This window comes from Phaseolus vulgaris, chromosome 2 (genome assembly GCF_051622355.1).
Source record: "Phaseolus vulgaris cultivar YP4 chromosome 2, ASM5162235v1, whole genome shotgun sequence".
In the NCBI taxonomy this organism is placed as follows: Eukaryota; Viridiplantae; Streptophyta; class Magnoliopsida; order Fabales; family Fabaceae; genus Phaseolus; species Phaseolus vulgaris.
The window spans coordinates 25,560,535-25,631,368 of record NC_143499.1 but is presented as its reverse complement, the minus strand read 5'-3'; the positions used below and the strand labels follow the sequence as shown (position 1 = coordinate 25,631,368).

The window sequence follows — 70,834 nt, the reverse complement described above, 5'->3', positions numbered from 1 at the left end:
AACTCATGAAGGAACTAACGATGTAAAGAGGGCAAGGAAACATACTTTAATCCAAGAGTATGAGATGTTTAGAATGCTTAAAGGAGAATCGATTGCGGATGTGCAAAAGCGGTTCACTCATATTATCAATCACCTCATGAGTCTTGGAAAGGTATTTGACAAAGAAGAGTTGAATATCAAGATTCTCAAATGTCTTGATAGATCTTGGCAATCTAAAGTAACGACTATCTCAGAATCAAAGGACTTGACATCTTTGACTACAACCTCCTTGTTTGGAAAACTTAGGGAGCATGAGTTGGAGATGAATAAACTCAACATTCAAGAGAATGAAGATAAACATGTTAGAAACATTACTTTTAAAACTGCCAAGCACAAGAACAACCAAGTTTCAAGTGATTTGAATGAAGGAGAAACTCTTAGTTTGTTGTCCAAAAAGTTCAGCAAATTCTTGAAGAAAAACCACAACAAAGACTCCAATAAAGAAAGGTATGGCAACAAGAAAACTAGTGACTTTAATGCTAACAATTATACTTGTTATGGTTGTGGAGAGCAGGGCACATAAAGGTTGAATGCCCAAATAAAGAGAAGAAGTCAAACAATAAGGAAAAGAAAGCAAAATCAAAAAGAGCCTACATTGCTTGGGACGAAAATGATGTTTCTTCATCAAGCTCCTCATCAAGTGAAGATGAAGAAGCTAATATGTGTTTGATGGTCAAGGAAGAGGATGATGCAAGTAGTGTAAGTTCTTGTACTTCTTTAAATGTTGAAAATTATAGTCAACTTCTTCGAGCTTTTAAAGAAACACATGAGGAAGCTAACCGATTGGCACTCTTGAACAACTGGTTAAAAGGGTTGAATAACTGTCTTGAAAACAGAGTCAAGACACTAGAAGAAGAGTTGGAGAATTCAAAAACTGATTTTGAAAATCTAGAAATGCTTTACAAGAACTCTTCTTGCAAGTGTGACTCACTTGTTTGTGAAAATTGTGAATCTCTTGAAAAAAAAGGTTCACTACCTTTTGAAAACTGTGGATAGGCTTTCTGATGTGAGTTTATTTTATGTTGATTCATTAGGTGACACTTTTTAGAATTAGGATCGGTAATTCTTAAGCAATTAAGGTGAGAAGTCTAAGGAAAGTCCCCACTAGACATTAACTTAACAAGTGTTAAGTAGATGTGAAGGTTCATTTCCAAAAACCAAAGGAAAAACACAAGTATAGGTGATTATGAATGACAATTAGGGTGCAGAATCAAGAACAATTAAACTAATTGAAAACAGCAAACAACACAATTAAACCGATTAGAATGATCAAAGAAGACATATGAACCGATTGGAATGAAGAACAAAGCAACACAACATATTTAGGAATTGAAATGGAATGGAAATGGAATACTGGTGTGTAAGTGTAGAATCAGAGGGTGTTCTTATTTATGTGGTGTTTGTGTTCAAGGTCACTTCTTTGGTGGTGTGTTTGTAATCTGGATTTTGATTGCATAGTAGATACCCAATGGTTTCTGCGGACTGAATGCAGCTCTTGGTGTAAGAGTGAACCAGTATAAATTTGTTTGTCTGATTCTCTCTTTCCCTGATCTCACATATATCTATTTTAAGTTGTTTTTATTAACTGCTGATAAAAGCAACTAGTTGAATCGCAAAAACAACCAGTTGATTTTCTGGAATTCAACTAAAGCAGCTTTGTGCATTGTTTTCCATAGTTTCCTTCTCTGTGATTCTTGATTGGCTTTCATTGTACCTTCAAAGTTTGCAAAAATCTTTCATTGTACCTTCTCTAATCATCTTAGCAATCATAAACGAGCGGACCGCAAGCTCAACTGTTGAATTTGTCAAAGAAGAAACATTGGTTGTTCTAAACGTTTCACGAGAAGGACCATCCAGATTGTCATGCACAAATTCTGAAAAATGACACCGGAAATGGTTTTCGGGAGGGGTTGAGAGGAGCTTTCGGATGCATGACAATGGTGCCTGGGAGAAGAATGTGACCACCTACCACTTTTCTCTTTTTTCCTTTTCTTAACATGTTCATTAATAACGTTCCCGACATCTACGGCCTCAACCACAACTTCAACCCGAGAAATGGGTTGAATGGCTTCAACCTCTCTTTTAGGCTGAACTTCCATTTCATGTTGAACTTCTATTTCATGTTGAGGACTGGAACGGTCAGATTTGGCAAACAGCTTTGAAAAGTAAGCTCGACCTTTCAGATTAGTAGCAGACATTAAACCTGAAAGACAAGACACAATTTAGCAAAGTTAAAATTTTCTTGTTCAAAAAAGAAAAAATTGAAAAAGATACATACCGATAGAATCAGGAGAATAAATAGAATTTTTAGAAAGAAAACTTCAAAGGATTGAAGAATAGCGATACCGAGAAACATATTCTCAAATTTTAGGATTAACCCAATCATAGCCAAGACAAGACTCCAATTTTCTTCTGCCCTCTCGGCTCTTTCTTCAATTTCAAGATCTACAACTTCTTCACTTGAACTCATATCACTACTAGCTTTATTCTTCACAACATAAATGGTGGCAGATGAAGCAGTCGAACAAGTATCCTTATTTGTCTCAATCACTTTCCCGGTAGCCCGTTACTCGCGCACGAAAATTCTGAAAAATATCAGAAACGAAAACAGAGCTTGAAAAAATCATAATACCTTTCAAGAATATTCGCCTAAAATCTCTCGGCCAAACACTCGTCTAGATCTCTCAGATGCAAGAATACAAAAGTAATAAAAGCGGTAGGATATACCATTTCCAACCAAGTATTTATAGTGTTCTTAAAACTCTTATACATGAAACGTCATAATATTGTGATCGTCGAATTGAAAACGATCATTCACATCAAACGACACATTAAAAGCAACACACGCAAAACGATGCAATTTCTTCTTACGCAAGCACATTTAATATTTAGAATCTCATTAATGCGAAAATCAAATATATTCCCAAGAAATCTCTACTCTGATATGCATTTAAATCGTCTTCTCGCTCCTTCTAATAGGCATTTCGTATTTTCAAATTCCTCATGCTTAGGGGGGCTAGTGTACTATCTACGGCCGAGAGGTTGGCCAAGAGGTTGACCGATAGGAAAACCGAAAGGTGAAAATTAAATAAATAAATAAATATTTATTATGGAAAAGCCCATCTAAAAGGCCCAAAATATAAAGGATGTGTTTAAAAAAGATCAGGTGCACAGAGTAAAAGTCCAACTGGGTTTTAAGCCCGATAAGAAAGTGCTATAAATAGGTGACCGGCCCAAGAGGTAAGTAGAGTGAATTTATCTGATAAGTAATTAGTATCAATTCTGATTTTGGCATCGGAACACCTTTCAGGTACACACACCCATCCGTGAGAGGAGACCGAGACCAAGAACCGAGAGATCCAGTTGACCTAACCCAGATAAGTGAGAATCTACAAGTCCTATCCAAGTCCAAGCCAAAAACACAAACTAAGAGCTTGTAAAAAAAAAGACTAAAAGTCAACGGTCTTAAAAGAAATAAGATTGTTTCTAAACTCTTACGATAACAAAATCTATTTTAATAAGAATTTATTAAATATATATTTTTATTATAAAATCATTCATAAATAACTAATATCATGTAAATTCTTAATAGGTATTAATATTACCACCACAAATTAATTTTGCAACTATTACTCATCATTCTTTGGGATCATTAACTGCCACTACTAGTATACCGAGAAATAGATGAATGAATAGTTGTTTGATATGATTGATGAATTGGAAAAGGAAAAAACTATTTTGACACGAAGAACACGAGGGAGATGTACTACAATGGAACAATCCTTACATCCAATAGCTGACTCATACTTTCCTCTTTCAGTAGAAAATAATAACTTTCACACCCTTCAAATAATTACACTCTATTTTAAGTTAAAAACAAAATAGATATAGATATAATTAAAATATTATTATTTTTTAATTATTAAGTAGATATAATTTTGTTGGATGAGTATATATCATCACTCCTCTAAAATTTGTCTTTTTCGTAAAATTTTAAATAATTGTTTTTACTTTTTATATAATGTATTAATCTTGGTTTTAATTCTCGTAAAATGTTTTTATTTATTTTTCATTCTTGCTATTGTTAACATTATATCACAATATTAGGATATATTGCTCGCAGTGGTCTTTTAACTTTTTATTTAAACATATAAGCATTTAACAAGTCTTATATAATAATTAGGAATAAAAACAATATTGTTTAAGTTTAGAGAAATTAAAAAAAAAATATTACAGTCACAAAAGTTAAAACACGTTAATTTCAAGAGGCTATACTAAGAATATAATTAATCATAATATTTCTAAAAAAACTACAAAATCAAAATACGTTATGATTCAAAATTTCCAAAATACGGTTATTTTTATCTATGATAATATATAGAATTTTTTATATTTAATGTCATATTCTACTTTACTCTTAATTATATTTTAAATTATAAGAAGAAAATGTATAAACTGTTTATATTTTAAGCATAATTTATTAAAGCAACACAATTTTGTGTGCATATTTCATATTTTTATTTTATTTTTAATTATATTGTTAAATTAAAACAAGTATAAACTATTTATACGTTTATTAGTGACAACATACTACAAATTACACATACTGCGAATTATTTAAATATTTTAATAACATAAAGTAATGACTTTATATTTTTAAAAAATATAGAGAAATTTCATAATTTGTATTTTATTTATTTTCTTTGAAAATGTAATGTAGTGAGACAATGCATACTTATAATTTAAAATACAAACATAAATATAAAATTTTTGACAAATAAATATTTCATCTATCTGGTCATAATGTTCGGTATACTCTCTCGTGTCTGAGCAGCTACCAAAGAAACCAATAAAATAATCACTCATTTGTGTAAGTTGTAGATAATTTCTAGAATTTATCTACAAGCATTCATTACGATCAGTTTAAGAATATCAATGACCCCTTAAAGTCGTTCTACTTTATTATTGTCGATTCGACGATTCATATGTTAGGTATGATGTCCAAGAATAAATAATAAAATGATCGACTTAAATCGAATCTATTTTACACTTAACCTGTCAATTAACATGAAAAAAGAAAAATTAAATTCAGTTATCATTTTCAGCTCATAAGCTTCAGTTAAATTGTTTTTCCCGACAAATAGGAGATAAATGAGAGTTAAAACTTGATTATTTTTTTTAACTTAACTAAATGGTAAGTAAAAAGTAAGATAATCCAGTATTAAAAAATACTCTTACTGGTAGAAGGCGATTATTTCTTAATTTCATCTCAGAGACAGAACAAATATAAAGGTTTTGCCACCAGTAAATTACAATTCATTGGAATGGCATGCAAATATAATATTAAAAATTAGAAAGAAAATGGTAAAATTAATACTATTTTTTCTTATTTACAAGCACTGTAGTTTTTTGTGAAGAAAACGACAAAAGGTGTAAAATATATTAAAGTGAAAAGAGATGTTGAGGAAGCAATAGTATCATAAGTGTAGATATTTTGGATAGGTGATGATATGTTAACTACACAGTAAAGAAATATACACTTCACAAATTAATAAAATAATATTTTAATCATATTTAATTTATTTTTTAATTTTAAATATTATAATGTAATTTTAAATATATATTTTTATTGTATAATGTAAAAGAATAAAAATTAAATATAATTAAAATATTATTTTATTAGTTTGTGAGGTGTATATTTTTTGTTGTTTGTAATTTGTTTTTGATAATATATTTACTTCATGCATGTAGTAAATAAGTTAAATAGGTTATAGTAACTGATTTAATTATGAAGTAAAAAGGTAATGGGTTTAAATTGATGAACAGTTGATGAAAAATAATCATGAATTTAACTGATGTTGAATAAAAAGACAGCACACGATAAGGAAAAATATACATTCAGAATCTTATTTCAATATATAATTTTCTTTCTTTACCTAAAATTTACATTTTTATATAAATTGATAAAATTACTTTTTTTTTATACTTGAGTAGATTTTCAATGTCTCATTTGTATCAATGATAGATAAAGTCATCGGTGATCCGATGGGACTATGAAATATGGAGCGATGATGTCATCCCAAGTTTTTTATGGCATAGATCTTGTTGTGTCTCTACATTATTACTCTGTGTCTTCCATACACAACTCTTTTATTTATTTACTTCTTTACCCCTCTAATCTATATCTCTATGCTACCTTCTAATCACAGTGAAGCGGTGAATAATGCTGAGAAGGGATAATAATGGCGCTATCCCACACCTCAATCATCACAACAACACCGCCTTCCTAAGGTCACTTTCCTTCACAAAATACCCATGAAAACCGTACGGAACCCGCCGTGGAAGCCTCACCACCGCCACCACGTCCAGCTCCGGCGACTTCGTGTCCATCACCAAGAACTTCGACTCTCCCTTCCTCTCGTCGTGCACGTAGGTCACCAAGTACCCATCGTCCTCCTCGCCCCCTTCCTCCTTCGCCACGAAGAACGGTTCCCCGCCGTAGCATCCCTCGCCGTACATCCTGCATCCCACCGTGCACTCCCCCCGCTCCTCCACCTTCGACACGTCCAGCTTCACCACCCCCGAGATCTTCGGCATCGGGTCTCCCACCGCCGCGTAAATGAACCTATTCTTCTTCCCAACGAATGCTGGGTTTATAACCGCGAAATCAAGGTTCCGCGCCGACACCGGTTGCCGCGTCACAATTCCCGTCTCCAGATCGATCCTCAGCTTCTCCACCATCGCGTGAACCAGCTCCACTCTCTCTATTGCGTGCTCCAACGACAGAATATTCGGCGCCACCACCACCAATGTTCTTCCCTCATCCTCCTCCCACGCGTTTATCGCGTGAATGAAGTTAAACCCCGGCACCTCGAACCACTTCATCATGGATTCATCCTTAGCATAACTGTAATAACAATTAAATCGGTAATAATGAAAATTAACTAAATTTATATATAATTCAATAGTGTTTTGCTTTTAGTATTTTTTTAATACAGTTCCACATCAATCAAATCTTAATTTAATTTCTACATTTTGCGTGAAAACGTTGATTAGGTGAATTACTAACACGAACTGAGATTCTGATTAAAGAATCATCCACCAAATTCTGTGATGGAAAACAATTGTAAGTGTTGTGCATATATATGTATGTACATACGTACCGAGGAAGGACTCCAATCCTTGGGACTTTGGAAGCGATGGAGCCCATGGGGGAGCCACCGGCGATCATGCCGAGAGGGTTCATTCCGAGCTGAATATCGCAGAAGACTGCATAATTCTTGGTGATGGCGAAGTCGTGGAGAAACGAAGGTGAAGTCACGGAGAAGATAGGCACGTCGTCGTGCTTGTTCCCGTTAGGGTCAAAACGGAAGTAGGTTAGGAACGGGGGAACGGGGCCGTAACGGAAGGCGAAGCATTCCCCTGTGTCGGGGTCTACCTTCGGATGCGCCGTCATGCTGACCGAAAGTTTGCCGTTGAAGTCGTAACGGCCGATTGTTTCGACCTCGCCGTTAGGGGTAACATAGACGGCGTAGGGGAGGTCGGATTCGCCCAGCGCGAAGAGACGGTTAGCGAAGAAGGCTAAGCTGGTGTTGGCCAACCCAATGCCATTAGACGGATTGAACTGTCCCGTGGCGATCCTCGCCGCGGTTAGAGAGCCACGCGCCGCGGAGCCAGCAAGGGAGTTGAAGCCAGAGAAGACGTTGGGGATGAGAGGGAAACCAGCGTCGTTTTCCATTGTGTATTTGTAGGTTTTGACGTAGCGGCTACATAGGGTGGGTTTGCCTTGGAAGATGCGGAGCGCGTGGAGCATGCCGTCTCCGTCGAAGAGGTGGTAGGGTCCACGCGGGAGGAACTGAGGGTTGGGGCCATTTCGGATGTAGGCGCCGTCGAGGCAGGGCGGGAGGGAGCCCTCGATTACTTGGCACTCGGTGGGAGGGAGTTCATTGACGGGGGCGAAGTTTTGCGACAGGACGTGTCTGGGGTCTACGGAGGGTTTCAGTGGAGGGTCTATGAAGTTGTTGACGATGCTGTCCAACGCGTTCAGCATTAGCGCTGGAGCCCATGAATTCGTTTTTCTTTTTGGTTCCAGGCGTTGCTGCGGCGTTGTTTTGATGGTTGGAGCAGGGTTGGTTTTTGGAGTGGTGGTTGAGAGTGGGGGGAGTGTGGTGGTTTGGGGTTTTTCTTCTGTTTTAACGGTTGATACTGCGTTTTTCAAGAGAGGGTTGGGTGGAGAAGACACCGGTGGTGCTCCTACTGTCACTGTGATGGGTTTAGGAACCATTTTGTAGGGTAGGGTCAGAGCAACAGCAGAAGTGTCTCTGTGGCTAGTTATGAGAATCGAGTAAAGTACTCCCCTTCTTCTACCATTCTTATCTTCTCTTCCACTTCTCTTTTATATACTCCCACTGTGAGCTCATAGTTTGACACCTATATTTTATTTTCTAATTTAAAATATTATTTATGATAGATTATCAAATGAATGTGATTTGCATTTTTTCTTTCTAAAAAAGTGATATTTTTTATATTTAGTAGCGAAAATAGAAAAAAAGTGATATTTTTTATATTTAGTAGCGAAAATATCTGTATTTTTTATTTTTATTATTATATATATTATTACATATATTATATCTTTTAAATATTAAATATTATTAAAAAAATAAAATATAACATTTTTTTATCAGTTATGAGTTTTAACATACAATTTTAATAATTAAGTTATAGTAAAAAATATATATTTTATCAGTTATGAGTTTTAACATACAATTTTAATAATTAAGTTATAGTAAAAAATATATAATGAACATAAGTACAGTAAGATAATTATGTCATGTATTTCATTCTCAAAACCTGTAAATTACTAATTTTAATTTACTAATATAAAATTAAAAAAAATGAATATAATAATGAAAGAGAAAGAAGAAAAAGAAGATGAGAAACTCCGGTAACAAATATTAAGAAAATATAGATTTTCTAATCTTTTTTATCTTCTTTGCAAGAATGTCGTGTTTGAAACTCATTCATCCTCTCATCGATGCCCCTATCAACAATGATATCAAGATGACTTTGTACCTGTGCAAAATATCTAAATGTTTCATATTCAAGTAATATTTTGGGATATTCTACTTCTGTATCTTCTTCCTTTTCCACATCCACTTGTTGTACGAAAATGAAAAGCAGAGTAAAAGAAGTATAAAAATGAGGAACATTAACAATTAAACAATTAGAATTTATACAAATAAATGATAATGACATTGGTTCAATAAGAAATACCTTTAGATTAATAAAATGAAGATAAAAAATATAAATTTGTGGTCTACATTATTTTTTTATATTTCATTTTCTTCGTGTTCTTTTTTCTGTTTCAGTCTTTTTTTTCACACTTCTCTCAAAAGTTTCTTTTGTATTGTGTTTTTTTATCGAGTTAAAGTAGTTGCTCATCAAACTACGTTTCAATTTAAAATTTTATTTGACTAATTTTTTTTAAAATAATATAAATGTACTAAGTTTCATATTATTTATTTTGCAATTGTTTGTGCAACCAATGATTCATGCAATCAATTTTTTTGAATTTCAAATATTATCTTTCTAAAATTGAAAATCTGAAATTAAAGAAAATATTCTTAAAAGAAAAAAATATGAAATATATTTTTGTGTATCAGAAATGAAATTATAAAATAAAATTGAAAATATCAAAATCTCATTTCTACAAACAATTATAACATAAAAAAATAAAATTTGAAAACAAATTCTAAAAAAAAAATTGAAAATGTATTTGTTCTCGTCGGTTGACTCAGCCGCCATTGACTTCAGAGGCAGATGGTGGCTCCTCCTATTTCTGGTGGTTTTTGCTCTCTTCCTCAGGTGATAGAGAGTGGCTCCGTTGAAATAGAGGGAGCCCTACCTGTTGATTGCACTTCGACGATCAAGTCAGTACTGGGCTAAGAAACAATAAGTATGTAAAATAGTTTCAGTCTTAGAAACGACATACTTTTCTAGGATTCTTACCACCCTTTTTATAGGTTGTATCTAGGTCAACTTCCCTGTCCCACAAGGATCTTTCCTTAAGTGGAATTACGGTTACTAGCAAGGCGTCCCATTGCGTGTCGAACAAGCTTAGCGCAACTGTCGCACAGGACTTTCCTTTTATGGAGTTCAAAATCTTAACAGTATGGCCTCCAGGGTACCAACTCATGCACCAGCGCTGCTGGGCCATCTATTCTATAGATGCCCTAATTATTCACGTGTCATGCATGCAGTCTTTCCCTGAAAATCCTAACCCTTATGGGCCTTAGCGCCTCCAGGGAATACTTACTTGTGCTAGACCTGAACGTACTATACACACCACATGCATGGACCCTTCCGTGATTTAGGTCTTTCTTATATCTGGATGATAGCTCATTAATATTCCTGGGGCCCACTTACGTGGCCCATTAATGCGACCAGACCACCGATGTCGGCGTCTGATGCCGATCTCTGATGTCGATGTCTGAGGTCTGGCCAGTACACAAGCCCCCAGGCTCGAGCTGTAACTTGTTTCGGCGAAGAGGCTAAGTGATCGCCCACGGGAACCTGCATGGCGAACGAGTGACAGGACGTGCACAGTGCACTGAGGTGACATTTCACCATACTTTTTCACCAGCGTACACGTGGCAAGATCAACGGTCAAGACTCGTTGTCGCTTGCACTTCCCTTATACCTTAAACCCCTCAACCCTTACGCACTTTTCACTGTTTCATTACTTCTCTTAGGCATTTTTCAAACCCTTCCATTTCTCAGAACGCTCTGTCTTCCTCCCTTAACCACATCAACTCACTGAAGCACAATCACTCCAAGGTATGTCTTTTATTTCACCATTGTCGTTGCTTTATCATTCTGATGCCCTGGACATGCATTAACTATTCTGGGACTGTTTAGATTTTCTGCATTTTTACTATTGTTGTTCTTCGTTTTCTACTTCCCTGTTTTTCTTTCTGAGGTGCACCATTTCTTTCTCAGAACTTTGCCTTTTTCTTCTTTTTCCTTCTTTTTTTTAGCGTTCTCTCCTTAAGATGGCCCAAACGAATCCAACTCCTCCTCCCCTCGACTTTAAATCCTTATATCGTTGGGCATCTGACGATCTTTTAGATGAAACCTCTAGTTTTACCTCCTTTGCGAGCATAGCGACATATAGGAAGAACCAGGATTGCCATAAATCTCGTGTCTTTAGGAAGGAGCACGATAGGTTCGTAAAGCTTGTGCCATGTAGGATGGGTGAGCCCGTTTGTGTTGATGAGTCATCGAACCCAGAGGGCCCCTTTTGTTTCATCTACTCAACAATCTTCAAGAGACTTTCCCTTCGCCTACCCCTCATCGGCTTCAAGCATGCTCTCCTCATTAAGGTCAATGTCGCCCCTACCCAGCTACACCCCAACAACTGGGCATTTGTTAGGGCCTTCTCTATCCTCCGCGACCACTTTGGCCATACGCCTTCAGTGGATGTCTTTTTATATTTCTTCGAAGCCAAGAGTCCAGGGAAGAAGTTGTGGGTGAGCTTCAACGGGGTCGCTGGAAGAGTATTGTCGACCCTCTGACAGTAATCATACAAGGGCTTCAAAGGGAAGTTCTTCAAAATCCGTTGCAGCAAATCAGACCCCACCCTCTTAGATGGGTTTCCCCTCTATTGGGTGAAGGAATCTGGGCTCAAGAAACCCAGATGCCTTGAGGACTTACCCACGCAGGAACGAGAGGTGTGCAATTTCTTCTCCAACCTGGGAGCAGTGCTTAGCATTGTCGAGCTGCTCAAGCTCGAATGCAGCCCTAAGGCTCTTAAAGGCTATATTGGTACCTCCTCTCTCCTTATTCCTACTTGTGTTTCTCTTTGCTTGTGTGCATTGCTGGTTTAAATTCTTATGTTATTTCTTCTTCTTGTGCAGGCATGGTACTCAACGCCGAGAAAAGGAGGCAGTTGGCTGCTGTTGCAGATCAACTGAAGGCTGCTCCTGACCCTTTTGCCCCAGCCCCCGTAGACCAAAGGCTAAAAGGGGTGGTTGAGGTCACTGAGGCTGCTGCTTCTAAAGATGAGGACACTTGTTCAGGCCTCGTCTTTAAGAGGAAGCGTAAGGCCGATGTTGTCGTTCCTGCCCCCTCAGGCTCAGACGGTCGTGCTCCTTCCTACAGGGAGCACCCTCCCAGTGCCTCTTCCCCCCGTGACATCGTGGTGCACGAGGGTAGGGGGAGAGTGCTTCAGGGGGCGATTGTGGTGAGCCCCTTGCTGATCTGTCGGCCTTCCTTCAGCGGGTGTTGGAGTCCTTCCAGACCCATGAGAGACTGGGGAACTTGGAGGATGATTCTTTGCTGGATCATATCTCGAGGCATCTTGGGGAGACTCTGGTTGGATCCAGCCTTCTTTTGTCCAAGACGCAGAAACTGAAGGAAGCAGCTAGCCAAAACGCCCTTCAAATCAAAGAACTTACGCGTCATGAGACTGACAGGATCTTGGAGATGGTGGAGCTTCGCAAATCTGATCAAGAGACTAAGAAGCTCTTGTTCGAGAAGTCCCAAGAGACTCTGAGGATCTATGTCAGGAACACTGACTTGCAAGCTTAAGTGGATGGCTTGGCGGAGAAGCTTTGTAGCAGGGATGCCGAGATGGCCCAGCTGAAGGAGGAATAAGCTCAACTAAAGGGGAAGTCAGCCCAGCTAGAAGAGCAATTGGCCAAGCTGAAGGAAGAGTTGGTCCGAAAGGATGAACACTTCCTTTAGACCAAGGATGAACTCACCCGGGATGCCGCGGAGTCTTACGCAACAAGGTTTGAGGATTCCATAGCCCAGGTTGCCTGTGTGCATCCTGGGGTGGACCTTTCCCAAACTGGACTGACAAAGAGAATCGTTGAAGGGCAACTGGTAGACGCCGAGTAGCGGTGATTCTCCTTTGTATTATTTTTGTAGCCTGACAAACAGTTGATGAATCTCTCTCTCTCTCTCTCTCTCTCTCTCTCTCTCTCTCTCTCTCTCTCTCTCTCTCTCTCTCTCTCTCTCTCTCTCTCTCTCTCTCTCTCTCTCTATATATATATATATATATATATATATATATATATCTTTATTTATGAAGTCTTTTCCTTTCAATTTGTCTCTTGTATTCTCTGTCAACTATCTTGCTTATCTTCAATTAGCCTTGCTAACAACGCTTTAATGACTGTTCATACCTAAGTAGCATGCTCCTTTACCTTACCAACCTGCTTGATCTTACCCCTTTTTCGATCTTTAACGTATTGAGGTAAAGGTGATGTTTGCTCGAACTTTAACTGGCATTATCTTTGTCATACAAATATAAGGGAAAGGTTTACTCGTTGTTCTCGACCTTGGCGCATAAGGACAAGGGAGATGTCTTGCTTCGAATCATGCTACTCTCGACATGGGCGTGTAAAGGCAAGGGAGAGGTTCGCCTTTACCAGGAACCTTACTATTCTCGACCTTGTCCTACAAAGGCAAGGGAGAGGTTCATTTTCCTAGTCTCGGCCTTGCCGTATAGAGGCAAGGGAGATTTTTAACTGGGAACCATACTATTCTCGATCTTGCATTGCAAAGACAAGGGAGAGGTCCACTTTATTGGTCTCGCCGCATAGGGGCAAGGGAGATATTTAACTGGGGACCATACTGTTCTTGACCTTGTCTTACAAAGACAAGGGAGAGGTCCATTTTACTGGTCTCGACCTTGGTGTATAATGGCAAGGGAGATATTTAACTAGGAACCTTACTGTTCTCGACCTTGGCGTTCTCACACAAGAGGGAGGCTCACTAAGAACCTTACTATTCCCAATCTTGGCGTTTTTTCCCAAGAGAGAGGTTCACTTTACTGGTCTCGACCTTTCCGTATAAAGGAAAGGGATATATTTAATTGGGAACCATACTGGTCTCGACCTTGGCGTTCTCACACAAGAGGGAGACTCACTAAAAACCTTACTATTCCTGATCTTGGCACTTTTTTCCCAAGGGAGAGGTTCACTGGCTGCACTGTACAACACACTTGCAAATATATCTTTTCAACTGAATTTTTATTAGGTGACCTCATTAAAAACCCTTATAAGGGGAGAAAGAGTGTCCCCTTAACTGTGTACAATGATATAATTAACTGAAATAAAATTTTAGATTAGCTCTGATCCAAGTTCGAGAAATTGTCCCATCTTCTAAGGTCTCGAACTTGTACTCCCCGTTCCCAAGTGCCTCTGTCACACGGAATGGACTAGTGCACTTGGGAGATAACTTGTTCTCTAGTTGGTAGGGGTGGGCCTTTCGCATCACCAAGTCAGCGACCTGGAACTGTCGAGGTCTCAACTTGGAGTTGTACTTGTACTCCACCCTTCTCTTCAAGGCTTCAGCCTTGATGCGTGCTTCCTCCCTGACTTCATCTAGTAGATCTAGGTTCACTTTTCTTTCTTCGTTGGATTCTTCAGCCACAAAGTTCTGGAAATGTGGTGAACTCTCCTGTATTTCTATAGGAATCATCGTGTCTGAAACATACACCAAGCTAAAAGGTGTTTCCTTGGTAGTGGACTAGGGAGTGGTGTGGTAAGCCCACACAATTCTAGGAACCTCTTCTGCCCAAGTTCCCTTGGCTTTTTCCAGTTTTCTCTTAGACCCTTGAGCAGAACTCGGTTGGCAGACTCGACCTGCCCATTCATCTGGGGGTGCTCGACAGATGCAAACACCTGCTTTATTCCTAGCTTTGTACACAGCTTGCCCAACTGTTGTCTTGCAAACTGGGTGCCATTATCGGACACCAACCGTTTTGGGATTCCAAAATGACATACTATATTCTTCCATACAAAGTGTTGGATCTTGTGAGTTGTGATTTGCGCAACTGGCCGGCTTTTATCCACTTTGTAAAGTACTCAATGGCAACCACAAGATACTTTATTTGTCGCACTGCTAGAGGGAATGCTCCCAGAATATCAATCCCCCAGGTATGAAACGACCATGGGTTGTGGATCTATCGTAACTACTCTGTGGGCGCATTATGCCAGTCAGCATGATGTTGGCACTACTTGCATCGTTGTGCATACCTCGTGCAATCTTTCCTCATGGTTGGCCAGTAGTACCCCATGCGAATGGATTTTGACGAGAGAGTTTGGCCACCGATGTGACTCCCACATATCCCTTCGTGGAGCTCTATCATGATGCATGTGCATTTTTCACCACTTACGCAAATCAGGATAGAGTGTGTATACCCATGTCTGAATAAATTCCCATCCACAAGGGTACACTTGCTTGAATTCTTCTTGTGGCCTCTGTGGGCTCCAGCGGGAGTATTTCGTCAACCAAGTAGCGTTTGTAGGGTATCATCCCAAGTTTTGCCTTCTTCGATTAGGCAAACGTGCAACGACTCTTCCCTTGATAGGTTATATGCGCTTATTCTAGGTGTTTTCAATGTTTCCTGGGTCAGTGACCGGTGACTTCTCTTAACGCCTTTCGAGGCGCTTATTTACTGTACTTCTGATGTGCAACTTGTGGTGGTTCGAGGTGTCCTCAGGGTCTCCTATATCACTGTCCTTTGTATGCCCCCTTGTCTGAATTGGCGAGCTTTGCTAGCAAGTCAGCTCGGACATTCTGCTCTCTGGGGACGTGTACTAGTTCAACACCGCAAAAGTCTCTTTTAAGATCTTGACATACTCAAAATATGCAGCCATCTGAGGGTTCTTGGCCTGGTATTCTCCCGTAACTTGCCCTGTTACTAACAGGGAATCACTCTTTGCCAGTAAACTCTTAGCACCCATCTCTTTAGCTAGCAATATTCATGCGATCAAGGCCTCATACTCAGCTTGGTTGTTACTAGCCTTGAAGGCAAATCGTAAGGCCTGCTCGATCAGCAACCCATTTGGTCCTTCCATAATGACGTCAACCCCAGTACCCTGTTGGTTGGAGGACCCATCTACGGAGAGGACCCATCTACGGAGAGGACCCATCTGAAATCTGCTTCCTCTTGGTGTGTGGCTGCCGAGGAGAGCACTACTACGAAATCAACATAAACCTGACCTTTGATAGGTCCTCTTGGCTTGTGCTGCACATTGAACTCTAATAGCTCAACCTCCGAACACACCATTCGACCTGTCACATCAGGCTTCTATAAGACCTTACGAATAGGGAGGTTTGTCATCACTATTACAGTGAAATTCTGAAAGTAGTGGCGGAGCCTTCACGCTGAGAACACTACCGCTAGGGCCGCTTTTTCTATGGCCTGGTATCTCACCTTAAGCCCTTGCAAAACTTTGCTTACAAAATATATTAGCTTATGCACATGATCCTGCTTCTGGATGAGGACCGAGCTGATCGACCGATCAGTGATGGCGAAATACAAACGGAGAGGGATACCTAGCTGTGACTTGCACAGTACTGGGGGATTGGCTAGGTATTCCTTCAACTTGAGGAACGATTCTTCACTTTCCTTGGTCCATACGAACTTGTTGTTCCTCTTCAAACACTGAAAATAGGGATGCCCCTTATCCCCTTCTGCCGATACAAATCGGGACAAAGCTGTCATCCGCCCTGTCAACTGTCACACTTCTTTCACGTCATGGCTATAATCTCAACTCACTTCTCGGGGTTTGCCTCTATCCCACACTCAGTAAGTAGGAACCCTAAGAACTTTCCTGCCTCTACCCCAAACACACATTTTTCGGGGGTTTAACTTCAATTTGTACTTAGCTATTATGGTAAATAGCTCCTCCAAATCAGCAACGTGTTGCTCCTTCACCTGGGAGGTGACCACCATGTCATCCACATATGCTTAGACGTTTCATCCTATCATGGGAGCGAGTACTCTATCCATCAACCTTTGATAGGTTGCACCTGCATTCTTGAGTCCAAAAGGCATCACCTTATAACAGTAACAGGAGAGCTCCATCATGAATGTCATCTTGCACTCGTCCCTGGGATGCATTCGGATCTAGTTATATCCAAAGAAAACATCCAGGACGCTAAGCGCGCTATCCACTAAGGCGTCGATACTGGGCAGTGGATATGAGTCCTTCGGGCAAGCTTTGTTCAAATCTGTGAAGTTGATGCACATCCTCCACTTACCATTGGCCTTCTTGACCAATACTACATTGGCTAGCCATTTAGGATACTGGATCTCCCTTATGTGGCCAGCATCCAACAACTTCTTGGTCTCCTGCCTGATGACCAGTCGCCTTTCTTCGTTAAACTTTCTTCTCCTCTGGTGTACTGGTCGAACTTGGAGGTCCATGGTAAGGCGATGGCACAAGAAATTTGGGTCGATGCCAAGCATATCTGAGGTAGTCCATGCGAAGGCATGCAACTGTCGCACTATCACCTTGGTAATTTGGTCTTGTGCCTCCTAGCTTAGGGTCTGCCAAGCTTGAACTTCCTTCCCCTAATCTCCTTTTCCAGCACCTCCTTCGCTGGTTCAGGCCGGTCTTCTCGAGCGATCTCTACTCGGGTAATCCCTTCTTCCCCTGGAGGTTGGTTGGTTGTGGCGCACACCCCTCTCTTTGTCTTTAGGTTATTCTCATAGCACTTCTTTGCCGCTTTCTGGTCAGACTTGATTGTTATCACTATTCCCTCAAGGGAGGATAACTTCATCTTCATATGCCTCATCGAGGCTACTGCCCTTGTTCTATTTAGGGAAGGTATGTTTAAAAGGATGTTGTAAGCTGAAGGGGGGTTGACAACAAGGTACCTTATGTTAACGGTGCGGGATGCAGTGCCATCTGTTAAGGTTGTTTTTAACTCTATGTGCCCTCGCACCTCCACCTGGTCCCCAGCAAAACCATATAGACAATCGTCGGTCGACAGGTCACAAGGTCTCAACTAATCGGTCGACAGCTACAGCTTGTTTAAGGTCGACCAGAACATCACATCTGTCGAACTCCCCTAATCGATGAGGAATTGATGTACATTCCTTCCTATCGTCACTACTGAGATCACCACGGGGTCGTTGTCATGTGGAACCACATCTTGAAAATCGGCCTTCATGAAGAAAAGGTCGGGTTCCGGGGACTAGTCGGGTTGTCCTGCTTCTACTGTCATCACTTCCCTGAAATACTTCTTTCGTTGGGAGGCGGTACATCCTCCTCTTGAGAACCCTCAAAAAATTGTGTTGATTTCTCCATGGACTAGTATTTCATGTCCCTGATCTCCCGTGGGGACCGCTGTCGTCGGGGCCCCTTGGTTCTCTTGCAGGTACTCCTTCAAGAAGTCATTCCTCACCAATTCGTCTAACTGGAATCCTAACGCCAAACAGTTGTGCAGGTTATGGCCAAAGGCTTGGTGGAATTCGCAACAAGTGTCTTTGTTGGGCCCTAGCCTCCTATCGATCTTTTGTGGAGACTTCAGTCTGTCTGCCACGTTAGGGATGACAATCAGCTCTTTGAGGTCCACTCGAAAGTTGTGTCTGGTGGGAGCGCCTTCCTTTGTTTATGCCTTGGTCTGAGGCTTCCTTGTCTCATACGGCGGCTGCTTTCCCGGGGCTTTCTTCTTTGTCGTGGCCTCGTGTACCCTCATCGGCTGAGGACAACCAATTCCCTGAGGTCGGGCAGGGTCGATGCTTCCACGCTTCTCTGTTACCTCCTCTTCTGCGACGATGTGGGCCACGGCTCTCCGATGGATCTCGTTGAACGTCTTTGGGCGACACCTTATCAGAGAATCACTGAAGGGTCCTGGCAGCACCCCTCGTCTGAAGGCGTGTATCATCATATCTTTGTCTTTGGTGTGCAGCTTCACCACAAGTTCCCCGAACCTGTTGAGAAAATCTTTCAAAGGCTTTCCCTGGTATTGCTTAACGTCGAAGAGATCGAAAGAGACGGGAGTGGGAGCCTGATTGACAATGTACTGCTCTTTGAACAATGTTGAGAATTGATCAAATGAGGTAATGTGTTCATCAGGAAGACTAATGAACCAGTCCGATGTTGTGCTTGAGAATGTTCCCATAAATAGCTTACAGTGCATGGTGTCGATGCCTCCTGAGATCATCATTTGGATGTGGAAGGCTGTGATGTAGGCTTCTGGGTCTTCTACACCTGTGAAGGTGATCTTTGGACCCATGAAGCTGGATGGTATCACAGTGTCCATGATTGTCTGAGAAAAGGGCATGGGGCGAGCCCTAACTGGTATGGGCGGAGTTCGCTCATCAGCCGTACGCTCACCCATGCGTTGTAAATCTCTACGCAATTCTTCGTTGGTTTTGCGCAGTTCCTCATTGTTTGCACGCGACGCAGCCAAATCATCCTGGAATCGATTCTGGCTAGCTGTCTATTCGGCTTGAACCTCAGCCAAAATCATGTCCTGGTCAACTTTGGATGCCGCTACGACTTGCTGGAGAGCGCGAATGGTCTCCATGAGTTGTGCATGGAGATGTTGTCTCCTCCTTCTAGTGTAGATGCAACTTTCCTGGTGTTCCTCATGTTGTTGGATGGCTCTCAACACGCTTGTGAGTGGGACCTAGTTTTATCGGGCCCCACAGTGGGCGCCAAATGTTCTCGCCAGTTGATTCAGTTGTCGTTGACTTCAGAGGCAGATGGTGGCTCCTCCTATTTCTGGTGATTTCTGCTCTCTTCCTCCGGTGATAGAGAGTAGCTCCGTTGAAACAGAGGGGGTCCTACTTGTTGATTGCACTTCGACGATCAAGTCAGTACTGGGCTAAGAAACAATAAGTATCTAAAACAGTTTCAGTCTTAGAAACGGCGTACCTTTCTAGGGTTCTTACCACCATTTTTATAGGTTGTATCTAGGTCAACTTCCCTGTCCCACAAGGATCTTTCCTTAAGTGGAATTAGGGTTACTAGCAAGGCTTCCTATAGCGTGTCGCACAAGCTTAGCACAGCTGTCGCATAGGACTTTCCTCTTATGAAGTGCAAAATCTTAACAGTATGGTCGTCAGGGTACCAACTCATGCACCAGCGCTGCGGGGCCATCTATTCTATAGGTGCCCTAATTATTCACGTGTCATGCATGCAGTCTTTCCTTGGAAACCCTAACCCTTATGGGCCTTAGCGCCTCCAGGGAATACTTACTTGTGCTAGACCTGAACGTACTATACACACCACATGCATGGACTCTCCCGTGATTTAGGTCTTTCTTATATCTGGATGATAGCTCATTATTATTTCTGGAGCCCACTTACGTGGCTCATTAATGCGACCAGACATCGATGTCTGATGTCGATGTTTGATGCCGATGTCTGAGGTCTGGCCAGTACAGTATTCTAAAAAAAATTCAAAAAAAATTATGATAAAATATTTAAAAAATTGTGATGGAGATCCCACATCGACTAGAGATAAGGACATTTCATTGTATATATGTGGGTGCAATCCTCACCTCATTGAGCCGGTTTTATGGGGTTGAGTTAGGCTTAAAGTCCACTTCGTAACAAAAATAATTCCAAAATTAAAAAGTATAATAAAAATCCAAATCAATAAATATATTCAATATCAAATTGAGAATGTAATTCTAATTCGCAGATCCTCTTATTTAAAATCTATAAAAAAAAATATTTTTATTGTTCAAAAACATTGGATCCAAGAACTATCTACTCTCCATGTGCTATGTTAGGAATTATGTTTTTAGAAAACCAAATTTTCATATCCAATTTGGATTTCTGGTGAGTGAAACCCTACTCGAAAACTAAATTATAGAGGGTTCTGCTTTTATATATATATATATATATATATAAAAAGCGGGAAAAATTAAATTATAATAATTAGTTAAAAATAGGAAGAATAAATTTTAACTCATTTGACAGAGGGAAGAAAACTATAAATTATTTAAGGGTAAATATAATTTGGTTTAGTAATATTGATTTAGGAAGAAAAAATAGAAATAAATTTGTTGTTATTATAATAGTTTGCAAAAAATTTGGATGAAAGGTAGAAGAAAATTATATTTTTTTGAGGATGTTTATTATTATTATTTTGATAGTGATGTTTATTGCTAATGCTTATTATTAATTATATGGAGAATAAATTTTAATTCGTTTGAAACACGAAATAAATCAATAAATTATTTAAGGGTGAATAAAAAATGTTTTCAAATATTATTTAGAAATTTATTATTATTAATTTGTTGGTAAAAAATGAAAAATATATCTTCATTTTTTTATAACAAAATGTGATAAATTAATTATATTTGAAATAAGAAGGAGCATCCAAGCAAAACATGACCATTAACATCACTATTCCATCGTCACCTATTTCTTCTTTAAGGTAAGCAAGAGAGACATATATTTTGTAAGGTCATTATCTAGATAAGACAATGATACCAAACAATTTAATTTAACTTCCTTTTGATATAATTCTATCTTCTTGCTAAATGAAATTTGAATTTGTATGGGTGGAACTTACTCCAATTAAAATTTCTGGTCCTTAATATTATGTAAAGCCAATCATTGAATTGTGAAATTACCTGTAAAAGGTACTCTAATACATAAGTCAGTATTTAGATATCGGACAAAAGTTAATCTCAATGTTAGATTGTATTATAATTATGTTAATCATATCGTACAAATGAATGTTTGTTAGGTTTTTGAAAACTAGTTTAGGATCCTATATATTTGTTAAATCTTTGAGAACTAGTTTAAGTATTTAAATATGTTTGCCATGATCAATATTTAACCATCACATTATTTAAGAGATATTTAACCATTTTACAATTGATGGTACAAAGTTTATGTGAGATGTTTTAAATAATAAAATAATTTAGAGACCCACTAGCCATAATTACATTTAAGTGATTTTGTACATTTCAAAATTCCCAAAACTAAAACTAATGAAAACTAAAACTAATATTTCACATTTATAGATAAAATTCTTAGAATTTAAAAGATGAAAATAAAATAAAAAAGTTATAAGAACTAAAATCATTTTTTTTTCAAACGTGCAAGAATTAAGAAATATATTTTTCTTTTTAAAAATTACAATCTTGATGTAAAATAATAAAATGGAATAGGTGATGAACACCTTGAATCCAAATTGTGGTGATAAATGAGGCTCACTACTTTGTATCTAAAATCCATAATAAATGCACTAACTTCCTTCAGCCACGCGAAATAGAAACCATATCCATCAATCATTTTCCAAAACAGCACATTTTCTTAGATATTAACTTTAGCTTGGGCCAACACCACCAACTTTTTTTCTTCTTTTTATCCCTTACATCTTGTTTCATTTTAAAAAACAATATATGGAACATAAATCGGATTTGCTATTAAATTGGAACCAAAATAAATAAATAAAAAATAAATTTCAAACTAAAGTCTTCCGGTATAAGTTTGATTCTAGACGACCTAAATCAAAACTTGAAGGTATACAATTTTTGTTGACAGTGAAATATATACAGTAAAGCTATTTTATAATAATTATAATATTGAAACACGTAAGTAAATAAGAGGTTATAAAATTTACTTATATTCTTAATATTGGTATCCGCTGTAGCAGAGGTGTTAGATAAAGTGATTTTTTGTCTTCTTTACTTTTTTATCTTGCAAAGGAAGTTTTTAGTATAGGTCTCTCAAAGTTTGTGAATGATAAGAAGATACTACATATGGCTAGTCCGCAAGGTTTTTCACTCCCTCTCATATTTTATATGAGGATGAAATTTTTATTTTTTTTATGGCAGATAATAAGTCTCTTAGAAATTTGAGTATTTTTCTTAAAACATATGGTGATTTCTCGGGTCAATATGTTAATAATTATAAGAGTAGTTTTTTCACCATGGATAATTCTGCAATATTTGTCACCATAGTTCAGCGTATTCTTTCTTGTAGTCATGGTTGTTTTCCTTTCACTTATTTAGGAGTGTTTATCTTTGTTGGTGCTCCAATGAGTCTTTTTCTTCAACCTTTGGCTGATAAAGTCAATTGAAGCTTGCTTCTTCGAAAGGTAAATCTCTTAGCATGATGGGTCATGTTCAGTTGGTCAATACAATGATTACGGGTCTTCTAGCTTATAATTTGAATTTGTATAAATGGTTTGTCTCTCTTCTTAAGCAAGTTGAGCAGTGGTGTCGAAATTTTATCTGGACTGGTGATATTCTGAAAAAATGTATAGTTACTGTTAATTGGGTTACGATTTGTTCTCCCCTTGAGAATGGAGGTTTGAAGATTATTAACCTTCACCATGAAAATAATGCATATCTTATTAAGCTTGCTTGGAATTTTGCTTATAGCAACCGGTCTTGGTCTTTGCTCTTGAAAGCCAGGGTTCTTAAATCAAAATGTGAGTTTCGAATGGTTTATATATCCTCATCTCTTTGGCCTAATATTAAGTACTTTTATTCTACTATACTTGATTATACTTATTGGACTGTTGGTACAAGTTCTTTTATTAATTTCTGGAATGATAAATGGTGTGGTACTATTTTTTTAGCAAATATTGTAGGATTATCTAATGATGCTAGCATTCTGGATACAGTCTCTCAGTTTTGGACAAATGGTGATTGGAATATTCCATTGTCTTTACAGCAGATGTCTCATCTTTTTAGTCATATAATGGTTAGGACGGAACAGGATATTCCTAACGGGATTCTAGATGAGTCTAGTCATTTCACTCTTAATTCAACTAAGACTTTTTTCTTGGATCCAGTAGTTCCCTGTGGTTGGGGAAAATTTATTTGGTCTTCATATCTTCCGCCTTCCAAAACTCTTGTCCTTTGGAAAGTTTTTTATGGGCGACTTCTTACATATCAGCATATTCAAAATAAAGGTCTGCATATTTGTTTTATGTGTACGCTTTGTGAAAAGCGCGAGGAATCTATTCAGCATTTATTTTTTTAATGTTCTAATGCTTTGCATATTTGGAGTTGGGTTCGACAGATTTTTCCTACTTCTCATTTCTCTAATAAGGATGATCTTCTCTCTTTTATTAAGAGTGATGGTAGTCCTTTGGTTAAATTGATTAAGCTTGTTGTGATAATTTTTTCTATTTGGATGATATGACGTATGCAGAATTATGCTCATTTTCAAGATAAGATTGAGGTTTCTACGGCTATTTCAGTTATTAAAGATTTAACTTTTCTAGTGGGTAATTCGTTTAAAGCTTCAATGAAGAATGATATGTTGGATTTCAATGTGATCAAGTTTTTTGGTATTAATACTCGTACTGGTAAAGTTCTTCATCCTCTTTTTGTTAGATGGGAGTTTCCTTCACCAGACTAGGTTAAAATTAACATTGATGGGGCTGCTAGGGGATATCCTGATCTTGCTACTTGTGGTGGTATTTTTCGTGGGAGTATGGGGGAATTTATTGGAGCTTTTTCTGCGTTTCTTGAAGTTCAGATTGCTTTGATTGTTGAGTTTTATGAGGTTATACATGCTATGAAGGAAGCTCAAAAGATAGGGCTTACTAATGTCAGGCTGGAATGTGATTCTGCTTTGGTTTGTAATACGGTTACTGCTAGAAACAATGTTCCTTGGATGCTTCGTAATCGATGAAATACTTGTCTTAATTACTGTGGGAAAATCATGTTTAGGGTTACTTATATTTTTCGTGAAGGAAATGTGTGTGTTGATAAGTTGGCTAATTTAGGATTTATTCATAGAGAATCTTTTTATTGGTATAATAGGATATCATCTAGTATGTTCTTAGAATTCTTTATGAATAGGTATAGTTTACCTATGTATCGTTTTTGTTAACATATGGGTTTTGGTCTAATCCCCCCATATTTTTTTAATTTTCTTTATTTTTTTTCTTTTTTAATAATATTTTTTTCATGTGATGACAAATGATTGTTATTACTTGAGGTGTCAGTATAGCTGAGATGTCAAGTTGTATAGTGATATCTAACATGAAAGCTTTTATTTAATATTGGTATCCACTTCCTTTTATGATCATAAAATTTTCTGATCTTTTCATTACCTTGTAACTCTTACTTTAAAAAATAAGAATTATATTTTGGATATAAAATATTGAATATATATCATCATAATTTGTTATTAAGTTGTGAACTTTTAAGTATAATTCAATCTTGTAAAACTGGTTTATAAGATAAGATATGTATCCACTATATACTATGAAATATTCAATAAGATCTTCAACACATTTTTTCAAGTCGAGACCTGTTTTAACTTATGCGTGAGACTATACTATGGATGATTCAATAGCGGGTGGCCTGACTAACAAATTTTCATTAGGATAAACTTTAAATGACTCTAATACCGTATTAAAATGTGAACTTTTAAGTCTAACCCAATCTTATAGAAACGACTTATATATTAAAATGATGTTTGCACCCACTTATATATTATAAAATATTTTTATATCTAATTGATATGAAATCTTCGATATTTATCACTATTTCTGTAAAATTAAATTAATATATAATATTTTATAAAAAGATGTACAATCCTAGGATTTCAATGCATACACAAGATTAACTTATCATGTTCTCAGATCATCCAAAGAGGGTAAAAAAACATAACTGCTATATAGTATTTAGAGTCTTAAACCACATTTTTTAATCCATAAGTGATATTTTCTGTGGTTTAGTGCGTTGGAACTTGTAAATGGAAGTTTAGTGTTTTGCAAGGCTTCTTATATCTCATGAGTGTAGAGTGACAAAGAATAAAAATAGAGAAAAAGTTGAGTTTGGATCAAGAAAGTTGAAAAACAAAATAAATAAAAAATTGTGTATGATAAAATATATATATATATATCATATAATTAAATAAAAATATCACAGTATCAATTATGAAGCTATTTTTATTATTTATTTGTTAAAATATGTTATAAATATGTAAGTAAAACAATAATATAATAAAGTAAAATAATAATAATAATAATTGTGGGTTTATGACTCACCTTTCCGTTTTCTTGTCATAATTGGGAGATTAATTGTCGCAATCAATAGGAGATTAATTGCCACAATCAATTGCAATCAATGGGAGATTAATTGTCACAATCAATTGCAATCAATGGGAGGTTAATTACCATTAATTGTATTTATTATTGTTGTCTCCTAGAACCACTATATATAGTGGCTTCCTTCAAGCAATGTAACAACACTACAAACAAGCAACACACACTTGCTTCCTCACTCTTTTCATATACTCTCTATTTCTGTTGTTCTTGGGTGTAAGTGTTTAACCCATATAGAGAGAGGATTTGTTTTAGGGCTATTTATCTATTAGTCTGAGAGGAATTCATTGTACTCCCAGTATCATTATAGTGAAAGTTTTGGCTCTCTCGCCGGTGGTTTTTTACCTCTATTTAAAGGGGTTTTCCACCTAAAAATTCTGGTATCATTCTCACTTTACTTGTTACTTTAATTTCTCATAATCTTTGGTTGAAATTATCACGCTTCCGCACACGATATCCCTACAAATTGGCATCAGAGCTTTTCGATAATTCAACCAGGATCTATTGTTCAATAATGTCAAAATTGGATATTGAGAAATTTGATGGTAAAATCAGCTTTGCTATCTGGCGAGTCCAGATGCTAGCTGTTCTCACCCAGAATGGTTTAAAGAAAGTTCTGGCAGGTAAAATGATGAGACCAACCACTATGACGGAGGAGCAGTGGGATGAGATGGATGAAAAGGCATTGTCTGCAATCCAGTTATGCTTGTCCCGTGAGGTGTTGCGTGAGGTCATCAACGAGAAAAGTACAGCAGGCATATGGAGTAAATTGGAGTCTTTATACATGACCAAAAGTCTTGCAAACAAACTCCGGTTAAAGGAGCGACTCTTTACACTCCGAATGTCTGAAGGTACTCCCATCCAATCTCACCTTGATGAATTTAATTCCATCATAATTGATTTTGAAAATTTGGATGTTAAAATTGATGATGAGGATAAAGCCGTTCTACTTATTGTTTCTCTACCACCCTCGCATCGACAATTCAAAGAAATTATGTTATACGGTAATTATCTTACCTTAAGCTTTGATGATGTCAAGACTAATTTACTAGCCAAAGAAAAATTTGATACTCAAATTCATTCTGAAAGTTCTGGTGAAGGATTAGTAGTTAGAGGGAGAAACCAAGAGAAAGGTAGGAACACTAAACATAAATCTAGGTCAAAATCTAGAGGCAAGAACTCCAAATATTGTCGTTATTGCAAGAAAAAGGGACACGAGATCTCTGACTGTTATAAATTGAAAAATAAGCAAGATAGAGAAGATAAGGGAAATGGTAAACAACCAGAAAAATTTGCTGAAGCTAGTATTGTTGAAACTGAATCTGATGGGGATTGTTTTGTAGCTTCCAACACTGAACAAAGGTCTAAAAATGAATGGATTCTTGATTCTGGTTGTACTTTTCACATGTCTCACAATAGAGATTGGTTTACCACATATGAACCAGTTTATAATGGTCTTGTTTTGATGGGAAACGATGCTCAATGCAAAGTTGTTGGTGAAGGAACAATCAAAATCAAGACACATGATGGAATTGTTAGAACTTTAACAGGTGTCAGATATGTCCCTGAGTTGAAACGGAATCTCATTTCCTTAGGCACCCTTGAATCTCATGGGTGTAGATACTCAGCTGAAGGTGGAGTTTTAAAAGTGTCTAAAGGAGCTCTTGTGTTACTAAAGGCAATTCGATGTGATAGTTTGTATGTGCTGCAGGGTTCAACTGTTACAGGTTCTGCAGCTGTTGCCTCACCCAACAAAGATAACACCAAGTTGTGGCATATGAGATTAGGCCACATGAGTGAGAAGGGAATTCTAATCCTCAAGAAGAAGGGTCACCTTGGTAACCACTGTACTGGAAAGGTTGATTTCTGTGAACATTGCATTTTTGGTAAGCAGAAAAAGGTTAGTTTTTCTAAAGCCATACACAGAACCAAAGGTACCTTGGATTACATTCACTCGGATCTTTGGGGTCCGTCAAAAGTTCCCTCCAAAGGTAAATGTCGTTATATGATGACAATTATTGATGACTTCTCACGAAAACTGTGGGTGTATTTTCTTAAACATAAGAATGAAGCATTTTCCACTTTTAAAGAGTGGAAATTATTGATTGAGAATCAGACTGGCAAGAAGATAAAGAGGTTAAGGACAGACAATGGCCTTGAGTTCTGTTCGAATGAATTCAATGATTTCTGCAAGAAGGAAGGCATTTTCAGACACTTCACCATCCCAAGTACTCCACAACAGAACGGGGTTGCAGAAAGAATGAGTAGAACTATCCTGGAGAGAGTTCGTTGCATGTTCTCCCATTCTGGTTTGAGCAAATCTTTTTGGGCTGAAGCGGCTTCAACGGCATGTTATCTGATAAACCGCTCTCCTAACAGATCAATTGATTGCAACATTCCAGAAGAAGTTTGGTCAGGTAACCTTGTTGATTATTCTAATCTTAAAATATTTGGTTGCCCTGCTTATTCTCATGTAAACGAGGGAAAATTAGAACCTCGTGCTAAGAAGTGCATTTTCTTGGGTTATGGCTCAGGGGTTAAAGGCTATCGTTTATATGACCCAGAATCTCATAAAGTAATTCATAGTCGAAATGTGACCTTTAATGAAAATGCTATGCTCTCTTCTGCAAAAGATACTGTCATTTCCTCAATTGATACAGGTGACCAGGAAGATGCTCGAGAGAAGGTGGAGTTTGAGATTAAAACACCCGCTCATGAGGAAGACGTTCCCAATTCCTCCAGTACTCAAGATGATCAAGTCACTGCTATTGATGGTACAAATGAACATTTGAGTCCACGTGAGCAAGGTCCACCTAAACGACGAGGATTACCACAGCCGTGGTCTATGGCTCAAGAACTTCCACAACAGAGACCAAGAAAACTGACTCAAAGATTAATTGCAGAATCTGCCAACATTGCTTATGCTTTAACTATTGCACAAGAGATGGGTGAAAAAGGTGAACCCAAGAATTACTCTGAAGCTATCTCTGGTGACGACTCAACAATGTGGATTGCTGCTATGCAAGAAGAAGTTGAGAGTCTTCTCAAAAACGAAACATGGGAATTGGTGAAGTTACCAGAAGGAAAACGAGTCATTAGTTGCAAGTGGATCTTTAAGAGAAAAGAAGGGATCCCTGGTGTTGAGAGTACAAGGAATAAAGCAAGATTTGTTGTAAGAGGTTTTGATCAAGAGAAAGGTATTGACTTTAATGAAGTTTTTTCTCCTGTTGTTCGTCATACTTCAATACGTATATTACTTGCTTTAGTTGCCTTGTATGATTTGGAGTTGGAACAGTTAGATGTGAAAATTGCTTTTCTTCATGGTAATCTTGAGGAAGAGATTTACATCCAGCAGCCTGAGGGCTTCGTTGTACCTGGAAAGGAGGACCATGTATGTCGTTTGAAAAAATCTCTTTACGGCTTGAAGCAATCACCAAGACAATGGTATAAGAGGTTTGATTCTTTCATGGTTGGACATGGATACTCCAGAAGTTGCTATGATAATTGTGTCTATTTTCAAAAGACATATGATGGGTCATTTATATACTTGTTGTTATATGTTGATGACATGTTGATTGCTGCAAGAGATAAATCTTTAGTTAACAAGTTAAAGGCCCAACTTAGCAGTGAATTTGATATGAAGGACTTACGTCCTGCCAAGAAAATTTTGGGAATGGAGATCAACAGAGATCGTCAAGCTGGAAAACTTTTTTTATCACAAAAGAAGTATGTTCTTAAGATGCTTGACAAATTTGGAATGCGAGACTGCAAAGCTGTTAATACTCCAATTGCCACCCACTTCAAGTTGTCATCAGATCAGTGTCCAAAATCAGACGAGGACAAAAGACGCATGTCACATGTCCCGTATTCAAATGCAATTGGAAGTTTCATGTATGCTATGGTATGTACTAGACCTGATTTAGCTTATGCTGTTAGCATTGTTAGCAGGTTCATGCATAATCCAGGCAAGGCACACTGGGAAGCCGTTAAATGGATACTTCGTTATCTGAAAGGTTCTCCAGATCTTGGGTTGGTATTTGATCAACATAGAGCCGATCCCGAAGGAGCAGTTGGCTATGTTGATGCTGACTATGGTGGTGATTTAGATAGGAGAAGGTCACTTTCAGCCTACATTTTTACCCTATGTGGGTCTACTATCAGCTGGTATTCTTCACTTCAAGCCATTGCGGTTTTGTCCACCACTGAAGCAGAATATATCGCTGCTACAGAAGGTATGAAAGAGGCTATATGGCTTCGAGGCTTGGTAAGTGAACTTGGTCTTCAACAAGATGTTCTTGTTATATTTTGTGATAGTCAGAGTGCTCTCCACTTGACCAGGAACAGTAAGTATCACTCAAGGACCAAGCACATTGAAATTAAACACCATTTTATCCGAGACATTGTTGATACAGGAGATATAATTGTTGAAAAAATTCATACGACCAAAAATCCTGCAGACATGTTGACCAAGCCACTTCCATCGGCTAAGTTCGATCATTGCCTGAACTTAGCTGGTATTATCCATACTTAATCAAGGCTTCATGGTGAGAGAGAGTGTTCAAGTCAAAGGCAAGTCAAGGTGAAGATTTGTGGGTTTATGACTCACCTTTCCGTTTTCTTGTCATAATTGAGAGATTAATTGTCGCAATCAATTGCAATCAATAGGAGATTAATTGTCACAATCAATTGCAATCAATGGGAGATTAATTGTCGCAATCAATTGCAATCAATGGGAGGTTAATTACCATTAATTGTATTTATTATTGTTGTCTCCTAGAACCACTATATATAGTGGCTTCCTTCAAGCAATGTAACAACACTACAAACAAGCAACACACACTTGCTTCCTCTCTCTTTTCATATACTCTCTATTTCTGTTCTTGGATGTAAGTGTTTAACCCATATAGAGAGAGGATTTGTTTTAGGGCTATTTATCTATTAGTCTGAGAGGAATTCATTGTACTCCCAGTATCATTATAGTAAAAGTTTTGGCTCTCTCGCCGGTGGTTTTTCACTTCTATTTAAAGGGGTTTTCCACCTAAAAATTCTGGTATCATTCTCACTTTACTTGTTACTTTAATTTCCCATAATCTTTGGTTGAAATTATCACGCTTCCGCACACGATATCCCTACAATAATAAAATACACTCATTTAATCTTTCTTTAAATTCAAACCATTTTTATTTCTTACTATTTTTTCTTCTTCCAAACTTCTTCATTTTCTACCTAAATATCAAATATAGTATAAAACGACAATCTAAACACGTATTCGTTGATGTTTAATATCTTTAAATGGAAATCCAAACCCACCCATCATTTTACCACTTAAGTAAGGATATGAAGGTGTGGTAGCGATAGATGACAAACATTTTCGGTAAGACTTGTCAATAATTGTTTTATTGGGTGGAAGTTTTATTTATATTTATTTTTTTATTCAAGTGATATCTATCTATAAAAAAACTTGCAGAATTTTTTTAAATTACGAATATTTAATAACTTTTCTAAAATAAAATATTTAAAACAGTTTGTATGCCATGTTTTCATCATTAAAACAAACTTATCTAAACTATAAAAAAATATATATATATTAATTCAAACAAAATTACATCGTAAGACATATAAATTCTCAGTAAACATATATTAATAAAAAAAATTACATTAACAAGTAATAAAGAAGGAAAAATGATATGATGAAAAAGTTTGTGATTTTATTAAGATGAGATAGATTTTTGAGATGTGTTTGATGCTTGGAAACGGGACAAGGAGACGGAATAAAATGTCCCCCGGTGATTGGGGAAGGAGATAAGAAGGTTTTAGCAACACTCACTTTCAACTTCACTATTTGTCCAAACACGAATAAAAGCATAGGTGGAGTATAAGCTACTTCATCTATTTCCCAATTGTGGCCCCAAAACCTTTCAGTCCACAAGTTCTAACGTGTAAGATATTTGTCAAAAGCTTCTTGAAGTTTTCTCAGATATTTTAAGATGTCAAGCGAATGCGACTTCACCAGTACTCCAAACAACTCATTTATTTTACACTGCTTATATTCTCTCTCAATTATTTCCAGTCACTTGTTTTTATCGCAGTTTAGTTTCCTCAATTCTTTGTTTCAAAAATTTAGTAGATATTATAAACTATTGACGCTGTGTGTTGGATTGGAAAGTGAAAGTATAAGAATTTGAGAATATATGTGAGGATTTAAGATGAAGGTGTAAAGAAATTGAGTGAATGTGTTTGAATTGGAGTGTGTTAGAGTAGGTGTATGAAGAAAATTTATTGAAATTTGTGAGTGGTATGATAATTGTCAAAAAAAATTAAAGGTAAAACTGACTTTTCAAAAAAAAAGGATATCTTATGTGATTTGATTTTTAATTTCATTAAGAGTAAATTTGACTTTTCCCACAAAGTATGGAGGTGCTCGAAGAAACCATGGAGGTGGAGGAAGAAATTAGCTACTTCACAAGAAAGAAAGAGAGAACATGATAAATTAATCTGAAATTAATAACATTAATAAATTAATTTAATTTTTTTTCTTCAAAGGTCAAATTTCTCTAACACATGTTTTTTTTTATCTATGATCCCCAAATTCTTGAGTCTTTTGATCTCAATTTTTGTTTTCTAAAATTGTACTTTGTCGTCCAAATTAGTTTAAGTTTGAATTAAGGATATTAGTTTAAGATCAGATTTTTTATTATCTTTTATCTTAAGGAGGTAATACCTATTTACGATTATTATCTTGGATTTCCTTAGTATGAACGATTAGACTTGATCCAACAAATCTAAACGTTGATAATCGTATTATGAATGATGTTTATCGTCTATTATTTGTTAATTAATCGTGCTATTGAATTATGATTTTGTTCCATTTACATTTTGTTTTTGTGATAGAGATACCGATGTTGAGATTTTCGATTTTCATCTTTATAAATACCAAATATTATTTATTTTATTATTTATATTTATTTAGCCTTGTAATTTTAAGAATTAAAATCATTTTTATCTTGTAACTTCAAAAATTGAAATGTACTCGAAAAGATAAATCTTGGGATCGTGGAAGTCAAAGATCCCAAAATGCAAAGAATCAATATAACTTAAACATCATATAACAAAAACCGGATACAGAAATATACGAGTGAAAATATAAATAAATAAATAAATAAATAAATAAAGCACACAGTAGAAAATAATAAGAGATATAATTTCCTCTCTTAACTTCTTACACTCAAATCACATAGTCGTTTCTATCTAAAGTGAAAGTATTGGGTACATTGAGCATAATAGTTTATAAATCCTTAAAATGTGATTTGTTTTGAACAAAGCACAAAAGTATAACGCATTTAAGGATTTAAATGCATTCATAGTGAAAAAAAAAAGTTATGAGAAAAGTTAAGAAAACATAATTAATTGATTATTTTATATAGTGTGAGAAAAATGTTTGAAAGTTATTTTAACTTTTCATAATCAATTATTAATTATGGATCTATTTTTTTATTATTATATTAATGAATGATGAAAAAAATAATGTTAAAAATAAAGAAATTATTAATAATAAATAAAATAATTTATTTTTTCTTTAAACAAACTTTTTTTTTCTCATTTGTTACATTTTTTTTTCTTTTGCACTTTCTCTTGTTTTTCTTCTTTCTACCAAACGACTATTAGAAAGAAAGTTAGATATTTTATATCTTTTTTTTTACTTAGGAAGAAGTAAAAAAATTCAAATTATCTAGATTTAATTACCTTATTCGTTATTATATTTTGGTCAATATTTAATTTGGTGCCATGGTTTTTAAAAATATCAATTTGGTCCCTATATTTTTTAAAATATATCCAAATTGCTGCTTTCCGTTAAATTTCACCTAACAGCGTTAGGTGTTGCTCACATGGCAGGGAGAGAATGTCTATGTGGCAGAGAGAGGATGTTTATGGGGAGAGAGAGAGGGTGTTTATGTGGGAGAGAGTGTTTACGTGGAGAAAGGTAAGATTGAGAGTTATTATTATTATTATTAATATAAATATTATTATTATTACTATTATTATTCTTAATATTAATATTATTTTTCTTAATATTAATATTATTATTATTACTATTATTATTATTATTATAAATATTATTTTTCTTAATATTCATATTAATATTATTATTATTATTATTAATATTAATATTATTTTTCTTAATATTAATATTATTATTATTATTACTGCTGTTATTTTTATTATTATTATTAGTATTATTATTTTATTATTATTAATAATAATAATAGTAGTAATAATAATAAAAAATAACAGCAGTAATAATAATAATATTAATATTAAGAAAAATAATATCAATATGAAGAAAAATAACAGCAACAGCAATAATAACAATAAAAATAATAATAATAACAACTATAATAATAATAGTAATAACAATATTAATAATAATAATAATAATAAATCTCACCTCTCTCCACATAAATACTCACTCTCCACATAAACACACTCTCTCCTGCATAAACACTCTCTCCTCTCTTTCCTGCCACATAGACATAATAATAATGAAAATAACCAATTTCGATACATTTTAAAAAACATAGAGACCAAATTTATTTTTTTTAAAACCACTGTACCAAATTGAATATTGATTCTAAATATAGAACGAATAAGGTAATTAAATCAATTATCTATTGATGAGAAACCTTTCAAATTATGGCACAATCTAAACACAAAGGATTCCAAATTTTGAAACATTGCTCTAAACTAATATTTTACGTTAGACACAAAAATAGTGAATAAACAATTTTTAACATTCAACATTTTTAAGGTAGGTGTTGGGGTATCCATTCAACATTTTTTTACACTGTCAATGTACAATACTATACTTGTTATACAGTTAATTCATGTTTGAGTAGGTAATACTGCCACAAGCAATTCTTAATTTTTTAAGCAGAGATTCCCAGGGCTGCATTCCAGCTGCCTGCATCTGATACAGAAACTTGACAGCTTCAATGTGGAAACCATTCTGTGTGTAACCCATAAGCATAGCATTCCAACAATCAACCTTTCTCTCCTCTCGGGTCATCTCAAACACATCTTTTGCATCTGTCAACAACCCACATCTTCCATACATGGCAATCAAACTACACTGCACATAGTGATCCGAGATCAGCCCAAGTTTGATGGCATCAGCATGGACTTGTTCACCACATCGTTCCTGATTCAGCATCTTTCCACAAGCCTTGAGAACACTAGAAAACGTGAAGCAGTCCTTCTTCACCCCTCGCATTCCCATCTCCCTGAAGTCGCCAAAAACCTCAGAGAAATGCCTTTCCCTGCAACCACTAACGATTTTTGCCGTCCAAGTCAGCGTGTTGTGCCGCGACACCCCATTGAAGACAGCACTCGCATCTTCCAGGCACGTAAATCTCCCGTAAAAGTTTATCAAGGAGCTGCTGAGAAGCACATGATCACAAGCACCCAACTTCAACAACCATCCATGAACTTGCAATCCCAGAGGCACATTCAAAGTGCATGCACAAGCCCTGAGAAGACAAGCCCATATCCATGGAGGAAACTGCAACATACCCAATTGACCTAACATGTTGACAAAAACAGCCGTGGCCTCCTCATACTCGGCATTATCATAGTAAGCAACAAACAAGGTCGCCCAAGAGTTGAAGTCCCTTACACGCATTTTTTCAAACATGTGGCGTGCATTTTCCAACATACCACAGGACACGAACATAATGAGAATCCGATTGAGGAAAGGCAAGGGTGGTTTGATGTCGCTCTTGGAGATGTGAGTGTACAACTCAATGGCAGTTTCTGGGTCGCCGGAAACAGTGCACTCTTTTATCAAAGAAGTGTATATGTCAATGGTTATAGGAAAAGGTAGAGCGTCCATCAAGTGCAATATGTCTAAGGTTGTAGCCTCTTTTCTCTTCTTTTTCTTTATCTCCTTCTTGGTGAAAGTAGTTGTTTGAGGAATAAGGGGACGTGGGAAGGTGTGAATGGGGTAGCGCAGCGGTGGTAGAAGCTCGAGTTGATGGCTGGGAGAAGACAAAGTACGTGGTTTGTGGTTCTTCGGATCAAGGTTTTGGTCTAACAATAGGTGGTGGGAAGGTAGTGTTGGCACAGGTGCAGTGATGAGTACCATTTTTCATGTAGAAGACAACCTAGGATTCCGCTACCAATGTTTCTTCTATCATAATCGTCCAAATACCACCCTCACTTTCAGTTCTTCGTCTTCTACATTTGCCTTTCTTATCCTATTATCCTTTCCTTTGCATAAGAAACACCTCAAAATTAATTTTATTTTTAAGTATTTACAGTTTGAAAAAAAAAAGAGAAAAGGAAAAATAAAAATGAAAGAAAAGTAAGTGAAAAATGTTTTAATTTATGTGATAGAATAAAAGAAATTGTAATTTAATATATTTAAAAATAAAAAAATTGTATACATACAACATTTCAAGTAAACAAAAAATAAGCTATTTACATAAAATAACTCGTGCCAAGGTGACTTTTCGAATCTTACACTCTTCTTTCCATGAATTTCTATATACCCTCCTAGTATAAGTAGGATAGTTAACATTATTTTTGACATCACACACATCAAATGAATGTGAATAGGTGTCTATAAATTGAAAAAAGATATACACAATAACTCATTCCGAATATTTTGATATTTGGTAGAGAAATCCGTATAAACTTCAATCATAACAAAATTTAAGGGCTAAAATATAATTTTAAGAATTTTCAAGAAATCAATAAAATCTTGGAAAGAGACATCTAGCAGTTATCACGAGGTAGATAATTGTATCATATAAGCTGCCACATGGTCTACATGATACATGTGAGAATTGTCCACATTTACTATGGTTGCCTAAACATGTCAATGGATTCAATTCAATTTAACCCAAGAAACCAGATCACATGGCGAAAATGAGTGAAATGCCCTGGAGAAACCAAAAACAAAATTCAAGCATTTTAGTTGAAAAAAATATTCAACCTTATTATACATAACCATTTTTATCTCACATTTTATCTTTTTCATAAACAATACACATTTAAAAAATATTCTTCTAAAATAAAACAAAAAACCAAATAATTGCCTCGCTTCAATGGTGCAGAACATTTTTTCCTAGTAGAAACGTCCATAAGGTAAGGGGGGAAAACAAATGCTAAACACTTTATGGATATTGCAGAACGCATATGTATAAAACAATGGGTTGTTTGTGGCACTAGACACAACACACAACACAACCTGTCTTGGGACAATTTGCTCAACAAGACTAATACATACAGCAACCCGGCAATAAGGGTGAAAAGAAAATGGTAATGGGGAAAATTGGCATCATATGCTACAAATGAAGGACAAAACTGTATGGCACTAGGCACAAGTCATGTCACCATCGAACAAGTAGCTGCACGTTTTGGGAAATAATGCTTTCTCAAACTGTTTCCTGAAGGTGTTTGGTGAAGTACCATTTACTTTTGGTCTTCAGCATTCACCTGAATTCAATTCATTAAATATGGCAGGCTGAGAAATGAGAATTCATCAAGATTCATATTCATCAGGACCTGAATCTATCTCCTCAGCCAAATTATCTTTTAGCATTGGACTTGGAGTGGATCGATATTGGATAGATTGTAAGAAGTTGAAATAAGCATACTTAACATCGAACTGCATATCGTACCCTGCATAACATACAAGTAACATCAAAATTCTGATTAAAATTGGACCTGGAACTGAAAAGGGAAGGTTGGGTCCTTACAATAATTTACTGCAATAGTTAATCCTCCATCATCCGCACCCTGTCTAACATGATGGAACCACATGCTAGGCCTGCATTAGTTTCCTCCTTCAGCATATACTACAGACAGGATAATCAATAGACAACTACAGTCTTGGTTATTCCCACTTCCAATACTCTTCTTTCAAGTTAACAATCTGGTACACTTTGATGCAACCAAACAAAGGAAAAATCTCTAACACGATTGCCAAAAAATTCCCATTATATTGAAAGTAATTGCTACATTGAGCTAGTCGTGCAATGCTTTCCTTGTTTTTTTCTTATCTTTTCAGGGGTTGAGGGAAGAGGGCAGAAACACTTAAAGCGGAATATACCAACAGAAATAAATACCACCAAATTCATGTATTCACTCGTGCTGTATGACAAAAATTGCTGGACAGAAGCCTCAGTAAATATTGCAAAGTTGTCTAGAAAAAATTATATCAGGACGTGGAAATACATTTGCAGAACAGGAATTACAAATCTCCTGCTCCACACCACAATTTGTGAATAAAATATCCCATGTTTCATGAGCTTTACATATAGCAAAGTCAAGTTGCTTAATGACGAATTGACCCGACATGCTATGGCATAACAAAATGGTTTGAATGTGCTTCCAAATAGCACCAAAACTGGATTTCCATGGTGCAGTGTATCCTTTTCTCCACATAAATTAGACATAACAGGTGCTTAAGCAGCGATTGACATATGATGGCATCATAAAGAGTAAAATTGGCAGAATATCGGAAACAAACAGATGATAAAGAACATCCAACAGAAGAAAGAAAACGAGAATTAGACACATGCAAATGCAGAAGAGGGGAATCTTACAAATAGAGAACCTCCCCGGCCTTCACAGTACATTCAAAAGGCCGAGGGCCATTGAAGTACAGGGGAAATTTGGCCATCTCATCATCCACGGTCTCCACAGAAGGATATGGATCCACACTGCACCAAGGCACATGTCTTGTTGGCCTCTCAAGCTCCAAATCGAACTCTCCTGTATCCTACAAACAAACCCACAACACCCAAATGAAATCAACTCCAAAAGCTGATACTTTTTGTAGTAAAGTCCAGACCCCTTCAACAAGAAGAAAAAAAAGGAGCAAAACTACAATTTGGTTTCAAAATAAAAATCAACTGCGTTGTTTCTTCCTTGAAAGTTTCAGCTTCTAACTTTGCTAGCATACTGTAAGTTTCTACCAATACAAAACTAGTTACGAAAAGATAAAATTTATAGCTTGATAGCCTCGGTAAAGTTACTTGTCAGTAACTTCACATATAAATGATGGTACCACCCTATGGAATGAAAAGAAAAGAAAAATGCATATTTTCTTGAATAAAAAACAATGGGATGAAAATACCGAAGAATATGTGTAAGTGGCAGCAGGGTACTGACGAATGTACAAGCGATGAACATCAGTAGGTGGCAGCAAGATAAAGTGTTTCTCCCCAGTGACAACAGCGTAGAGATTCTCGTAATGATCCTTGTGGAACGAGGTTTGGGAATGTTGGTTACCAATCCAAAGGTTCACAGCTTCGGGCTCAGACCCAATAGCTTCGGTGGCCCAACCGAGGTGCGGATCACAGTCAGCGGCGAGAGACGAATACTCAGAGCGAAAGCAATCGTTTTGTTGCTGCGCGTAAGCCACAAGCTTGTGGGGTTCCGAATTGGAGATGAGGCTAAGGGCTTCGGGGAAGGGCACGTGCTGCACGTGCGCGGAGGCGAAGCAGAGGGAGGAATGGAGAGGGGCGAGGGCGTCGGCGGCGCCGGTGGGGGTGAGGTGGAGGGAGATGGTGGCGGCGGAGAGGGTTTGGGAGAGGTAGGCGTGGTGGGGCCAGGAAGAGAGTGCGGGCCAGTGTGAGATGGCGTTGGAGATTATGCATGGCTTGTTTGGAGTTACGAAGTCTCTCAGGAATTCAACTGGGTTAGGTGGACACTCTAGTCTCTCTACTCTTCCACTGTTTCCCAAGCTCAAATCCCTTACTTCCCTCCACAGTTCCTCTACCTCCTTCATCTTTCTAACTCTCACTTTCTCAGACGGTTCTAGTGCGTTTTATACGTAACGTGGGGTTGATGATAACGTGAAATGAAAACGGAAGCAGCTACTTTAGTTTTTGATCGAGATATGAAATTTATGACTCTTTTTCATACGTTCTGGAAAAGTTTAACAATCAGTATAAAACAGGGCAGGCGGCCATTGATTCTTTAGCATTTTTCATTCTGAAAATCTGTGCGTTCTTTTTTCTAGAGACAAAAATAACGTTTGGAGGTGACTATATTTTGTTTTTACAAGTCAGCAAATTGTTAAATCAAGTTTTGCTTTTTAGGTAGAATATACAAGCAATGTCAGCATTTGTGGCAAAGACAATCTATAACTGTAGAGAGACATCAAATTTGTGGAACGAAATGTATTTGTACGAGATTTTGCCCAACTGTAGTATATATTATACAGGTTTGGTTGCGATACAAGCAAAAAGTGGAGTTTTTATATGCACAACTCAATCTATCCGTGGGGTGCAATCTCAAAAATAAAAGCTGTATGTTGTTTCCCAGTTATGTGACTGTTTCCGGGTCAGTCCATTTCACTGCCAATGAGATAGGCAAAGTGGGCTTTTGCCACACCATGTCACCATATGGCTTCAACTAGTTGTGGTTATCTTGGGGCCACTCACTTTGTTGCACGCATTGCACCAATGGCCAATTACCAACCAGTCCTTGATCTTCAAGAAATGTTGAATCCCAACTAGCTTTCCCAAGCAGCTATGCAAGTGGTCATGAATGAAAACCACCAGTCTTTGGCCGTGTCAGCTACTCACCGAGTTTGAGGATGTTGTATCGCCAATGCGAATCCTATTTGGCAATGGCCTTGCAATAAGCCCGTCCGTGACCCAGCCTACCGATTCTCCATCATTTTTTAGATGGTTGAATTCCCTTTCTACATAATCCAGAGATGTATGCAACCTCCCACCAGGTCTGGAATCATTCAGGGTTCCTCTTCCTCCAATTCCTGCGTTCTTTTCTAACCAATAAAGGTAATTGACCTGGAACAGTGCCTTGAGCATGTCTTGCTGTGAACAGTTTTCTTTGAGTACAACCTGAACCGGGAACACGCATTATTAGACCCATGATACACAACGGCAAAAATTTAATATAAAATAGCCTTTCAAATTGAGAAAAGACTGAACTTGATGTACCATTTTACTAATAATTATTTTGACAAATAAACCACGACACTTTCAACCAATAGCTTTAAATTTTTATAGACAGAAAAAGAACAGATAAGCTCAGAAAGGAAAAGAAAAGCTACAAGATAAAAATGAATTGCGCAGCCTTCTGTTGTTTCAGTGTGTTTTACAGTAATATAATATACATCTAAACATGAATCAAGGAGGAAAGACACCATCTCCCTCACACTCTTTAGGATGAGAAAAAACCCAATGACAATAAAAGTGAAGTTAGTTGCCAACTTACACAGAATTTTCCCATGTGCTCTGACAAGATGTACCCTTCTTTTTTATAAAGCCGGAAGAGGGCAAGCACATCTTCCTTGCCGTTGACAATTTCACTGAGCTTGGATCCAAGCTGCAGACGACGTTCAATTTCTGCAGCTGCGTCTTTTGCTTCAGATGATAAAGCAATTGATCGTGCCTATTACAAAAGTAAACAAGCCAAAATATTCAAAATTAGCTTATGCTAAACATAATACCAATCATTTCTGATACTTGTCCATCCTTATAGGGCACCCTAATCAAATGATGTTGGAAGAGTATATATGGCGTAATGTTATTGTAGATACTTCATACTAATACTACGTGTTTGTAGAAGGTTGAGAAGAGGAAATAAAATTATATTTATAGGTCAGTCTCACGTGTTTTATGTTTCATACTTCCTATACTCAACTGGCATTGGAAAAATTAGTGAAGGACTTACGGTGGCATAAGAATAATGACCATATTAAAACTAATAAAAATGCAAAAAGTAAATTTTCCAACAAGTTACCATCATAACAAGGGACAGACAGATATGACCTGATACTCCCCAGCCTGAACTGAGAAGTGATAAGGGCTATTAGAAGAAGACAGAAAGAACCTTAAAATTACACAAGCCATGACCAAAATAAATAAATCGATATAGCAAGCAGAAACTTTTGAACCAGGAAGACATGAGCTTTCATTTCAAAGATTTAAATTTCACAACTTTAACACAAGCAAGATTAACTCACCTTGTTAGCAAAAGTTGCATTTAATATGGGTACTGCTGGAAATAGTGGCTCCTCGTCATTGACATCTTTAACTGGAGGTGCCTGGCCACTGAGTAGATATTCACTGAAAACCAAACCTGCCAAAATAATCAACGAGACATATTAAGTTTTGACCTTTTGATGTCAAAATCAACCCTAGTAGCATTTCCAGATTTCCAAGTCCTCAAACAGACAACCTAAGAAAATTTCCCATCTTATAAAATTAAATCTACACAGCGAGAACATTTCAGAATATTCCATATGATATAGAATTAGGCGGGAAAGATGAAAGACAGAGAAAGAAGAGGGGAAGAGAGCACAAAACAGAATAGGGAGGTCTCAGGGAAACAAGAGAGAACAAAGAAAGGTCAAAGAATATGTGCACCCACTTCTGTCATTAACATTCAATCTAGATTCAGCCGTCTAGAATACAACAACCTTCCTTACTTATAGGCAGCTACCAGACAGCTATGAACTAACAATAGCTGACTAACATCATTGCCTTATTTATATTTACATATCACCATATTTCATGAACATTATAAAGTAAACTAATTATTTCTAAAAGAGAAACAGTAACACAGCTCTCACATGATTGTGTTTAAGCGGGTATAAGACAGGGATCAGAAATTACTTGCACGATAAGGATTTAAAGTCCGTAATTGAATGGACTGGTACGACTTCAGATTGCAGTACATGTGGATCCAAGTCAAGACAATAAATGAAGCAAGAACAAGGGGTGTGGAGGAGCCTATGCAGTTACCCAATCCTATACCAAGCCCAATACCGATAAATCTGCTTGCCATTCCTTGCACTTCCCCTTTAGCAATTACCTACAAATTTACAGTCATTTTCAGAAAGAAAACAGTATATAGGTAAAAACAAATGTGTCAAATGAATATTCATCAATCATGCCACTCAGCACTAGATGGATACCAAACCAAGGAAATGAAATGAGTGTTGTGTTGCATCAATGACTTAATACTCCTAGTCAATAAAGAATAAAGGATCAAGTTTTCACCTCAGCAAAATTCCTTTGAGCAGCAAAACCAGCAAAGAAACAGCTCCTTGTAGAAGCCTGTGAAGAAAAAACAGTTCAAACTTCCAATGATAGTTATCAATCTCGGAGAGCAGCAAGAAATGACCGACTCGGCAAGCTAGAACAAACAAATGAATTACTTTATACAAACGTATCATTGCTATACTTAAACACTTAGTTTCAACATGCATTGTATTAGTTTCAATGATTGAAATTGAATCAACGTGTAAGGTACAGATTATACACAACACAAAACTGGCTTGACCAACACTATCTAGACAAAAAGACATAAACGTGAAAGACATTGCAAATTGTTCATATCAAATGATAAAAATTTCTGGTTAGCCAAATCCAATTTATTTCAAATTGCACGATTCGAATTGCAAATCATAACATCCTAATAACTATGCCGAATCATTCACACAATTGGAAACAAAAGCAAAAGGTAAGAACTTCATGCTCATCATCATCATTATAATACTTAAACACTTGATTTCAATGTGCATCGCTCTTACTTAAATCAGAACGGTCAAAAGCTCTCTCTTTCCGTGTTAAAAAAAAATACTAGAAAGACTTAGCAAAACCTTCAAGTACTAAAAACTGGAATAACCTGAATCAGTGAAGCAGCAGAGCGAGAGGCCCCAGCCACAGCACCAATGAGCACGAAAAACTGAGGGAAAGCAGGAGTACACATTTCCAAACCAAAGGCAGCATTTTCAAGAAGGTCAGCAAACAATCTCCACCCTTTGGGGTTAACATCAAAATGGCGACCAAAGTTTGACAACATGATCTTACTGAGGTACCCAATTCCATCCTTGAGCACCCAATTGATGGCAGCAGCAGTTGGAATAGCCCCTTTTCCCAGTCCAACAGCATAAAGCAACGATTGCGTTGCTAGCACCCCGCTAACCTGGCAAGCTACACCCTGAACTGCTCTCCACAGAGAATACTCCAAGTAATCACTCGTCACACTCTCCGGAAAACCCTCTGGAAGCATTAACCGCGTGAAGATGTCTCTGCACTTCAGCCACACGAAGGTTGCAAATTGTGAAGGCTTGAGGGATTGTAACTCCGCCAACAACCCCGGGTGTGCGGAGACAAAGACATCGTTGGTGGGGTCAGGGACAAGCCTGGTCCACTTGCCACCTTTGACTTCCCAAACGGGTTCAGACAAAAGTTCGTTGTCGGAAGAGGAAGACCAGGTTTTGGCGTTTGCAAGTTTAACCAGAAGGAGGTGGCCGAAGAAACATACGGCGGAAGAGCATAGCAGGGAAAGGAAAAGGATGCGATGAGAATTTGAATTTGAATCTGAATCAGAATCGTTGGAATCAAAGGGGTTACCCCAACTACCACCGTTGTTGTTGTTGTTGTTTCCGCTGCCTTGGGATAACAGAGGAAGGGCCGAAAGGCGAGAAGTATGATAAGGGGTTTGTTGTTTGGGACGAAAGGGGACGGCGGAGGCGAAATGTGGCGATGACGGTGGAAGGCGGTGGCGAAGTGGAAGAGAAGTGAAGAGAGAGGCGCATAAGGGCGTGCAGGCGCAGCCCATTTTGGTGGTTCCGCCGGCACGGGAATGGAAGAGGAAGAAATGTCAAAGATTTGACATCATCGTATTTAGGGTACTAATGCTCAATCAATGTGACCGGTTATGATCACTCTTCATGCTGCTATTACAGTCTCTTTTCTTCATACTGTTCACCATTGTCTTTTATTGAGAAAAATTATAAATAGAAATTATAGTTTAGGATTTTTTACCACATGTTTTAAAAATATATTCAGATAGAAACAAGTTTAATAATTTCCTGACATTTTAATATAAATAAAAGCAAATTTATATATTATTTACAGTAATAAAATTTATATTTTAAAAGAATATAGTTTTTTTTATGAAAAATACTAATAAAGTATGCACTTTAAGTTTAATTAAATTTAATGTTTAGATTTTTATTATTTTAAAAAATGAAATAAATGTGTGAAACTATTTAAAAAATGATGTCGTATGTAACTATACTAGAAGATACTATATACAAAACCACATCATAGCTTATCATAAGATCTATATATATTCAAAAGTCCTCTAAATATAAATACAACACAAAATCCTAATATTAAATACTATATTATTGTTTTTTTTTTAAATTCTACTTTTTTTTCCAATGTGTCCAGTAAAATAATTTTGTATTATTCGCACGTAGTCACTTTAAGACTTTAATCATGCATAGTCACTAATTACAAGCTATTTTTTATAAAATTTTAAATTATAATAAATGATCACACTAATGGATAATGTATGCATTGAATATATTACATTTTAAATGACTTATGTTTACGAAGTTAGGATGAAATGAAAATATCTACTATAGATTTGTTATTAAGTTAAATATAAGGCTTTTTTTTATAGTCTTATGCTTAGGTAATTAAACAAGAATAAAATTTGTTAATGTGAGTATTGTGTTTATCATATTAATCCAAACTCCACTCATTAAAAGTTATGTAGAACCACTCAATCAGAGGTCATTTATTTAGAATCAAACCTTATATACGATATACAATAACATATACACATGTACATAAGCAATCAAACTTATATTCATACAAAATGTTACATAAGAAGGGCATGTACATCATGTCATGTATCTGATCATTAATCATATATCTCTCCAAAACATATATAAGTAATCTCACTCGGGAAGATAATGCGGGCTGGCCCGCCCCGCGTAATGAACGCAGGTTGATTTTTCTGTCCCGCCACGCATAAGAGTCTGTTTATTGTGGGAGTGAGATCTTATTTTGAATGTATTATGTACTGGCCAGACCTCGAACAACGGCTTCGTGAGAGGTCAACATCAGACGTCGACATCGAACCTCAGTGGTCTGGTCGCGTTAATGGGCCACGTAGGTGGGCCCCATAAATAATAATGAGTTATCATTCAGATGTAAGAAGGACCTAAGTCACGACAGAAGTTCATGCATGTAGTGTGTGTAGTACCTTCAGGACTAGCACAAGTAAATAATCCTTGGAGGCACTAAGGCCCGTTAGGGTTAGGGTTTCCAAGGATAGACTGCATGCATGACATGTGAATACTTAGGGCACCCATAGAACAGATGGCCCCGCAATGCTGGTACATGAGTTGGTACCCTGACAGTCATACTGTTAAGATTTTGCACTCCAGAAAAGGCAAGTCCTGTGTCGCGGCTGCGCTAAGCTTATGCGACGCGTCATAGTATGCCTCCCCAACAACCCTAATTCCACCAAAGGAAAGATCCTCGTGGGATAGGGAGTTGACCTAGATACAACCTATATAAAGGGTGGTAAGAACCCTAGAAAAGGTACACCTTTTCTAAGACTGAAACTACTTTACATACTTACTGTTTCTTAACCCAGTACTGACTTGATCGTCGGAGTGCAATCAACAGGTAGGGCCCCCTCTGTTTCAACGAAGCCACTCCCAACCACCCAAGGAGAGAGCAGAAACCACCAAGAAATAGGAGGAGCCACCATCTGCCTTTGAAGTCAACGGCGGCTGAGTCAACCGGCGAGAAGATATTCAAACATAGGTGCTTGACATAAATAATCCACAATTAATTTATTGTCAACCATTAATATGTACTATCAAGATCTTTTGCGTCATAAGGGCCTATTCCAATTAGATTATGTTTTTTGAGAAGCAATGGTAGCACAAGGTCATGTTTTCAAATGATCATCGTACAAAAAAAATATGATCATACTGCACAATAAACCGAGAGAAAGAAATGAAATGATGGTTCAACTAGTTCAATCTAATTTGAAAATGCATCATTGGTATGCTTCTCTTTCAATATTTTGAATGTATTTAAACATAATGTTTGACATAAATACACAACTCTGTATTTTTTTTATGTGAGTTAGGAGGCCAACCCGTCCCGCATTGCCATCCCTAAATCTCACCTTTTATACAACATAAATATGGGTAAAATGTATCGAGACGGTACAAATAGTGTTCACCCCATACTTGACCCACTAGCTAAGAAAAAATACAATACTAGCGAATATCCATAAAAACCTAAAAAAATATATTTTAATTTTAAATAAAAATATTTAAAAACAAATTTTGTAAATGTAAATTAGACAAAGAAGTAATTATAGAATATAATTAAAAAAAATGCATAATGAAATATTATGGCAAATAAATTTTATCTTTCTAAAAATCAAATTTAAATAAGTTGCATCACAAAGTATATATTTTAAACTTTAAATAATTAATATTTTTTAAAATAACTCCAATTTCATAATTCTAAATAAAATATATAAATATATAAAATTAAATTCTAAATAATTTTTTAATGGTTAATATTTTTCTCAATAGTAACTTTGTTTTGAAAATATTGAAATAAAATCCACTAACAGTTATCAACGAGTAGCTAAGAAATGATTGAATAACATGATACTCATATTCACCTCCTTAACATGCAGATAATCAAAATGTTTGTAACTTTTACCCACTAGTATTCATTAAAAAAATATATTTAGTATCTGATAAAAAAAATTCAACGAATATCTACCTATACAATCTTTATCCTTAATCATACTATCATATGCATATCTCATGTTTAGGTGATTTAGTCGCTCACAAGTTGACTAACATTATCATTTTTATTCATACAATAACAAAAACATAAACTTCAGATCAATCATTCCATTTAAGAGATCACACGTGTATCTCATATATGTAAAGTGCATATAATTCGTAACATCAAAACAACCATTGTTTTGTAAAAATATATTATTACCTTCTCTTATATTATTACCTTCCCTTATCTAAATTGAAGTGTGTTTTTATCCAAAAGTTCGCTATTTTTTTTTTCAACAACTCAACAAATCTAAGTAAGTCTTCACAAAATCAATCATACACCAACAATATACTCTCTTAATTGTTTGTTAAAAAAGAAAGAAAAAATCAAACTCACTTAAAATTTATCTCACATACCAAGACTAAGATTCAACCGGTTAAAGTCAATTTGTTTTTCACGAGCTCCTCATAATCTTAATATGTTCATTGATTTCAGAGTCAGAAAGAATTTGCGAAGATAAAAATTATCTAAAATCGGTGATCTTATAATAAAATAATAAATGAACGTTAAACTTTTATTTATAAACTTAATTTTTCTTTATTTTAAAATATACCATTAAATAAAAATATATATAAAAAATGTCTATTAAGTAATTATTAATTGTTTAACATAAAATTTATAAATTAAAAATATAGATTGTATGATTTAAATACTTATATAATTTTGTTTAAATTTATTGAAAAAAATGTATATATTAAAGTGACGACATCCATATCCATCTCCTGATTTGTCTATGACTTAAATCTATAATATTCATATCCATAGTCATTTCGTTTTGTTCCTACATTATTTTATCCTTTAACTTATAAATACTAAAATTCTCATCTATCCTTCAATTTGAAGTTTTATTTAAATTGTAAAAAAAAAAAACTCCATAATTATGCACTTGAAACTAAAAAACATACATTGGATTAAAAAAACAAATGTTGATTTAGAAGTCAACTTTGACTTCCAGAATGTAATCTGAAAGTTAATATTGTATTTTGGACTATACAATTCAAAAAAAAATTATTCAGATAGTTTTTTTTTTAAAATTGTATAATATAGCATAAACTTATAGATTCAGAAATAAATTTTGAATAAAAAAAACTTTTGAAAATGTGTAATCCAAAAATGCAATATTGATTTTGAGATTACATTTTTTTAAATGACTCATGAATTATACAATAAAAAAAATATTTTTTATAAATTTTTCTTCTAAATTTTATAATATTTAATACTGATCCGGGATTATGTGAATGCATTGTTTATAGAAAAAAATATTTTTTCTAAATTTTTCTTCTAAAATTTCTGGTTGCAATTACGAGCAATATAACCAAATTACTTGCAAGAAAAATCTTGGTCACCTTTCATATCATAATAACCTTTGCCTTTTACCTTGAGTTGAATATGCCCTTTGTGATAGCCTCAAGAGTTATCCAAAAAAGGAATACTAACAATCTATCTGTTTCCAAGCGTGAAAAGTTGGACATGATAGAAAAGTAGAAAAAATGTGTATTTCAAGAATTTAGAAGTTAAAAAAATATGGAAAATGATAAAACTTTTGTAACCTAAATTTTCCACCTATACGTGAAAGGATTTGCAGAGAAACAATGTGTAGTTAAAAAAATAATTGATTATCAATTTAATATTTACATTTTTTTATAATAAAATAAGCAAATTAAAGTAAAAATATTAAAACAATATATCGAATAAGTTAAATTATTATATAATAAATTTAAAAATATTTTTAAAATTTTATTTTACAAATTAATTTTTAAATATATTAATATAAAAGTATATTATACTATATCAATCAAAAATCATTTATAATTTTTTTATATAATTTTCTATTTAAATTATTTTTTTGTATTAATCTAAATAATTTCATTTTTTACTTATTTTCTTTAAATTTATTATGTTTTCTCTCCTTGGAATTCTTTCTTTAATTCAAACAAAGCAAAAAAATATATATATGCAGGTACAAATAGATATGGGCCTTTTGATCTTTTACCTACCCCTACAGGTGCAGGTAGAAAATATGGGTGCAAAGAGAAACACTATAGTAAAAGATATGCGGTGCAAAGAGAAACACTCCGGTATTTGTATTCAAATGTGGAACCAAAAAATATTTAATTTTTCTTCGTCCATCGCATGTTTTCTTAATTCGTTTCTGTCTTCATTCAAGTGAAACACAAAAAAATACCCAACCCCTATGTGGCCACTGAAAAACTAACCCTCACTATATTTATGTAAATTAATCATCATTTACATAATTCTTTATAAGACATTTTGGAAAAAATATATTGCAAAACATGTAATTCATAATGATACTTTTATACTCTTGATATGTTAAAAAACCATGACAGCACAATTAGAATTAAAAAAAAACATGTGTGTACAAAAAAACTTTACTAAATGTAGTATTTCTTAAATTCTGAAAAAACCTTTTCTGAAATTAATGGAGGGTGAGAACAAAATTTTAGGTGCAAAAAGTTGAAACCTTCATTTAATTGTTTGGTTGGTGTCCTGGTGGCTCACAACGACACCAACGACTTTTTTGAAAGGGTGAAGAGTGAAGGAAAAAACACAGAGTACAACAATTTTTTGAAAACTTCGAGTGATTGGTAGAAAAAAATGAAAAGTAAAAAGATGTAAATCTCACATTTATCTTATTTCTTCCAAAACTATGGGAAGATAAACAATGAAACGTAAAAAAATTATTATGTATTTAATATTACTGATTATATTTTATTTTAAAACAAAATTACCCTTAAAAAATTGAAATTAATGATATGTAGAGATAAGCGTGTGGAAGTGTATATAAGGCAACCAACCCTTAGTCATTCATTATTAACCTTCATGTTAATCATTTTTCTCTGATTGTGTGAAAGACTTCAATCATGTTAGTGTAAAGCCATAACTAACTGAGATACATTCACTGGACACCATGTTTTATAGTAAGTGAACTTAATCATTGTATTCTCTTTATAATTTGTATTTAAAGATATTATTGTGTTTGTAATTTTGTGTGCAACTGAAAATAAATAAAACTTAATAGTTATCCGTGTGAATGTAGATTGTAGTTGATGACCGAACCACATTAAATCTTGTATCGTTTATTTTTTTACGTTGTTTCGTAATGATGTGTGTTATTTTCATATGCGTTTTTTTTTTCCATCAAATCATCCTTATTCAATTAAGTGATATCAAATTGCTTCTAGATCATTAAGGTTTCTAGATCAATAAGGTGATGGTTGATTCTACTAATAAAAGCCATGCCAATTCGGAAGTAGAATTCAACAACACATTTTTTATGTGTCACTAAAATCTGTACCTGGAATTTATATAGAATTAGCACGAATCTGACAAACCCAACTGGTGATGAAGTTATGTACCTTTTGTTTGCTCAGCTACTTCTAAAGAGAGCGTAATTTCATTATACTTGTTTTAGTTACCAAACAAACGTACTATATTGTTGGCAACAAACATATGAAACTGGAAACTTCAACACAGTAACCCTACGTGGGACAACAACCATTGCTTCCACAATCACATAATATACAATCTTTTGCAAATGTACTGTTTGATTCATTGTTTGTTGACAATTAATGCAATTCATGGTGTAAACTTGAAGTAATTAATTATCCTCACAAGCTTCAAAGGAATTTTTAATCATTTCCAACATATATTTTTCTCCCAGTGGTTGCCAAAAGTTTTGCCTTTACCAACTGCTTTCGTTGATTTCGATCAAGCTTAGTTTGTTTGATGTGTTTTACAGCAATTTGGACCACCGAATTGGCCTATAAAGATCATTGCTCTCAACTTTCTCATGTTCATCTTTATTGCCGAGAGAGACAACCCTAGCTGGTTGTTGGGTGTAGGGTACCTGCTAAGGTTTAGGGTTCCATTTCAGAAACTTCTCAGTATTTCGTTTGCAGCGATGAAAACAAAATGCTTAACTGTTTGCAGGTGCAAAATGTAGCTGAAATTGGGTGTGAAATATTGATCAGAGTGAACAGTCTCGTGAATGTTATAACTACATATTAATTGAACTCATTCATTTCTTTTCACCCCTTTGCATTATCTACAAACTCTTGTTTTTCTACCCTATACAGGCCCTAGCCGGCACAGACACATATGTTTTTTTCATGGACATGGTACGCTAATTAATACTTTAAGCTTTCACTTCATACTAATGCATATTAATCACTCTGAATGGGTCCATTTTGTTTCTTTTATCTTCATATAATTGTTTTCTTATTTGTTTGCGTGCATAATAAATGTGAATATGTATGGTTCTGTCATTTATTATTATTGTAAAGCAAATTTTGATACAGCTTCACATCATTAAGAAAAACTTGTATTTTCTAACAAGTCATCATCCACGATAAAATATTAGGTGTGTGTTTGTCAGAAGCATTTAAAATTGTCACATTAAAACATACCACAAAAAGCTAGATCCAGTTAATTAGTAGTAACTGTAATTAAATAATATTGTAAAATTATATTTATACTATTAGTGTATGATAAAAAAAACACATTTTTTAATACACACCAATTAATCTGGGTTATCAAAAGGGAAAAGATTTTGTTGACAAAAAAAAGTAAAACACACATACTTGACCATCTATTATAATAATATAATAATATTTTAAATTTAAACATATTAAATATAATTAAAATATTAATTTATTGATATGCGTTATAATAATAATATTTTTAATTAAAAAATAATTAAAATATTAATTTATTGATATGTGAGGTGAATGTTTGGCACTAGTATCAAAAGAGACTAAATTATATCAGTATAACATTTGTCAAATGTTTTAATATAAAAAAATAATATTATTGATTCAATTGTTGGATTATCATTCCGTTTCATAATTATCCGTGTCAAGGTTTATTAAAAAACAAAAATAATAAAGTGGACAAATAATTTGCATTTTGATATATTTTCGAAAAATGTATAACGTGTCGATTTTGAGTTAAAAGTCACCTTTTTAAGATGTGACTTGATAATAATTTAAAAGAATAATATATATATATATATATCATTATAAATTTTTGATATTTTATTTTAATTACACAAAATTTTCATTTATTAAAAAAAAATATTATTATTTGATAAAATATATAATGGTACAAACTTTTTACTAAAAAGTAATTAAATAACTCATCAACTTTAATTTCTACACTTTTTTTTTATATTTTTTACATTATATTATTTTAATTGAGTGTGTATAAGTACGTATAAATGTGTATATATATATATATATATATATATATATATATAATTTTCTTTCCATTATATCATGTAATATGAAATAACCTAAACCCTGAAATTCTTTACATTAGTACACATACATACTCGATGTCTTTCAAAATATTTATATTAAATATTTAGCTGAGAACTTTACTCAACATAAGTAATATTAAAAATTCAACCTTAGTTTATTCTTATATGTTAAAGTAATTCTTTATATCTAATATACAAAATTTAATGTTATTTTTGTTCTTTCTCTCACACACATCTCATGTTACTTGAACGACAATTTTTCTTGATTTGATATGTTTTTCGTTTGAGTATTTAAAATTTTGATTCCTATAAAAAGAAAATCATACTAGATTTTGTCGTTTAAGCGTGTATCATCACTTGAACGATGTGTTTATTGTATAAAACCACATACATCTAAAATTTAACTAAAAACTCTAATTTATTGATTGAAAATTCTATAATAACGATAATCATTTCAACATGTTTATTAGTCAAACTTTAAATTTATCTTGTGCAATAAATATTATCACACAACTCAATGTTTAAGTGAAACAAGCACAAAACAAATATTCGCAATTTAAATTGAATTCAAATATTTTAACTAAAGCTTCATATTTAAGTATCAAGATGGAAAAAAAAATATCTGGAATAAAAAATCTCACCAAAAATAAAATTGGTTTATGACAAAAATGAAGTTTATCTAAATTGTTTTTTATGCAGGGGGTAAAGAATTGAATCTCTAATAACATGTTTAAATAACTCAAATTATTCATCTCTAGTAAATACGTGATGTTAATACGTGTTACTGAATATTTATTAGTTTTGTTTCAATGTGAATTAAAATTGCTGTGAAACAAAAATATCGATTCAAAAGTTACCATTGATTTTGTTTTTCCATTTTTTCGTATGTTTTATAAGGGTTTTACTAAAAATAAAAAGATGGTTAACTTTTTTCCCAATAAAACAGTTATAATATATTCTATTTTATCCTCTTTTACTTATTCTGCATAATAAATGCATAAACATAAATAATTTAAATAAAAAATAAAGTATAACTGAAAACAAATAATTAATATTACCTTGAACTTTAAAATTAACAAATAAATAAAAAAAACGTTGTTTTTCTAAACAAAACCAAAAATGAAAAAGTAACGGTGGAGTACACTAGCAATAGATTGTTCACAGAACATAACCCAGAAACATCACAAACTTATCCCACAAAATTGCATTCACGTGCAATGCTCTGAAAGCTACAAACATAAGAATGAACCAACAGTACTTATAAATAACAATTCTCAAGAAACAAAAAAGAAATGTACAGTTCATAAGTATAATTCCAAACATAAGAACTCTGATTACAGAGTAAAACGTTTAAAAATTGTTGCTGATAAAAAAAACAAAGTAAAACATTTTAAAATTGAGATAAAAAAATAGGTCTCTTAGCAACTTTTTGGTTCATTATAAGATTACTTTTAAATTTTATTTTTTTAATATCAAACGTTAAACTTCAATAAAGCTTATCATTTTATTTTATTTTTAGTTATATATATTGTTAAATATCAATAATTAAAACACGAGATAATTGATTAGCTACATTTTTTTTATAAAAACTTTCATGTTAAACATTCCTATGCAACTTGACATCTCAACTATGCTAACACTTTAAACAATAATAATTATTTGTTATCACATAAAAAAAATTATTCAAAAAAATAAAAAATAAAGAAAATACAAAATAAATGGGGAAATTAGACCAAAACCCATATGTTAACAAAAACGATAAATAGGTACACTATACTTATTCATAAATAATTATAAGAACAAACTAGACGGAAACTTATTATACCAATGAAATGATTTTCTATAAATAAATATTAAATTAACCAAAATTGATTAACAACATTATATAGTCGATTATATGTGGTTTTTTAAGAGATAAAATCCTTTAACACATAATCTATTAACCATGTTTTTTTGGAAGGATAATTGGTTATCCTTGATACATAATTGAATATTAGTGTTTTTTAACGATAACTGGGTTATACTTATTGTTTAATCTATCATGACTCAATTTATCATGTTTATTTATTGATACATAGGTAAATTATACCTATTCATAAAGAATTATAAGAGCAAAACTAGATGAAACCTATTATACCAATGAAATGATTTTCTATAAATAAATCTTAAATTAACCAAAATTGATTAGCAACATTATATAGTCGATTATCTACAATTTTTTAAGAGATAAAATCCTTAACACATAATTTATTAACCATATTTTTTTGGAAGGATAATTGGTTATCCTTGACACATTGAATATTAGTGTTTTTTTTTAACGATAACCGGATTATACTTGTTGTTTAATCTATGATGACTCAATTTATTATTTTGCTGTTGTTGTGTGATGTTCATTAGCATTTATTTGATGAGGTTTATAAGCTTGTTGTGCTTAATGAAACACACTTTCGACAATACATAAATCACTTTTAAATATTTTGTAAATTTATGGTGAGTTGTGAATAGTTGAAAAAATGGACTTATTTGTTGTTGTTCTTCAGCGTTTTTGAGAATTCTATTAGTGTAAAAGATCTTGACATTGTATAAGGAAGATCCTCTTCTCATTCCCATTCGTGTAAAAATAAACAACTTTAATGATTTGAGTTTTATTTATCTGTTTTAATGGTTTTGTAGAAAATTTTAAACAATATAGTATCAATAAAATTAAATATATTTTTAGTCTGTAGTATATGTTATTGTTATTTTTATTAAACTAAAATGTAAGATAATTATTTTTTTATATTAATGAATGAAATTTATAATTGTTATTTCATTAGTATTTTTTATTTCAAATTTATAAATGATTGCTTTAATTTTATTAATTATTTTTTAATACTTTTTAAAAAATATTTTTATGTAAACAAATTTTAGTTAATTTTAATAATAAAGAGAAAGTTTAAATCTTATTCTTTTAATTAAAATATTATTTATTAATCACACCTATTACACACAATTTTTTTTTTCCATTTCTCTTCACTTGAATCAAACCATCAAAATTTTCACTTATTTTTCTTTCAAATCCATCCCTTTTCTCTCTTTTAAATCTATCTTCAAATTCAAAGAAAGCATTGTAGTGTTTTGCATATTGTATTCGATTCTTTGCCTTTTTTATAACATCATTCTTACTCACTGAGATTATCGGGGCATTAAAAAAGACATAGATATGGTATCCACCGAATAAATAAAACTAAAAAAACTGTTTCCAATGAACTGTCTCTAATCTGCTTTATCCTCACATCAGCGTTTTAGCTTTGGATACAGAATGCAGCAAGTCAATTGTTTGGTGGAATAACTGATTTTAATTTTCTATTCTGTATGATCAATTTTACCAACGTTTATTGCTTAAAAATATACAAGTTAGTAGTTTCAATAACTTTATTAAATTCAAATAATCGATTGGACCCACAGAGGTTTGTGCTGGAAAGTGAAAGTGAAGTGTGAGAGAGAGAGAGAGAGAAAGCAAGAATTTTTGGGTGGCCTCTTCCCGCCGGAGACAGACAGGGACAAAATTTTCACAAAGACTGTAGGCCCCACTTTGCCTTGTTCAAATTGTCTATTCATTATTTCCACATTTTATATTCCCATACGGCACACATATAACATAAAACTAAAATATACAGTGTATAGCTTCACAGGGTAAACAAAAGGTTCTTCTTTCAGAACATTGATTATTAATTAGACCAATTTAATGGAAGTTATTAACTTTATTACATCACTGCAATTATATGGCAGGGAGAGTTTTTTTGTTTTTATTCTGTCCATATGTTTTTGCAATGGCATACTTTTTCAAAGCAAATATTTTATAGCTGCAAATTTCATTTAAATTAACATTTGGCATTTGTTTATGGAAGCAGAAGAGTTATGGTAAATGTTAAATGTTAAATGATAGGAATGTGGCCATGTGGGGTGTGTGTATCTCATTCATGTTTGTCGTCTAATCGTTTCTGTGTGTTTTGTTTATGTGAAGGTTGTTTTATGAGTGAAGAAGAAGAAAGTAGAAAGGTGTTTGAGTTCCCAAAAAAGCCTTGGTGTTTAATAATGCTCCCGTGACTTTCTCTCACTTCCATTTGTCCATCGGTATAACCTTCCGTCTCAAATCAAGAACTCCCCTTTCTCTCATTTGTAAACAGAATCCACTCTCATTGACTTACCCAGATCTCTCTCTTTCTCTCTCTTGCACAACACATCTCATTTAGTCTCATTGCTGCTGCTGCTGCAAAGGTTATATTTTCCTATGCTTTTTTTGTTTTCAATCCTTGTTTCTTTATTGTTTGAGTTGGTGAATAGATATGGAAATTACAAGTGAGGTACTTGGAAATGCGCAAGCTTCTGACTTTTGCCCATCTTGTACCTGCTAGTTCAATGTTGAAGCATTTCGGTTTCTGGGATTGTCTTGTTTTTGCCCTTTGTTATTTTCTTGCTGTTTTTGAAAAATTTCAGGACTGCCCATTCGTTTTAATGGTTTGGTCTGTTGGTGTGTGTTGATGGCTTCGTTTGGTTTTAGGCTGCAATTCATAGACATTTTATTCTTGGTTGTGTTGCTACTTCCTGGGAGGTTTTTGGCTTGTTAGTTGTCACACATTAACATCTCTTATCTGATTTTGTTCTGAATAAATTAAGTGGTGTATCAGTGTATGGGGTGTAATTTTTGCTCATGTTTCAGTTTTTATCGCGCAGTGGAGGGACATTAGGAGGAACATACTTTGTTGTTTGACTAGTTTCGCTTTGCTTGCTGGCAAACAAAATGACCATTGACGTGCCACCATCCAGTGCCCATAGTGTTAGAACAAACAGATCTTCCTTTGGTTCTAGCAATGGCAATGAGGCTACTCCATTACACAGCCATGCATCTGTTAGCAATTGTGATGGCTATGATAGTGACGGCTCTAATTTCGCACCACCGTCAGTATCATCTTTTCTTCTGGATATTCATTGGAGATTACTCAAATATATATTTACATTCTATGTTTAATAACCTATGGTTTGGTAGAAATTAGCATCTTATGATTTGTAATGCTCATGTTAGAAGATATTATGCTATGCAATACAAGAGATAGGCTCAATTTCTAAATTACTGTACCAAATTTTACATATAAACCAAATGTCACGCTGCATTTGAAACTTTATCCGTTGCACTCTAGGAAAGCCATTATCATGTTTTGTTGCTTGCCAGAAATTGTCTATAGTTACTAAGATTTTCCCCTCGAATTGAGTGGCCAGTTAACAAAGAGTGAGTTTTCTATGTGCCTATATGCAAGCTTCTTCAGACTGTAACTTTGTATTTTATTTGTATGTTGCAGTACACCAAGAACCCTATCAACTGCTATTCCAGCAGAACTCGCTGGAGCTGTACCCTTGATTGATAGATTGCAGGTTGGACTATATATAGGTTTCTTGAATAATTTTGCTTCCTTAGTAATTTGTGTCTCAATGAGTTTCGTCTAAGTTCCTGCATTAATGATAGTTTTTAATTTATTGCTTCAATTAAGTGTATGGTCATTTGTCATCACGAAGTTTTCCTCAATGTTGCTTGTTATAGGTGGAAGGGTTCTTAAAACTGATGCATAAACAAATTCAGTCTGCTGGAAAACGTGGATTTTTTTCAAAAAGATCTGTGGGCCCCCAAGTTCGAGAGAAATTTACATTTGAGGACATGCTTTGTTTCCAAAAAGTAATCAAATACCAATCTTTCCATGGTGTATGGTTAATTTTATTTTTTTTGGCACATGAAAGGATAACTTGCTAATTTCTGCAGGATCCAATACCTACATCTTTGCTTAAGCTGAATAGTGACTTGGCCAGCCGAGCAACAAAGTTATTTCTAATAATTTTGAAATATATTGGAGTTGATTCATCTGATCGTGTAACTCCAATAAACATAGATGAACGAGTTGAGCTTGTTGGCAAATTATACAAGCAAAGTTTGAAGCGTTCAGAACTCCGAGATGAACTTTTTCTCCAGATATCAAAACAAACGAGAAACAACCCTGAGAGGTATGTAAATTTCATTTGTATTGTGTGTTGTGCTTCATGTGTCATGCTAGTAATTAATACCTTTTTGGTTTGAAAAAGCAGGGAAAGCTTGATTAAAGCATGGGAGCTTATGTATTTATGTGCTTTGTCCATGCCTCCCAGTAAAGACATTGGAGCATATCTGTCAGAATATGTTCATAATGTGGCACATGGTGTGATTATTGATTCTGAGATCCGAGCCCTTGCATTAAATACGTTAAATGCTTTGAAGCACTCTGTCAAGGCTGGTCCTAGACATATAATACCTGGACCTATTGAGATTGAAGCCATGTTAACCGGGAAAAGGCTTACAACTATAGTGTTCTTTCTGGATGAAACATTTGAAGAAATTACATATGACTTGTCAACAACAGTTGCTGATGCTGTTGAGGTTCTTTCAAACCTTTGAATGCTTATGTGATATCTCTTCTAGGATTTAGGCCTGCAACATACATTTTTAACTGATGCAAATGTACATAACATATATGGAAGAATGAGGAAATTGAACTAGGACTATAAAGTTCTTAAAAGTATTATGTTTTTTTTATGAATGCGTGATTCATGGAAGGGCTTCACTTGGTGAACTTTGCTTCATATACGGCTAATAGGAAGAAAAGTTTGTTTGCGCAGTATCAATTTAACTATGATTATGACTTTAACACCCTACTGCTATGATGTCATAGACATAGCTCTAGTTTAGATAAACTTCTCCATAAACATTTATAGGATTTATGGGGAAGAAATAGAGAGGTGAAATGAATCAAACTTCTCCCAAGTTAAATCCAACTTATATACTTCAGTTTTGGAGAAGTTAAATGGGAGAGTTTTAGAAGAAGGTAAAGTGTTTAAGTTGATTTTAAACCTCTGACTAAAGTTTTATTTATTTCACCACCTTATTTTTTTCTTCCGCAATGTTTGTTAAGAAGTTTATCCAAACTTAGCAATAGTCATTTTCTCTCTGAATTGATTCTCGATTGCTTCAATTGTGTTTACTTTATCAAGTTTAAATCCTTCTATTCATTAACTTACATTTGCTTCAGGAACTTGCGGGGATCATTAAATTGTCAACATACTCGAGCTTTAGCTTATTTGAATGTCGAAAAGTTGTTACCGGGGCCAAGTCGCCTGATTCTGGGAATGGCATGTTTTTTTCCACTACTTGCTTGTTAGTGTCATTATTCTTACCGAGATCAGTAGTCTAACAGCTCTTTTTTTGTTACTCAGAGGAGTACATTGGGTTAGATGATAATAAATATGTCGGGGATCTGCTGGCGGAATTTAAGGCAGTTAAAGAACGAAGTAAGGGAGAAATTTTGCACTGTAAGCTAATATTCAAGAAAAAGTTATTTCGTGAATCAGATGAAGCTGTTTCAGATCCAATGTTTTTGCAGTTGTCCTATGTACAAGTATGCCTTTTTTTTTGTCTCAGTTGTATGAGTGAATTAAGATTATATCTAGTTATTATTGAATAAAATAGCAATTACCTTCAAGATATTAATTGTTCTGCGTGGATGTGTTGTTACAGTTGCAGCATGATTATATTTTGGGTAACTATCCTATTGGAAGGGATGACGCTTCTCAGCTTTCTGCATTGCAAATCTTGGCTGAGATAGGATTTGTTAGAAGACCTGAATCATGCACGTTAGTGATTTTCAATGTTCATCTTGTCATATTTATTTCGCAAGTGTTTAGCTTCTCTTGATTAATAATGTTATGGTCAGGGACCCCTCTTTTTTATTTTTTTATTGTGATTTTATCAACTCTGAGATTTTTGTATTGATCAGTGACTGGAATTCATTCCTGGAGCGATTTCTGCCTAGACAAATAGCAATGACTCGAGCAAAACGGGAATGGGAGTTGGACATTCTTTCTTGCTATCATTCACTGGTATGGGTCTGGGATACTTCCCAAGAACCATCTATTTACTTTTCTTTAACCTTTGATCTGTGTTAAGTATGATTAATTTGTTGTTCTTGTAGCTTGTGTTGTTCATCTTATTTCAAAACCATTCGCTTAGCATCTAACAAAGTCATTTTCCACTTATGTATCAGTTTTGATCATGGAAATCAATATTTGCCTAAACTAAAGCTATTACATTTTGATGAAATATTATGACTTTCTTCATTGTCTGATTTAAGATTTTGTTCCCTTTACAGGCGCATGTGACTAAAGATGATGCAAGACAACAATTTCTCCATATATTGAGAACAATTCCTTATGGGTTTTCTGTTTTCTTCAATGTTCGCAAAATTGATGATCCTATTGGACTCTTGCCTGGACGAATTATTTTGGGAATCAACAAAAGAGGGGTATGACAAACAAATGATTAAATTATAATATTATAAGGCTTAAAACTTCTTATTAAAAACAAGTTTTAGTTTAATTGAATGTTTTTTCGTATGAACTATTACTAGGTCCATTTTTTCCGTCCTGTTCCAAAGGAGTATATGCACTCTGCCGAGTTGAGAGACATAATGCAATTTGGAAGCAGCAATACTGCAGTATTTTTTAAAATGCGAGTTGCAGGTGTTCTTCACATATTTCAGTTTGAGACGAAGCAGGTATTGGCATGTTCTTAGTTTTGTGGTGGACTTGATTCATTCTTCCTCACTATACCAATGTCATTATATCATTCTTTTGAAGGGAGAAGAAATTTGTGTAGCTCTTCAGACACACATAAATGATGTTATGCTGCGTCGCTATTCCAAAGCTCGATCTACTGTGGGTGGTTCTTTGAATGAAGACACTCCTACTAATTATAAGCCTTCTAATTTGGAATTGTATGAAAAACGTGTTCAAGATTTATCAAAACTTGCTGAAGAGTCTCAAACAAATGCTGATCAAGTAAGTCTAAGCTTCTAATACATGTTATTGGCTCAATCCAGATAAACTTTTCTATAAGTTCTTACAGGAGAAGAAATAATGAAATAAAATGAATTGAATTCTCCTATAAGTTAAAATCTAGTTATGCACTTAAACTTTTTGACAAGTTAAATGTGGCTTCCAAAAAAAGGTGACATACAAGTTTGTTCTAACTTTGAGAGAAAATTGATTTATTTTTTAATTTCTTTTATTTTAAGTAGTTGTTGATAAGTTTGTCCAAACTAGCTCATTGTATGTTACGTAGGGCATAAAATAGAGTCCAAACTAAAGGTAATTTCTTTTGAGTAATTGCATAGTAAAAGAAATTCATAGGGTTTATTTGCTTCTATTTGAAGAGTAAAGCATATCTCATCCTAATTTTGGCTTTAGACTATAGAGTTAGGGCTTTGCTTGGACGAACATCTCAATAACACTTTTTAGGAGAGGAAAATAAGAAGGAAAAAATGAAATTAATTTCCCAATAAGCTAAAATTTGCTTATGCACAAATTAAAAAATAGAAATTAGAGAAATTATATGAGATAGTTTCTACAAGTTCTAAGTTCAGTTTTTCCTCTTATTTTTTTCTCCTAGAAGGAGTTTATGGAAAAATTCGTCCAAATAGGTCCATAGTATAAGGCCCAAAATTGAATTTACTTTTTGTAGATCAAGAGATCACTTTCTTGCACGAAATTATGTATATACATGATATATTGGAGACATCAATCTTTTGATTTGGTGTACTGTGTTTGCTTCTGCTTAAACTTTGAGAAATCATAGTCTGTTTTACCCCAAAAGTGCTATCGGAAAGCTGTCAAGAAAGGTTAATGTTTCTTCAAAATCAGCTGAATCAAACAAACATTCATTGAGCCATCCTTTTACTGTTGGGCTGTAAAATACATGTCTCAATTATTTGTTGTAATATTTCTAAATCATGTTGATTAGTTGCTAGAAAAATTGCGTGAGAAGCAAAAGGAAGAAGAGGAAATGCTACAAGAAATAGATGGCTTAAAAAAGTCTTTAAAAGCTGATAAGCAGAGTCTTGCTGAAGTTACTGGTGACCGTGACAAACTTAGGTCATTATGCTACGAAAAAGATAAGGAACTTCAGGTAAAGGTCTTAAATTTTCACAGAAGCAGTCTTATTTTAATCTATTCATTATTGAGCTGTCTTAGTGATGATTATGCAATCTACTAGGCTAAAATTCTAGAGAAAAAAAACATGGAAGAAAAGATGGCCAAGCTGAGCAATCTGGTTACAGAAAACGCCACCAAAAAGGACACACCTCAAGCAAATAACCAAGTAATATGGTTTCTGAAACTGGCTGGCTATTCATTTGTTCTTTCCTTCCCGAGTAGTACATTGTCACTAATGTATAATTTTTGGACTTCGGTTGGTGCTTAAGGTGTCACAAAAACTTGAAGAAGACCTAAAACTATGTAAAGGTGAGCTGCTTGTAGCTGAAGAGACTATCAAAGGCTTGAGAAGTGAAAAGTTGATTTTGGAACAGAAGCTATTTGAGTTTGAGAAGAACAGTGAAGAAGAGGTAACATAGAATATTGGAACTCTATTTTAATTAAAATCCATATTTTTTAATCTAAGATGATGTTCAATCAACGCCTTAGTGGTGGGTGTAATGCAGATTAATTCTCTACAATGTAAACTTGAGCAAGAACGCAAGAATTTGAACTCTCAGGTGTATGACCTTGAACTAAAACTGGATATGTTTAGACAAGAATTGACTGTGGCCAAGTCTACACTTTCGGTCAAGGACTCTGAAGTGGCTGCTTTGAAGAACAATTTAGATGAACTAGAAGAATTGAGAGAAATGAAAGAGGTTTTGGTGCTCTTATTTTTATTTTCATTTTGGTTAGAATGCCACAGGCATTCACTTTCAGTGTATAATTATTTTTTAAAAATTCCTTTTTGGTACATGTAGGACATTGATAGAAAGAATGAACAGACAGCTGTCATTCTGAAGATGCAAGCGGCTCAACTAGCTGAAATGGAATTGCTTTATAAGGAAGAACAGGTTCTAAGAAAGAGATATTTTAATACCATAGAAGGTGGTGTACAGAAAGTATCTATGCAACAATTGTTATGCGTATGTGAATGTGTAGATTTACATATATAACTGATATAATAACTACATCCGAATTTGATTCTTTATTTCAGATATGAAAGGCAAAATAAGAGTTTATTGTCGGTTAAGACCTCTTAGCGAAAAAGAGATTGCAAACAAAGAAAGAGATTCTCTTACTACTGTTGATGAGTTTACGGTTGAGCACCCATGGAAAGATGATAAATCAAAACAGCACATATATGACCGTGTATTTGATGGTGATGCCACTCAAGAAGATATATTTGAAGATACTAGGGCAAGTATTAGTATAACAAATTAAAGACCATAGTTGCTTTTTGCTTTAGATAATAGATACATTGAAATACATTTAACAATTTTTATACTCCTTACTGATGTTTTACTTTTTACATTTTCAATGCAGTACCTAGTGCAATCTGCTGTAGATGGTTATAATGTTTGCATATTTGCCTACGGTCAAACTGGCTCTGGAAAGACTTTTACAATCTATGGAGCTGAAAACAATCCTGGGCTCACCCCACGTGCTACTGCAGAACTTTTCAGGATTTTAAGGAGAGATAGTAACAAGTATTCTTTTTCCTTGAAGGTAACAATGGTGAAATGTCAATTAATGAATATTTCTCACTGCGTTTTATAGATGTGGTGTCATTAAATCCACTGAATGTAAATATAATTGTTTTGCATAGATAAATGATTAAATTATATTTTCTCCCTCTGTCTTTCAATGTGTTTAATGTTGAGCAACTTAACCACAACAAATCATGAGCTTTGCAAAAGTCCGTGTTTGTTGTCTGATGTCATCTTTTGTATCTTTGATGCAGGCATATATGCTGGAATTATATCAAGATACACTTGTAGATCTTCTGTTACCCAAGAATGCAAAGCGTTTAAAATTAGATATTAAGAAGGATTCAAAGGTGATTTTTCCTATGTTGTGAATGTAAACTTCCATTTCTCTAGATATTTTGTTCTTCAATGCAAAGAATTGAAATTTGATATCTTTTAAAGGCTTCCGAACACAGTTTATTGTATTCATGCATTGCATTCCCTAATTGTAATAGTTTTATTTTACTCTAATTTTAGGGAATGGTAGCAGTTGAAAACGTAACAATTGTGTCCATTTCTACCGTGGAGGAATTAAATAGCATAATACAGAGGGGATCTGAGCAGCGACATACATCAGGGACACGAATGAATGACGAAAGCTCAAGATCTCATCTCATACTATCAGTTGTCATTGAAAGTACCAATCTTCAAAGCCAATCAACTGCAAGGGGAAAGGTATCATTATACATGTCTTTTACCTTGAATAAAAGTATAAATGTATCAATCTTGGAACAATTTGAAACATCAGTATTTGATGAACTTGAGGCATTATAGATGTTAATTTTGTTCTTTTGGATTTGTCATACAGTTAAGTTTTGTGGATCTTGCTGGCTCAGAAAGAGTAAAAAAGTCAGGCTCAGCAGGTAATCAACTTAAAGAAGCTCAAAGTATCAACAAATCATTATCAGCACTAGGAGATGTTATTAGTGCTTTGTCTTCTGGTGGTCAACACATACCTTACAGAAATCACAAGTTAACGATGTTGATGAGTGATTCACTTGGGGGTAATGCCAAAACTCTCATGTTTGTGAATGTATCTCCAACAGAATCAAGCTTGGATGAGACTCACAACTCTCTAATGTATGTACATTCTTTTAATCTTTGTTTTCTTTATTTAAACTTAAAAAAGTTTACCTTCAAATTTTCAAAAGAAACTACGTTTTCATTCAACACTTCAATAGTTTTGGGGCAATTATGTTTTTAGTCTCAACCTTTTTGCTAGTTTCACATGTAGTCTCCAATGCATTTGGTTTCTATTAACAGTTTAGTCTCTGCGGTCAAGTAACAACCTTAATCATCAAGTAACCATGTTTGACAGTAGGGATTAAAACTTAGGAAAAGTACAAGGGACAAAAACAGAATTCAGTTTAGGAAGTAAATGAAATATGCAAAAAGTAAGCTCTGAGAAAAAAGAACATAGTTAACCCAAAGTTTTATATGGCTAATATTTTCTTGTGTTTATATTTTTTGCTAATTCAGAATTTTATGCTAATTCAGGTATGCATCACGAGTGAGATCAATTGTGAATGATCCAAGCAAAAATGTGTCTTCAAAAGAAATAGCTCGACTGAAGAAATTGGTTGCATATTGGAAGGAGCAAGCAGGTAAGAGAGGAGAGGATGAAGAGTTGGAAGAAATCATAGAAGAAAGACCAACTAAAGAGAGGAGTGATGGCCGGCATTCTATGTAGTAATTCTAGGCAAATAGAAACTCACAAATAGACAGGATTTACCATTTTCTGCACTTCAGATTTTGGAATGTTGTGTGATCACTTCCCAATTAACAGAGATTGCACAGGCTTCATAGGTTCTAATTTATCTGAGATGCAAAATGTATAGTTGAATCATGTACATATATATTATTTTTAATATTTTAATTTGTTCACATATAAATATCTACATTATGCAACAGGTTAAATCTTCTCAAGGAGATCCAGTTTCCAATGTCTGCCTAAAATAAATTAGTTTGATTATAAGTTATAATTGAAGACATTTATCAGTCTACTCAATTTTCGTAGCAAAGGAGGATGTCAGTATTGAGATTGAATGGTTTAGGAGATTGAATTCTTCTATGGGATTAAATATTTCAAAATTATAGATCCTTAGCTGATGCAAAATAAAACAAGTTTTAGTAGTGTTTGATCATTTTTCAGGCTTATCTTTTCAGTTCTGCAATATTTTTACACAACCTCTTAGAATAAAAGGAGTTTACTTGAAAACGAAACTTGTAAAAGTTATGGCAATTGTTTATATGTTTATTTATGATTATGTAATTATTTTATTAATATTAATTCTAATTATTATCTGTTCTTTATTTTATTTGTGCATTCGATATATTTTTATATACGCAATTAAGCTAATTAAATTATTTTGTATTTATGTAAATGTGAAATTAATTATGTCGGTTATCTCTTATTAATGTGTACTTCTATTAATTGTTTTTGGGTAGTACGAACAATAATGATAATAGAAAAGTAGGAATAATAAGTTTAGTAAAGTTACTTGAAGTTTAAAAAGTATAACAATTAGAAAAAAGTGTTTTCCTTTTGAATTCCTTTTTTGCATATGCGAAGGATCCATCGACAGAACATCGTGCGTTGAATTTGTTTCCTCATCTTAAAGGCATCAAATTTTGGTATTTTTTAATAAAATTACACATTCCAACGCTAAAATCTACCACTAGTCAATAATATGTTTAGTATTTGCCTCACTCCATAGTTTAAAAATAATTTTATTTATATTTACCCAGAAACCCAAAATTATTTACTAGTAGTATGTAGCGAAAAAAGGGAAACTATTTACTATTCTTTAAAATTTGTTCAGAGTTGATATGTAGAATTTCAATTTCGAAAATAAAAACTATTCTATTTTTTTTATAAATAAAGACAATTTTGAAATTTAAAAAATGAGTGGGTCAAAGTTAAAAATGATTAGGTGGAAAAAAAAGTTCCCAAAATACTTAAAAGAAAAGTGTGAATAAATAGCCCTGTTGTCTCTTCATCCTCGTGATCTCCATCTCCACTGGAACAGAAGAGCAGGGATAGTAGAATGGAAGAGAGCAATATTCCAGTGGTTGATATGGAGAAGATTGATTGTGAGGAGGGGGAGTGCGAGAAGCTGAGAAAGGCATGTGAAAGATGGGGTTGTTTCAGGATCATCAACCACTCAATTCCACCAACCCTAATGGCTGAGATGAGGAAGGTCAATGAAGCGTTGCTTGATCTTCCTTTCGAGATCAAAAAACGCAACACAGAAGTCATTGCAGGCAGTGGTTACATGGCACCAACTGCAGTTAACCCTTTTTACGAGGCCCTAAGCCTCTATGATTTCGCTTCTTCACAATCTCTGCACAATTTCTGCTCTCAACTTCATGCTTCTCCCCACCACAGGTTACTCTTTTCTCCTCCTTTTCTCCTTTTTCTCTCTATTATTTACTGCTTTAGCTTTGTTTACATAATTATTTTTTACATTTCTTTCTCTATATATCTTTTCCATTATGCCTTATGTTTATCTCATAATTTCTCTTTCTTTTTATTTTTCTAGCACTGTAAAAGGAATAAAACATTTTTTTTTGTATAAAATGAATTTTAAATAAAATATAAAAATATATTTAAATCCGGTCTTTACAGCTTCATAATTAGATATTTTAAAGGTTATAAATTATATGAATTAAAAATAATTTTAAAAAAATACAAACGAAGCTCTGTGCCACATTGATTTAGGAGGCAGTTGAATGAATATGTAAAAGTAGTATTTAGATATAAGGTTTTGTAAGTTATCTTAATAAATTTGATAGTCAAAGTTGTCATAAATATATTGAAGTAATGAAACTTCATTCAACAAATATTTATAAAACTCAGCCACATTGTTTTATATATTTTGTACTGCTTATAATTGTTATTTTGACCCCATTGGCACGTTGGAGAGGACAATTTTACATTGGCTTTTTTTGAAGTGTGAAGTGATGATTTTGACAGGGAAATCGTAGAGAGATATGGGGAAGCAATTCATGGTTTGGCAGTGAAGATAGGACTAAAGATAGCTGAATCTCTAGGAGTTGTTGTTGATGATTTCAAGGACTGGCCATGTCAGTTCAGAATTAACAAATATAACTTCACTCCAGAAGCAGTAGGGTCCAGTGGAGTTCAAATACACACAGATTCAGGCTTCTTAACCATTCTTCAAGATGATGAAAATGTTGGTGGTCTTGAAGTGCTCAACCCTTCTGCCTCATTTCTGCCAGTTCCTCCTTTCCCTGGGAGCCTCCTAGTGAATCTTGGAGACATTGCTCGTGTAAGTTAATAGAAACCACCCAGAGATTAATTTCTGAGGCTTGTTATGCTGTTATGGATAAACTTGAGCATGCAATTGTATGCATATATATGCAGGTGTGGAGCAATGGAAGGTTTTGCAATTTGATACACCGTGTGCAATGCAAGGAAGCCACCAAACGTTTTTCAATTGCTACATTTATGTTGGCACCAAGAAATAGGAATGTTGAGGCCCCAGAGGAACTGGTGGACCATGATCACCCTCGTCTGTATCGGCCTTTTATTTATGAAGATTATAGGAAGCTGAGAGTTAGCAAAAAGATGCACAGTGGTGAAGCCCTGGAGTTATTACGCTTGGCCTAGTCATAGGAACTAGGAAATATAGGTTGAAGGCAACAGGGTTTAAGAAATGCCCCATTTTTCAGAAATTTATGTATTTGTTTTGGCAACTGGGGGAAATGCTCGTACTGAAACTAAGTTACTACTAAATAATTTAATGGAACTTGTTGAGAAGTTTGGCATTTGTGCTGAAATGTAATATAGTATTATTAGACTTTATAACTTATTTTAATAATCATTTAATTGAAGAGACATATGTAAAAGGAAATCTTGAGGGGATTAAAATGATTACCTAGAAGGCATATACTCAAAGGAAAATGTTTTATTAACTCCCTCAGCACATTACACATTTTTGACGCTGTCCACGTGGTCGGAATTGTCAATGTGGCAAGGTTACGAAATGCAATATTTGAGAATGAATCTACACTCGAAAACGGCGGTGTTTGAACAAAACCGATGTAAAGCCTTATTTATGTGAGGGTAGACGGTACTGCATAAGAATACGGCGGTTTTTAGTGAAAATCGATGTAAGTGTTAGTTTATGCGGGGGTAGAATGGTGATTTTAGACTTTTTCTTTATTCTGAAAGTGGGAGAATTTGGGGCGAAATCCTCCAAAGTAGGGCATAGTTGTCGGTGGTGAAAGAAGGGTACGTCTACACTCGAAAACGGCGGTGTTTGAACAAAACCGATGTAAAGCCTTATTTATGTGAGGGTAGACGGTACTGCATAAGAATACGGCGGTTTTTAGTGAAAATCAATGTAAGTGTTAGTTTATGCGAGGGTAGAATGGTGATTTTAGACTTTTTCTTTATTCTGAAAGCGGGAGAATTTGGGGCGAAATCCTCCAAAGTAGGGCATAGTTGTCGGTGGTGAAAGAAGGGTACGTCCATCGGAGTGAGGAAAGAAAACGTAGAAGGTGTCGTCGTCGTCGACATTGCGGAGGGAGGGAGAACGGTAAAACCTCTAATCGAAGGTAAGAGCATACATTTGTTGTCGTAAGGCCTTCGTCATTGAGGTAAACGCAAACCGAAATCGAACGTTGATAAATTGTTGATCTGTTGTTGTGTGCATTAATGGTTGTTTGTTGGTCTATGATAGGATCGTGGGTGGGAGTGGGTTTAGGGTTTACGGCACATGTTCACGCTATTTATAGGTAACCAGTTTTTGGAACCTGGGTAAGCAGTTTTTTGAACCTGGGTAACCACTTTTCCCGTTCAAGGCATGACCTTGCCATGGGTAGGGTCGTGGCCCTTTGGTGTGTTGTGTTATGCCTTGTGTGGTTGTTTGTTGGTGCATGCTACCATTGTGGGTGGGATTGGGTATGGTTTAGTGGCACATGTTCATGTTGTTTATAGGTAACCACTTTTTTGAACCTGGGTAACCACTTTTCCCGTTTAGTGCATGACCTTGCCATGGGTAGGGCCGTGGCCCTTTGGTGTGTTGTGTTGTGCCTTGTGGTTGTTTGTTGGTGCATGCTACCATTGTGGGTGTGATTGGGTATGGTTTTGTGGCACATGTTCATGCTGTTTATAGGTAACCAGTTTTTGCAACCTGGGTAACCACTTTTTTGAACCTGGGTAACCACTTTTCCCGTTCAGTGCATGACCTTGCCATGGGTAGGGTCGTGGCCCTTTGGTGTGTTGTGTTGTGCCTTGTGTGGTTGTTTGTTGGTGCATGCTACCATTGTGGGTGTGATTGGGTATGGTTTTGTGGCACATGTTCATGCTGTTTATAGGTAACCAGTTTTTGCAACCTGGGTAACCACTTTTTTGAACCT

At 34.9% G+C, this 70,834-nt stretch overlaps 6 protein-coding genes and 1 long non-coding RNA gene across 15 annotated transcripts; 3 read left to right on the top strand and 4 right to left on the bottom strand.

Moving 5' to 3' along the window:
* Positions 1-6,113: 6,113 nt before the first annotated feature.
* Positions 6,114-8,511, bottom strand: NCED4 (nine-cis-epoxycarotenoid dioxygenase 4). Its single transcript, XM_068612661.2, has 2 exons — positions 7,203-8,511; positions 6,114-6,946 (listed from the first exon to the last, which is right to left on the bottom strand). The coding sequence occupies exons 1-2, from the start codon at positions 8,321-8,323 to the stop codon at positions 6,307-6,309; spliced, it is 1,761 nt and encodes a 586-aa protein (XP_068468762.2). The 5' UTR covers positions 8,324-8,511; the 3' UTR covers positions 6,114-6,306.
* LOC137811077 (uncharacterized) lies at positions 6,829-7,296 on the top strand. The gene is made up of 2 exons (XR_011081027.2): positions 6,829-6,966; positions 7,096-7,296. It is a non-coding gene; the product is annotated as an uncharacterized LOC137811077 (long non-coding RNA).
* A 26,140-nt stretch (positions 8,512-34,651) lies between the features above and the next one.
* LOC137811073 (Tetratricopeptide repeat (TPR)-like superfamily protein) lies at positions 34,652-36,141 on the bottom strand. The gene has a single exon (XM_068612658.2). It carries the CDS (start codon positions 36,019-36,021, stop codon positions 34,759-34,761), a length of 1,263 nt encoding a protein of 420 aa, XP_068468759.1. The 5' UTR covers positions 36,022-36,141; the 3' UTR covers positions 34,652-34,758.
* Positions 36,142-36,972: 831 nt separating this feature from the next.
* LOC137811074 (2-oxoglutarate (2OG) and Fe(II)-dependent oxygenase superfamily protein) lies at positions 36,973-39,907 on the bottom strand. Of its 4 annotated transcripts, none has more exons than XR_011081024.2 (4): positions 39,022-39,907; positions 38,489-38,664; positions 37,640-37,764; positions 36,973-37,562 (listed from the first exon to the last, which is right to left on the bottom strand). XR_011081024.2 is itself a non-coding variant. In XM_068612659.2 (4 exons), exons 1-4 carry the CDS (start codon positions 39,673-39,675, stop codon positions 37,423-37,425), a joined length of 1,041 nt encoding a protein of 346 aa, XP_068468760.1. In that variant the 5' UTR covers positions 39,676-39,907; the 3' UTR covers positions 36,973-37,422. The 4 variants fall into 4 exon arrangements, 2 of the variants coding, with proteins under 2 accessions (XP_068468760.1, XP_090154556.1); XM_068612659.2 differs by having other exon boundaries at positions 37,640-37,710; XR_011081026.2 differs by having other exon boundaries at positions 37,485-37,562; positions 37,640-37,738.
* A 147-nt stretch (positions 39,908-40,054) lies between these two features.
* Positions 40,055-44,641, bottom strand: RUS1 (root UVB sensitive-like protein (Protein of unknown function, DUF647)). The gene is made up of 6 exons (XM_068612657.1): positions 43,551-44,641; positions 42,923-42,979; positions 42,536-42,734; positions 41,884-41,999; positions 41,133-41,309; positions 40,055-40,756 (listed from the first exon to the last, which is right to left on the bottom strand). The coding sequence occupies exons 1-6, from the start codon at positions 44,487-44,489 to the stop codon at positions 40,466-40,468; spliced, it is 1,779 nt and encodes a 592-aa protein (XP_068468758.1). The 5' UTR covers positions 44,490-44,641; the 3' UTR covers positions 40,055-40,465.
* An 11,941-nt stretch (positions 44,642-56,582) lies between these two features.
* On the top strand, positions 56,583-66,350 carry LOC137811071 (kinesin-like protein KIN-14I). 6 transcript variants are annotated; one of them, XM_068612656.2, is made up of 26 exons: positions 56,583-56,732; positions 56,836-56,945; positions 57,065-57,089; positions 57,546-57,770; positions 58,169-58,241; positions 58,408-58,539; positions 58,624-58,862; positions 58,944-59,271; positions 59,921-60,020; positions 60,105-60,286; positions 60,406-60,521; positions 60,665-60,767; positions 61,037-61,189; positions 61,295-61,441; positions 61,524-61,724; positions 62,686-62,850; positions 62,938-63,042; positions 63,146-63,286; positions 63,383-63,577; positions 63,680-63,806; positions 63,916-64,118; positions 64,245-64,427; positions 64,663-64,758; positions 64,925-65,122; positions 65,256-65,527; positions 65,945-66,350. In XM_068612656.2, exons 4-26 carry the CDS (start codon positions 57,613-57,615, stop codon positions 66,135-66,137), a joined length of 3,810 nt encoding a protein of 1,269 aa, XP_068468757.2. In that variant the 5' UTR covers positions 56,583-56,732; positions 56,836-56,945; positions 57,065-57,089; positions 57,546-57,612; the 3' UTR covers positions 66,138-66,350. The 6 variants fall into 6 exon arrangements, 5 of the variants coding, with proteins under 5 accessions (XP_068468757.2, XP_068468755.2, XP_068468753.2 ...); XM_068612654.2 differs by having other exon boundaries at positions 56,836-57,089; XM_068612652.2 differs by having other exon boundaries at positions 56,629-56,732; positions 56,836-57,089; positions 57,532-57,770.
* Positions 66,351-67,249: 899 nt separating this feature from the next.
* LOC137811070 (2-oxoglutarate-dependent dioxygenase DAO) lies at positions 67,250-69,238 on the top strand. Its single transcript, XM_068612650.2, has 3 exons — positions 67,250-67,835; positions 68,424-68,739; positions 68,835-69,238. Exons 1-3 carry the CDS (start codon positions 67,495-67,497, stop codon positions 69,078-69,080), a joined length of 903 nt encoding a protein of 300 aa, XP_068468751.2. The 5' UTR covers positions 67,250-67,494; the 3' UTR covers positions 69,081-69,238.
* Positions 69,239-70,834: the final 1,596 nt, after the last annotated feature.

Excerpts from the sequence above, each read along its gene's own strand:
- NCED4 (XM_068612661.2), bottom strand. The coding sequence starts at position 8,323 with ATGGTTCCTAAACCCATCACAGTGACAGTAGGAGCACCACCGGTGTCT. Across the intron at positions 6,947-7,202 it reads AGGATTGGAGTCCTTCCTCG|TTATGCTAAGGATGAATCCA; the intron begins GTACGTATGTAC and ends TTGTTATTACAG.
- LOC137811073 (XM_068612658.2), bottom strand. The coding sequence starts at position 36,021 with ATGGTACTCATCACTGCACCTGTGCCAACACTACCTTCCCACCACCTA.
- LOC137811074 (XM_068612659.2), bottom strand. The coding sequence starts at position 39,675 with ATGAAGGAGGTAGAGGAACTGTGGAGGGAAGTAAGGGATTTGAGCTTG. Across the intron at positions 38,665-39,021 it reads CCACTTACACATATTCTTCG|GATACAGGAGAGTTCGATTT; the intron begins GTATTTTCATCC and ends GTTTGTTTGTAG. Across the intron at positions 37,711-38,488 it reads GCCGGGGAGGTTCTCTATTT|GCCTAGCATGTGGTTCCATC; the intron begins GTAAGATTCCCC and ends AAACTAATGCAG.
- RUS1 (XM_068612657.1), bottom strand. The coding sequence starts at position 44,489 with ATGGGCTGCGCCTGCACGCCCTTATGCGCCTCTCTCTTCACTTCTCTT. Across the intron at positions 42,735-42,922 it reads CTCAAAGGAATTTTGCTGAG|GTAATTGCTAAAGGGGAAGT; the intron begins GTGAAAACTTGA and ends GTAAATTTGTAG. Across the intron at positions 42,000-42,535 it reads TTTAAATCCTTATCGTGCAA|GTTTGGTTTTCAGTGAATAT; the intron begins GTAATTTCTGAT and ends TTATTTTGGCAG.
- LOC137811071 (XM_068612656.2), top strand. The coding sequence starts at position 57,613 with ATGACCATTGACGTGCCACCATCCAGTGCCCATAGTGTTAGAACAAAC. Across the intron at positions 60,522-60,664 it reads AGAAGACCTGAATCATGCAC|TGACTGGAATTCATTCCTGG; the intron begins GTTAGTGATTTT and ends TGTATTGATCAG. Across the intron at positions 61,442-61,523 it reads TTCAGTTTGAGACGAAGCAG|GGAGAAGAAATTTGTGTAGC; the intron begins GTATTGGCATGT and ends ATTCTTTTGAAG.
- LOC137811070 (XM_068612650.2), top strand. The coding sequence starts at position 67,495 with ATGGAAGAGAGCAATATTCCAGTGGTTGATATGGAGAAGATTGATTGT. Across the intron at positions 67,836-68,423 it reads CATGCTTCTCCCCACCACAG|GGAAATCGTAGAGAGATATG; the intron begins GTTACTCTTTTC and ends TGATTTTGACAG. Across the intron at positions 68,740-68,834 it reads ATCTTGGAGACATTGCTCGT|GTGTGGAGCAATGGAAGGTT; the intron begins GTAAGTTAATAG and ends ATATATATGCAG.